The following is a 72,089-nucleotide window of genomic DNA, read 5'->3' as shown; positions in this document are numbered from 1 at the left end:
CCTCCACCCCTGCAGTCTCTTGATGAGGAAAGCTGTATGACATTGCAAAAAGTTTGGATATGAAAAGCAGTGGGAAGTTTGGGCTATTTTTACAATTAATCTACCATATAAATTTTACCTATGTAAAATGATCTTATTTTTGGAAACTGACTAATGACTCAGATTACAGTGATCTGAAGTTTTCTCTGCTAAGCTTCACTGATCATGATGACTCAGTCTAGCATATGGGCAATGGGAACGCTGGGGAATCTCATTAATCAGCCATCTATATCTGTCTCCTCAGGCCTCTGCCTATTACTGCCTCTATCTTCTTGTTTTTTGTTTTGCCAGATCCTGTAAATATGTCACAACTTATGATGAAGCAAATACCATTTCATGAAATCTATCCTGAGTGCCTTGGAGAATATATTTTCATAGCACTTTGTACCATCACCCTTATGGCATTTATATTTTACCTTTCATTTTATTTGTTCTATTGTGTGATCCTCCCCTATGCCATATAATCTTTGAAGCCAAAATCATGTCCTTTATACTTTGCATCTTCTTCAAGATTAACTCATAGCCTTTTACATAATATTGCACCATTGAATAAGCTGAGTGAGAAATACATTATTGCGTACATGCCATGGCTGCTTTTCTAATGTGCAGAAAGAAAGGCTTTAATGGTAATTTAAATCAAGACTCTAAATATTAATAGCAATCATTTATTGTATTCTGCATCCAAATACTGTTCTTAAAATGTTAAAAAAACATTAAGAAAAACCAGTAATTCTTCATTGTTGTCTACATCTTAACTTCAATCAATATTACAAAATTTCAGCCAATGCCTGCTCTGCTGCCTAATCAGTTTTGGGGAGGAAAAAAAAAACAGGTCTTTGGAGAAAGAGATTAAATTCAAATCTCTCACTGCTACTTCTCAAGTGTTATTCATCCTGAGATTCTTTCCAAAAGCTTACCAATATTAACTCAATATTAAAAGAACTAAGAGAGAGGGAGAGGGTCTGACACATAATAGGGACTTGTTCCTTGTTCACTTACTCTCTTCTGTGTCTCAGAATGCAGGTCTGCTTTAATGGCAATTACTGTAGAACACAAGTGGGCTCTTGTACCTTTACAGAGGTGGGTTGGAAAGAAGATGAATATGAAGGAGAAAAGAGAGATTTGGTTTTTGTTTAACTTAAATATCTTTTCACTTCACTCTAGTTGATTGGAGAGAAGTCTTACAGGTATCAGAAGAGTTGAGGACCACCATGGAATAATATCCCACCATCTGCAAAAGGAAGTGGACTGCTCTTCCCCTTCAGCCTTTGCAATGAAGGGCAGCATCCTTGACAGGATATACTGGAGAAAGTTTTACCCTTACCTCCTCTCCTTTCAGAGAGGCTGATGATCCATGCCCAGTGCTCATAAATAGTTTGTTCACATCCTGCTTTCTGTTACAATCTTTTCTTCTCTCCTTTTGGTTGTTACAACTGATCTATCTTTGAGATTTTTCACTCTTCAAATGTCCCAGAATTTCCTGCCTCCAAAATCATGAAGAGAAATTTAAGATCTCAGAGTTCCTTATACCAATAATGCCACTTTGGGCTGCAGCAAACATGTAGTTTTCCCCACAGCACCACACACACACAAAAAAAAATCTGAAGATATTAGAAAAGAGAGAAGGCCAGAGGACATTGGATAAAAAAGGGTGTGGTAGGCAAAACATCGCCCCTTTTCCCCCCAAATATTGTCCTCTAATTCCTGAAACCTGTGGATATGTTACCTTAATCTGCAAAGGCTCTTTTTCCAGGTAAGTTAAGGTCCCTGAGATGAAAAAGTTTTCCTGAATTGTACAGTTGGGCCCAACCTAATCACTTGTCCTGGTTGAGGTGAGAGAGAGATGTGAGAATGGAAGAAATATCAGGGAGATGTATTGTTGTTGGCTTTGAAAATCGAGGAAGGGACCACTAGCCAAGAAATGAAGATGTTCCCTAGAAGCTGAAAAATGAAAGGAATCAGATTCTGCCTCCAGAAGCCTCCAGAAAGGCATATAGCCCTGCCAACAACGCCTTGATTTTAGATCGGTAAGAACCATGGTAGAGATCTGAACCTACAGACCATAAGATAATAAAACTGTGTTGTTTTACGTCATTGCTTGTGGTAACTTGTTACAGCACAATAGGAAACTAATATAGTGGGAATGAATAGGGATAAGTAAAAGAGGCATTTTCTAAGAATGTTCAGCTGTTTCCAGATGAACACTTGAGCATCCTTTACCCCAGACTTAAAAGTATTATTTTTAAAGCCTTTGAATATATAAGCATTCTTGGAGAATGAAATTTTCTCTTCAAGGTAAAAGTATTTAACAAGAGGTTTTCTTTTCCCTCCATAATGTTGTGTGTCCGTGCCTATGCATATCTGAGATTAAAATAAAAAAATAGAATTAGAGAAACGGTTGGTATAGGTAGGTAATATCAGAAAGCTTCAAATCTCTATTGCTATCCTTGCCACAACAATCTGCCAATTGCCTGCTGGATGGAAGTTATGTTGCTATGTACTGAAGATACATAAAATTAAACATTTGGCCTCTGCTATCAATAAAATATTATATGATGTTTTGATTAACTTAATATTTTTCTGAACATTGCTTTTAGGAGGAACTCATAAATGACCTGAAAAAGTTTATCTTTTTCTATGTTTTACAATGGTACCTGATTTTCCCCATGGGCTCTGAAAAGCAATAAATCATCAAAGTAGAAATTTTATTCACTGTCCTGTACCTACTAAGGCAAAATTTCTAAATGATATATTTTAGGATGATCTAACAGAAACTGGAACAGCAAAGGGATTGACACCAGCAGAAGGTCACAATCCCTTGAGTTCTGGTTAATGGAGACCATATTGTGCATTTATCATCAATTAAATGAGGGTATAGAAGGCCATTCACAAATGTTAGTTATGTAGAGATAGAGGAAACAAGGAGGAAAAAAAACCTTATTGGACATATTAAAGAAAACTGGCCCTTCAATGAAGCAGATGATCTGAGATCATCTATCTCTGATACTTTGTAGTGGTATGATATTGAGAAAATTCCTTAACTTCTATGAGCTTGCATTTTCTTAATTTTAAAAACATGTGTAATAAAATTATGAATCACAGAAATTTTATCAGTGTTATATAAGTGAAAGATTTTAGAAGCACCTAGTGATACGTTTGGTACATATAATATTAATTAATCTTTTATTCAATCTTTCATTTGTTCAAAACCCACTTAGCATTTGCAAATACAGTGACATAATCCTTGAATATAATGACTCTGTATACCTAAGAGCTGCTGATTTCCAAATTTCGAGATTTGCAAATGGATTCACCAATCTGCCAAGATCTGCATGAAATGTTTCAACAGAGCAATTATAAGTTAACTCTCTCTTTTGTTTCATGCTTCATTTTTAGATGTTTCATAACCAACTCCTTTGGAAAGAAAAAAAAGTAGCACATCAGCAATTTTCAAGCACATTAGGATTTGAACAGCTGAATGACAGTATCTCCTGGAGGAAAGATTTTCTACTCACAGAACCTGAGATGAGAATCATCTGTCCCAGTTTTACAAATTAAAAAGGAAAAAAGAAACTCCAGTGCCTTTTCTGCCAGTATTTTCTGATGTTGAAATTCTGATACAAATATTCAAGTTCAATGCAATCCCATCATGAGCGTATGTGTATGAATGAATACGTATACATATATATATGATAGACTCCTGACAATCAAAATAATGTTTTACAGGCAAGAATTCTTTAAATTAGAAAGCTACTAAAATGCATTTAACTTGCTTTGTGAGAAAGCTAACCCTTTGTCTGTAACTCCCAACCCTGGTTGCAAAATGCAATGACCTAGGCTGACTTTTTTTTTTTAATCCTATATGTAGAAGTTTCTCATTCTGATTTAATTGGTCTGGGATGACTACATTGGGATACAGACTACATTGGGATATTTTAAAAGTTTCTCAGTTGATTTTTAACATGTACAAAGTTGAGAAATAATGCCCTACACCAGTGATTAGTGGCACATGGCCTTGGTAGTACATTACAGTCACCTGGGGGAGCTTTAAAAAATACTGATTCCCAGGGCATACCCCAGATTTATTAAATAATAAGAATAAGAGGGGAGAACCACAGTCATCAATATTTTCAAAACTCCCCAGCATGGGCTACCTGGGTTGAGAGACACTTCCTGTGCTCTGCCAGTGATATAATGATTATGATGTACATTAGGCATCAAATGATTCATTATGCCGCCTTATATCTCAACTCATTGCAGCTGGGACTCATATTAGACACCTCATCTTTGTTTCACATATAGAATTAACAAAATTAATTTCAGGTTCTATCATACCTTTACTAAGATGAACAGTGTGTCAGTGATCAGAGAATTGCCTCTAGTGTTTCTGACATATTTGCTTTCACAATATTTTGAGAACTAATAGTCTACTCTGAGCAAATATTAATATCATTCCATGTGAGTAAATTTCGTCCTGGAATTGACTGTGGGCAATTCATGATTTCATGAGCATTGGGGTCTCTATTCCTTTGCTGGAAATTTTGATACCACCGATATATGTTACATTTTAGGCACATTTAACTGTGCAGCCGGTGTTGGGTTAGACTATACCCTTCATGCTCATGACTCTTTAATATCTGCTAATTTCAGAAGATCTTTTGAATATCGTAGGGAAGTGTAGGTCCCTTTTACTTATCACCATTTTTCTAAAGCTCATCACACTCCAACATTAGAGAAGTTTCAAGGAAGCTTCATCTTAATATTGACACCTTGATATGACCTGTCCCCAAAGAAGAACTGTCATGTTTGTGATCAGTATCTTCCCTCAAATAGCAATGGAAGCATTGGTCTGGAATTATTGAGTAATTTGACTTAGTGATAATTATGGTAGTCTATAGATACTAGAGATTATTATGCATTTATTACATGATCTTTGCTTAGAACTATTTTTATATGGTCTTTGTTGGCTGTCTTGTAAATCTGTTTCAGAGCAGGATCCTCAGGCAGCTGTATTTGAAATGAAGCTTTGTTAGATGAGAAATCAAATTCACAATCCTTCTGTGGTTTTGGTGCAAGAGCTCGATCTGGAAATGGACCAGCCCTTACTGCCTCAGCATATGTCCCAGGGACTACATTCTCCCAATAATTGAACACTTTGATTCCAAATACAGCACAGTTTTCTCTCTTCATGCTGTTATTCACCTATCTCTGAGCATGCAAACTTCAGGAAGCCAAAGTGAGTGTAGAAAGATATTTATAATGAAGAAATAAAAAAATCCTTATCATAATTAAGTGATGCTGAAATATTCTTCTAGTTGGTATTCTGCCTAGGAGTTTAAAGGGTTTTTACTTAGTTCTGACTTTGCTTACCTGTAAACCAACCAAGTTCCCTCCATTTCCCTGCAGTTTGGCATTTTAGTGTTACAAACCATTATTCATTGGAAGTCATCAAAAGACAAGGGACCTTTTTCATTACAAAGCTCCTGGGTGGAATAAAATGGCTTACATTGTTGAAGGGAAAAGGGGGACAAGAAGTGAGTATTTTCTTTCTAGAAAACACACACAGACACAAACACACACACACACACACACACACACACACACACACACACACACACACACACACACACACACACTTGTATATCCGCAATCCAGATGGCCATGGTGCCCTGGATGGGAAAGAAATAATCCACTTACTTCTTCTTTTGCTTTTTATATGGACTACCACAAATGGCCAATCCTGACCCTCAGGGACTGCTCTTTAAGTGTTCTTAAAATTCAAATAGAATTGGAAGTGTCAGTTTCTGGACCATGTCCATGTCACCACAGGTGGAAACACAATGGTTAAACTAGGATGGACAGGAACTAAGGAGTCAATCAACTTTGACCTGGATTGGCATCCAATATGGAGGATTTCCGTAATAATAACAGGACACAGTTCTCTTTAGGCTTCCCTTTATCCTTAGCTCTGATATATTAGATTCTTACATATTCTGTGTTTTTAACTGAAACAGCCTGCTGCTAAAGCCTTCAGACTACTCTAATTCTGGAAGCCTAATTTCAGACTACTCTGCCTCCTCCCAGAGGGAACGAAAGCCAGGGAGAGATTCTAAAGCCATAATCCTGAAAGGATAGTTCTGCTTGCAGATCTAGGGCTTTCATTTAAAAGAATGACTCAAAAGGCCATTTCTAGGCTCATGAATCTCAAAAGTCAATGTCGATGAGTATTATCTCAGACACTTGTAAGAAATGCATACATTCAAGCCCCTTTTTTCTGATTCGGAAGTTCTGAGTTCAGGTTTGGGGCCAGGGGATCTGATATTTCACTGCATATGATCCTGATGTAGTCGTTCTGTGGAATACACAGTAAGAGTCACTAAACTAAACTACAATAGACTTGGGAACACAGAAATAGGAAGTTTCTTAGATTTTTCTTGAGATGTGGATTTTAAGGTATATTTGTTATATTTTCTCTTAGTTTATTTTAAATACCAGGTAACCCTGAGACACACTGAAACCTGAAAGTCATATAAAGTTATGTCTAATTTAGTGTGCCTGAGTACATAAATTGGTTCAGATTAGCTAATGAGGACACATTCATTCATTTGGCAAATAATAGTTAAACTTTTTTTTTTGAGATAGTCTTGCTCTGTTACCCAGGCTCACTGCAGCCTTGAACCCCTGGGCTTAAGCAATCCTCCTGCCTCAGATTCTCAAGTAGTTGGGACCAGAGGCGTATGCCACCACACCCAGCTATTATTTTTCTCTTAATTTTTTTTTTCATGGAGAGAGAGTCTTGCCATGTTGCCCAGGCTGGTCTTGAACTCCTGGGCTCAAGCAATCCTCCTGCCTTGGCCTCCTAAAGTGTTGGGATTACAGGCATGAGCCACTGTGCCTGGCCTAGTTGAACTCTTGCTCAGCTAAGAATTGTGCAAGGTACTGGTGGCACAAAGGCAAATGAAATGCAGTTCTTGCCCCTTGAGGACTTCATTTTAGTGGAAGAAACAGTGATATAAATTAATTAAATACAGTGATATGAAAAAGTGTTATCAGTGCTTGTAGGACAATATAATTTACTCTGCAAGGGAAGATTTAACAGAGACAATTGGAGTTGAGCTTTGTTTTCAACTACTGCTGGAAATTGCAAGACACAGAAGAGAAGAAAAATTTTGAGAAATAGGAAAAAAATATCATGCAAAGGCAAGGAAGTCAGAAATAGCCTTTTGTATTCTAGACATGCTACAAAGTTCAAAGAGTTTAGAAAGATGCACAAATGATGGGGAATGGAGGGAAATAAGGTGGGCAGCAGAGAGCCTTGAGACTATACTACAATCTGCTATGACAAAATGAGGATCATTATGAGAGAAAATAGACACCTAAATAAATGAAGGAATGCGCTATACTCATAGATTGAAAGACTCCATATTTTAAACATAAACATTTTTTAATTGAAGCATAAATATAAAACAATCAGAATTAATATTTGATTAATATTTGATTAGTTTTGTGAAAGTAGGTAAACCTATCCTAAAATTTGTGTACAAATTATGAGGTCAAAAAATAGCCAAGATAGGCCGGGCACGGTGGTTCATGCCTGTAATCCCAGCACTTTGTGAGGCCAAGGCGGGTGGATCATCCGAGGTCAGGAGTTCATGACCAGCCTGGGCAACATGGTGAAACCCCATCTCTACTAAAAATACAAAAAATTAGCTGGGCGTGGTGGCGGGCACCTGTAATCCCAGCTACTTGTGTGGCTGAGGCAGGAGAATTGTTCGATCCTGGGAGGCGGAGGTTGCAGTGAGCTGAGATCGGGCCAGTGCACTCCAGCCTGGGTGACAGAGCAAAACCCCGTCTCAGAAAAAAAGAAAAGAAAAGAAAAGAAAAAATAGTCAAGATAATTTTGAAGAAACAGAACAAAGTTAGAGGTCTTACTCTGAAATCTTGTGACTTACTTTAAACCTATAATGATTCGGGCAGCATGGTATTATTATAAGGGTAGCTAAATAGATCAATGGAATAGAATCAATATTAATAAAGAATATTAGTAGAATAAAGAAATGCACTCAAATATGCAATAATCAGTTTATAAAGAGATACCACTATACCACAGTGAAAAAAAGATGGCCTTTTCAATAAACAGCATTAGGTTCATTGAATACCTATATGGAAAAAACATAAATTTTATCCATACCTCACACCATGCACAAAAATTAATTCCAGATGGTCCATAGATCAAAAAGTTAAAGGTAATTTTCTTTTTGAGATAGGGTTTTGCTCTGTCACCCAGGCTGGAGTGTAGTGGTACGTTCTTGGCTCACTGCAACCTCAACCTCCTGGGCTCAGGCAATCTTCCCACTTCAGCCTCCCGAGTATCTGGGACTGCTGGCACGCATCACCACATCCAGTTAATTTTTCGTATTTTTTGTAGAGATAGGGTTTTGCCATTTTCCAAGGGTAGTCTTAAACTCCTGGGCTCAAGTGATCTGGTCGCCTCAGACTCCCAAAGTGCTGGAACTACAGGAGTGAGCCATAGTGCCCAGCCAGTTAAAGGTAAATTAATAACCATTCTAAAAAATCGCATCTATGCAGAGATTTTTTTTAAAGAAAAACTAACCAAAATGAAAGCCTTGAAAAATTGGATCATATTGAAATGAAAAGCCTCTGTTTATCAAAAGATTCATAAGAGTAATAAGGCAGGCCACAGAGTAAAAAATTCTTGCCATGCATATGTCGAGAATGGAATCATGTGCGAAATATGTAAAGAACTTCTACCAAAAAATCAAGTCAAAGCAACCAACCAACTTTTAAAAAAATGTTTAAAATGTTTGAAAGGGCATTTCATCAAAAAAGGTATTCAAATCATCAATAAACATATAAAAATAGAACAAATCTCATTAGTCAGCACAGAGTGTAATTTAAATCCAACGAATAAAACTATATGCTCACTAAATGCTAAGATTGAACATACTAATGACACAAACTGCTACCAAGATTTGAATTAAGAGACACTCCTATATACTGTTACAAGAAACCAAAAAACGCTATAACCACTTGGGAAAAGCATTTAGCAGTATTTATAAATATGAACGTTTCCACAACCCAACAGTTGCCTTCCTAGGGACATAGCTAATAAAATTGCATATATATTTAACCCAAAGATGAGTAAAATATGTTCACAATGCACTCTTTACAGTAGCCTAAAACTGAAAAATTCAAATGTCTATCAATGGCAGACTGGATAAATTAACTGTAGTATATTCACACAATGGGAATAGTATGTAACAACAAGAATGAACAAAGTACTGCTATACGTAACATAAACATCAAATTTATAGTTGAACAAAAGAAAACTGACACAAGTGAATTATGCCATTATTCCATTTATGTAAAGTTCAAAAACTGAAAAAGCTAATTGATAACAATAGAAGTCCTACGAGTGGTTACCTTTGGGAAGAGAAAAAGCAAGAGGCTTTGGGCAATGCTAGTGTTCTTTTTTTATGTGTGGTGGTTACACATAAAAAGTTACTAGTGTGTTCATTTTTTGAAAATTCACTGAACTGTACACTTATGATTCGTGCATACTTCTGTCATTTATAATTTAATAAAATTCACATTAAACATTTTTGCAGTAATTTAATTAGAATGAAGGAAGCATGTCATTTTCTCAGATGGGACATGGCTTTTTATAGCATTATGTTGAAAGAAAACTTTTTTCTTGCTGTATTTTGTTTTCTCTTGGACATGTTTTTAAAAACAAATCTGGAAGTGATTTGCTTTTACAGAGAGAGAGATTATCACACAAGTGCAGAAAATAGATGATGAGAGCCTAAATTTTGTGGAGAGAGGGACATGAGGCAGACTAGAAGCAATGTTTCAGAGATAGAAATCACAGGATTGGAAGTTCAATTATCTGTGGGATGATGGAAGAGAAACATAAAAGTCACCCTAAAGTTTCTAGCTTGATAGATTTGAATGATTATGCAGTTGGATCTAATGAGTCTTTTTTTAAATGTTGGACATGTTTGTGGTATTAGAGAGTCAGGACATATTTTTATGCAATTGAAAATATAGGTCTAGAACTTAGTGAAAAGAACAAGAGTAGAAATATAAATCTGGGTCTCTTCAAATGTGTTTTATGTCTTGAATGTACGTTTTACGGCTAAAGCCTTGAAAATAGATGCAATACCCACTTCATTATCCTGCGGAAATGTGCAGTATAAAGAAAGGGGAGAATAACTGACAGAGGTGGAAAGTGAAGTGAAGGAGATTTCAAGCAAGGAATCCATTTGCAATTCATCTTAACTACTTATATTTTAAGTATTCCCAACATGTCTCAATACTCAGCTGACCTAGGTAATTATTACACTCTGTTGTTGTCCTCTGGTATTTATTTTCTAAATATAAAAATTATTAAAAGCATTACAAATAGTACCTGGTGTTCCACAAAACTTAATTTATCACTCACTTCTGAACTGTAGTGTTACCAGAGAACAGTATTACATTGAATCTGTTATAATGTCAGTTATTTCAGGAATATTTTACAACTTAAGTAAAACTGATGTTAACTTATCATATTTACAGCCTCATAAGGGAATTTCAGAGGTCTGAATCAGATATTCGTAATAATTTCCTGAAAAATGAATATTTTTTAGAAGAACCACATTTTAAATCAGCATTGATCATGAAATAATTCCAGGTTTGAATAAGATGGCCAAGAAGTAATTATAAAACTATCTTCGTTGCTAAAAATATCATAGTTTTTTTTTTATTCTATTGATCCATTTCAATTTACTGGCAATCACAACACATCCTCTGAATCCATACTAATAATTCCTATAGTGAGAGAAACACATTGTATTCCCTTCTGGTAAGTCTATTGCTGTGATTATCTATTGTTATGTAGCCAATTACCTCCAAAACTTAGTAGCTTAAAACAGTCCCTGTTTGATTATATGACACAGTTCTAGGGGTTAGGAATGCTGGCAGTGCCCAGCAGGGCAACTGTTCTGCTCCCTGTGGCATTAACTGAGGTGCATTAGTGGAATTCAGCTAGTGGTTGTACTACATAGAGGGCTGAAGATGATGCCACTCACATGTTTGGCATCTTGGCAGGGGTGGCTGGAAGTATGGGCTCAATGTGACCATCAACTGAAGCACCTGCAAGTGATCCCTCTCTCCATCACGGTGGTCTTAGAGTAATCAGACTTCTTACATGGTGTTTCAGGGTGCCTGGAGACAGCATTCTTAGAGAAAAGAAGGGAACATTGCTAATTTCTTAAGGCCTGAGCCAGTACAGCATTGTTTTGGCAATTTTGTTAAACAGTCACAGAAACCATCAGATTCAAGAGGAAGGGTGTAGACCCTAACTCCTGATGGGAGGAATATCAAATAATTTGAAGTTTTCTTTAATTCACTACACAAATGTAATAATAATTCATTTATGGTTCTGTTTACTAAATGTTTTGTGTATACTAACATAGATTTTAAAAATAAAAGCAAACCTAAAAATAGTCCAGTTTAATAAAGTACATTAATTAGTCTCTTTTTAAAAAGACAGATGATATATACAGATCTGAACCTGGTAATATCTGGAATGAAAATTTCAGAATAAAAATGAAATAGAGAATTATGAATATTTATAGATGGTATTAAATAACAGATATGGTGAAAGCAGAGAAAGACTGAAAATTAACTCAATTATTTTTGATGCCTTGATTTACTGGAAATAAATTTAGACTGTTCCACTTAGAAAATAAGTATGATCCTTGATTCTTTTCTCTGGTAATCATTGAAAGTAATACATATTAAAATTTTTCTACCTGGTTACATTTCCATGTATTTGGTTTAAATGCATAAATGTCAGGAAAAAGAAACTCACTACAATTGAGTTCCTCTTGTATGCTAGGCTTTAAGTACACTATTTATATAACTAATTTAATCTTCAAACTAATCTTAGAGTTAGATATTGTAACCCTCATTTTATAGATGAGGAGATTGAGGTTCAAATAAGTTATATATAAATAACACATACAACTATATACATGCTCTGATATTATCTATAAAGTATGCTGTATTATGTGTATATGTAATACATGTTCATAATATAATAGGTATATATGTGTGTTTGTAATACATAATATGCACATATTATATATATTTATCATTAGTCACATTATATATAGTATATATTATAATATCATATATGTTCATATGTATTTTGGGGTGGAGGTCCATTTTTCAGACCATTTGCCCTCTTTCTGTTTCTTAGGCTAGGAGTTAAGCACCATGGTAGTCTGTGGGATGTAGCATCCTGCTCTGTATAGTGCAGCATGCCAAGATAGCTTTTAAATTATGACATGTTCTTATGTACATTGCAGGTAAGCTTTCTGAATATGTCTTTTCTTTAAGCATAAACAAAATTGAATGCATATTAATTATGATCAGCAGTCTTTGCTGTACATACGACAGACAGGATATTTTCAAACTGGGGTTTCAAAACAAAATCTGTACCACACCATAGTTTGAGTCCCAATATGCACTGTTTTTCTCCAGACGATCAACCACACTGGGCTGGCAGCTAAGAAAAGTGGAGAAGATCACCATGATGTGACTGCACAGGGCAGGACTAGTGCTGGCGGGATGCACAGGTCTGGTTTTCAATCATCTTAATAGCACCCTACTGAGCCAGAGCACAAAGAACGTGATTGGTATTTGTCTGACGCTGATTAGAGATATTTGTGCAAGACCTTCATTTGCATTAATCTTTAGGAGAAGTGACCTGCCTAAAAGGAGAGGTTGGGGATTCTGGATTCAGACGTGCTTCTATATGTTGGGAAAGAATGTCATGGAAAATAAAAAAGAGATAAAGAAGAAAAGTAATTCTTTCTGGAGTAATGAGGTTCACTTCTCCTCTTACTACAGAAATGCTCCAAAGACTGTAAACATTTACAGATAAGAATGAAAATTTGCTTCATTACTTATTTCAATTGGATAGAAGCCAAGTTGAGACTAAGAAATAGAAACCATTTCTCTGTACAGACAGCAGTCTTCTGAGAGCATCCACAGAAGAAAGGATGGGTCTGGATCCTAGTCACTAAATTGTGAACGCTTAACTAACTGAAACAATCTAAACTCATTTTACATGACCCAAAAGTCACAGTTTGGGTTCCCTCCAGAAGCATACACTTAGACAAGGATTCACATCTACAGTGAGTTGAATGGCATTCTCCTCCAAAAGATACATCCACTCAGAACCTGTGAATGTGACCTTATTTGGAAAAAGAGCCTTTGAGATGTAATTAAGCTAAGGTTCTTGAAATGAGATTATCTTTAATTAGGGGACCCTAAGTCCAATGACAATTTCCCTTAGAAAATGGGGACAGAAGGATCTTTGACTATAGGAGAGGAGAAGGCAATGTGATGATGGAAGCAGAGATTGAAGTTATCCTGCCACAAGCCAAGCTATCTGTGAAGGCACTAGCAGCTGGGAGAGGTAAGCAACGATGCTCCTGTAAAGCTGGCAAAAGGAGTTCTGGCCTCTAGAACTGTAGGAGAATACATTTTTGTTATGTCAATTTCTCATGGCCACCACAGAAAACCAAAGTAAGGTCCAAGTAGTTTACTGATAAGGTAAAGGAAAACATGGGTTGGGGAATGGGAAAATGAGACAGCAAAGAGGAGGCAAGCAATAAAGATGGTTATCTAGCTAGCAATGTAAGAAGATGGATGCTGGGGAAAGGCTGGGAGGTGGCATAAAATGCGTGCATCAAAGTAAATGGATCTGAGGAGAAGGGAACTAGAGTATTTATACACTCATTCCAGTTAGCCATTGACTGAGAGCTATTCTCTAGGGATGTTATTTCTCCAGAACTTTCAGCTTTCCATATGAACAGCAAAGTTCACTCTAGCAGCAAGAGAGTAAGCCCACAAAAAGAAGCACAGATACATCAGTTACAGATCTTGCGATGGTGGTATGTTTCATTAATAACTCTGTTACCTTGGGTGAGGTATGGTAAGGCCATGCATAGATCAAGAGAGGCTAATTGGAAAGAGTTGTAGTTTTATGCCCACACAATTTTCTTGGGAGAACACAGATACCCACCAACCCCACTACCTCTAACATAAGACCACTCAGGGGAAGCAACAGGGTCAGTCCTGAGGCAGAGGGAGAAAGCAGAACTGTGGGCAAACATGCTGGTTTCCAAGGGAAGGAGTAGGCAAGAGAGGGTAAATGAGTTTACGATTGGCTACTCTGAATAAGTTCAGCAAGCACTGGTGCATAGGGGCTGTCTTTAGTTGTTTGGTACCTGGCCCTGAGGTGCTTAGCAAAAGGGGATCATGGCCTGAGTCTCATGAAAATTCCATAATGGAGGCGACTGGGCTATAGACTTAATTTGGCTGGTCAAGAAGAGGAATTCACTGACTTTTATGCAGGGCCTCAGAACTGGGTAAAGATGGCATATAAAAAACTATACTAAAAATTATACAAGTCTGATGAAAGAAATCAAAGAATAAATGGAAGATATTTCATGCTCATGAATAGGAAGACTCCATGTTGTCAGTTCAGTTCTTCCCAACTTGATTTATAAATTCAGTGCAATCCTAATCAAAATCCCAGCAAGTTATTTTGTGAATATCAATAAATTGATTCTAAAGTTTATATAGATAGGCAAAAGACCCAGAATACACAATATTGAAGGAGAAGAACAAAGTTGGAAGACTGACACTACCTGGCTTCAAGATGGACTATAAAGCTACAGTAATCAAGACAGTGTGACACTGGCAAAAGAACAGACAAATAGATCAACGGAGGAGAAGAAAGAGCCCAGAAATAGACCCACATAAATTTAGTCAACTGATCTTTGAAAAGGGAACAAAAGCAATACAATGGAGAAGAGGTGATCTTTTCAACAAATGGTGCTGGAAGAAGTGAACAATAACAGGCAAAAAATAAATGAATCTAGGCACAAACCTTCAACCTTCACAAAAATAAACTTGAAACAAATCACTAACCTAAATGTAAAATGCAAAACTCTAAAACTTCTGGAAGATAATATAGGAGAAAATCTAGGTGACCTTAGTATTGGGGATAACTTTCCAGATACGACACCAAAGTCATAATCCATGAAATAAAGAATTGATAAGCTGGAAATCATTAATATTAAAAATTCTACAGATTATGGTGCAGGAGGGCACTCTACACTCCACATGCAGGGAGATTCTCCAGGCCTCTGGAGCACCCACTCTTCTGGATTAGGAGTTTAGGCTGTCCTGCTCCCCCTGTGCAAGAACTTGGGGCTGAGGGAGTTTCCCAGCTTCACACCTAGGCATGCTTCTGAGTGCTTTATGGATGCCTACTGAATTATCCCTTAGAGCTGGTGCTGGTGCTTGTGCCTGCCATTAGAGGACCTGTAGGCAGACCTGCCTTATATGTCCCCACCCATTTTGCCCCTCATCTCCTCAGGGCTGGGCAGAGAGCTCAGGCCACTGTGCACTTCATGGATTAGCCCATTGTCTGAAGTAACAGAGAGCTTCTCCCAGTAAACACGGATCAGGTGTATATCCAGCCACACTGGCCACAGCAAGCACTTACTCATAAGTGCCATCTACTGGCTTATAGGTCATACAACACAGCCCAATAAAGAACCTGCCAATAGAAGTACTTATGTCTATAGAAGCAAAACCAAAAGACTTTACTCAGCATTCTCTACAGTCTCAGCCCCTAGGGAGGAAGGGAAAGAGAGAGGAAAAGAAAAAATAATAAAAAGAAATAAAAGAGGAAGAAAAAAGAACAATAATATTATGTGGAGAGAAAGAAAAAGAAAAATTCCTATGTGCACAAAAATAATTACAAAAACTAGAAGCGTCAGTGTCTCCAGATGAGAAGGTACTAGTGCAAAAATTATGGCACTATGAAAAATCTGAATGTAGTGACACCACCAAAAGATCACATTTGCTCTCCAGCAATGATCCCTAACCAAAATGGAAACTCAAAAATGACAAAAAGGTAAAAAATTCAAAGCGTGGATTGCAAGGAAGCTGAATGAAATGCAAGGTAAGGTTGAAAATTAACAAGAAGAAACTTTTAAAGCAATCCAGGAAACACAGGAAGAGATAAACATTTTTAAAAGAAATCAATCAGGGCTTCTGGAATTGAAAAATTTACCTAAGGAATTTCAAAATACAATTGAAGGCCTGATACAGTGGCTCACACCTGAAATCCCAACACTTTGGGAGGCTGAGGCACAGTGAGCCGAGTTCATGCCATTGCACTCCAGCCTGGGCGACAGAGCGAGATTCTGTCTCAAAAAAAAAAAATACAATAGAAAATTCTATCAATAGACTGGACCAAGCAGAAGAAACAATTTCAGGACTCGAAGACTGGCCTTTCAAATGAACCCAGTCAGACAAAAATAAAGGAAAAGGAATTAAGAAAAATAAATGGAGTCTTCAAGAAATATGTGATTATATAAAGCAACCAAACCTACAAATTGTTAGGATTTCTCAGAGACATGAGAAAAAGTAAAAAACCAGGAAAATATATTTGAGAGAATAACTCAAGAAAATTTCCCTAATCATGATAAAGAGATAGACATCCAGATGCAAGAAATCCAGAGGACACCTGTCGCTCTAAAAAAAGAGCATCCCCAAGTCATTTATTCATCAGACTGTCCAAGGTCAATGCTAAAAAAAAAAACCCAAAAACAAACAAACAAACAAAAAACTCTTAAAGGCAGCTAGAGAAAAATGTCAGATCACACATGAAGAGAACCCCATCAGGCTGATAGTGGACTTCTCAGCAGAAACTTTACAAGCCAGTAGAGATTGGATGTCTAGTTTCAGCATTCGTAATGAAAAGAAATTCCAACCAAGAATTTCATATCCTGTCAAAATATGCTTCATAAGTGGAGGAATAATATATTTTCCAGACAAGCAAAGACTAAGGGAATTTGTTACTATTAGACCAGCCTTACAAGAGATCTTTAAGACAGTTCTAAATATAAAAATAAAATATCTACTACCACAAAAACACCTTAAGTACATAGCCCATACACCCTATAAAGCAATCACACAATAGAAACTGCAAAGCAACCAGCTAACAACTTCACAATATGATCAAAACATTACATATCAATATTAACTTTGAATGTAAATGGTTTAAACACCCCACTTAAAAGGCATAGAGTGGCACGTTGGATACAAAAGTAAGACCCATCCATCTTCTGTCTTCAAGAGACACATCTCACATCTAATGACATCCATAGGCTCAAAGTAAAGGGTTAGAGAGAAATCTATCACACAAATAGAAAACTAAAAAGAGCAAAGGTCACTATTTTTATATCAGATAAAACAGACTTTGAACCAACAACAGTAAAAAAGGACAAGGAAGGGCATTACATAATGATAAAGGGTTCAATTCAATAAGAAGACCCAACTATCCTAAATATATACTCACCCAACATAAGAGCACCCAGATTACAAAACAAGTACTTATAGGTCTACAAAAAGACATAGACAGCCAAACAATAACAACATGTGACTTCAACACTTACTGACAGTGTTAGAGCATTGAGGCAGAAAAATAACAAAGAATTCTAGACTTAAATTTGATACAATCAATTGGACATAATAGACACTTAATATTCTATACACCAACCACAGAATATACATTTTTCTCATCTGTACACAGAACATACTCTAAGGTCCACCACATGCTCAGTCATACAGCAAGTCTCCATAAATGCAAAAATATCAAAATCATACCAACCATACTCTTGAACCACAGTGGAATAAAAACAGAAATCAATACCAAGAAGACCTCTCAAAACCACACAATTACAGGAAAATTAAACAACTCGCTCTTGAATGACTTTTGGGTAAACAAAGAAATTGAAGCAGAAATGAAAAAAATCTTTGAAATCAGTGAAAACAGAGACACAATATCAAAATCTCTGGGATGCAGCAAAAGTGGTGTTAAGAGGAAAATTGATAGCTCTGAACACCTACCTCACAAAGTTAGAAAAATCTCAAATTAACAATCTGACATCACACCTATAGGAACTAGAAAATCAAGAACAAACTAACCTCAAATCTAGAGAAGAAAAGAACTAAACCAGGGCAGAACTGAACGAAATTGAGATCCAAAAATCCATATAAAGAATCGACAAAACCAAAAGTTTGTTTTCTGAAAGGATAAACAAGATCAATAGACTGCTAGCTAGATCAACAAAGAAAACAAGATAGAAGAGCCAAATAAGCACAATCAGAAATGACAAAGGTGACTTTACAAATAATCCCACAGAAAGACAAAGGATCCTTAGAGATTATTATGAGCACCTCTATGCACACAATTAGAAAATCTAAAGGAAATGGATAAATTCCCAGAAACACAATCTTCCAAGATTGAATCAGGAAGAAATTGAAACCCTGAACAGAATAATATTGAATTCCAGAATTCAGTTAGTGATAAAAAAAAAAAAACTATCAACCTAATAAACCCCTGGACCAGATGGAAAGAGTGAACTTTAATGTAGACTGTAGACTATGGGTGATTATGATGTGACATTTAGGTTGTTTGTAACAAATGTACCACTCTGGTCCGAGGAATGTTGGTAATGGGGAAGGCTACACATATGTGGGGGCAGGGGATATATGGGAAATCTCTGTACCTTCCTCTAAATTTTGCTATGAACCTAAAACTGCTTTTTTTTTTTAAACTGCTTTTAAAAAATAAAATCTATTAAAAGAAAAAAGACATTATAAGTAAGGGTAGGGAGATATGGGTTAGGTGACAAGGTTCACAATAGGAGGATCCCATCATAACACATACTACAGTGAAAATAAAATCAAATTCCCATTATAATTTGTAAATCCCTGGGAAGCACTTATAATCATTCATTAAAAATCCCTTCAAAGAGTGACTTAAGAAATTTGTAAATATTATTCATCTTTGTGCTTTATCCTCTTATCAAAATACGGGAAAACCCTTATTCATGTATTCATTTATTCAGCTTGCAAATATTTATTGAGTGGCTACTTTATGCCAGGGACTAGATTCTGAGAATGCAATGAACAAAACAGACTAAATATCATTTCCTTGTAGAGCTTATATACTTTAGAGTAAGTGAGAGATGACAATAAGCCAGTAAATAAGTAAATATATACAGCATGGCAGACAGTGATTATTTATTGGTTTAAAAGTCTTCCCATCTGGTAAAACAATAACTACAAATTAAATGATATGAAAAACTTATTTCACCATCAAATAGCAACATCACAACTTCTAAGTTGTTCTTTCATCATTGAAGTGTTGTGGAAGCATCACTTGATACCAGTCTCTAGAATACTGCCGCGTGCTGCTGGCCTTTACAAATGCGGTTGTCTTGGAAAAGGATGCATTCCTTTAAACCCAGAGAGCAGAGGTAACAGATCCTGTTTGAAATGGTTGCTAAGGGACCATTCTATATAAATTAATTAGTAAACATCAACCCAGGTTTCAAAGGGCTAAGGAGGTCTCTCACTTGAGAAGGAAAAATTATTCCCTAATGATTAGGAAAAGGCTATCACAGGGTATTTCATGCACACCAGCAGCACTGCACTGCTGCATATTTTTTTCTTTTTGTTTTGAGGCTTTCTCTTTACTTCGTCCTTTATTGTCTTCTGTAGTTTTATTTATTGTTTCCGAGATTTTCTTTTCTTTTTTTTTTTGCATGGGGGAACAGGGAGAAAATCAGGGAAATCTGGAAAGGCAAGCAGGTCTTTGTATCTTTTAAAAGGTGAGCAGAAGATAGCATGTCCTTCCTGCTGCAGGGCAGAGATGAAGAGACACTGTTTATGAGGGTTTTTGACATTAAGTCAAAAATGTTCAAAAATGTTATTGAAGTTATACACAGGCCCAGAAAGTGGTGTTGTTGTTTTTTATCAGAGATAAATTATGAGCGATTTCTGAAAATTTTCTGTGAGAAATAGGGTTAGGATAGAGAGTTTAATATATCGTTATGTTTATATTATTTAAATGTTGCTATAAATAGTTTTGCTGATTTGTAAATAGTTGGCTTAAAATGATGCTTGGATGTCTTCATAAAGGGTTTAATTTCCATAAAGAATAAAATTTAGAAGAAAATGAGGTAAAACTTTGATTCAGGTATCTTACAGGATGTCTGACTGCTAGGGTCAAAAAGACCAAGATAACATAATAGTTCATTTGATGACAAGTTAATTGAATTTCATGAATAATTACGAGAAAGAAAAAAAGCAAGCTTCTGGTACTCTAGCCTTGTAAGCATCATAAAACATTAAAGTAAGAGCTAGGGAGAGCTGTGGAAAATGTAAAAATAATTTTTCTTTTAGAATTTATTTTTTAATGTTGTCATATTTTTAAATCATAAAACAATTTTATTTTGAAAGGTAAATGCTTGTAAGGCATTCTTATTCTAAGTATACTTGTGATACAAACTGACTCAAGCATAAATTATGACTAGTTAGAGCAGTACATTACTAACTTAATATCAAGAAGATACATATTTTTCCCTTTTTAAAGCTAATTCTCAATGAGATGAATAAGACAAAAAATAAACCTTTGTATGCCAAATGGAGTTCCAGCTACTCGGTCATAAGGAAAGACTTGCAAACTTGCAAATAAGAATTTTTTTTTAAAAAAAAGAAAGATGAAAAAATATCTTCATATTCTTCTCTCCTGCTGTTCTACAAAATTTACCCTCATTTTACTTATATAGTCCTTGCTTGTTTGGTAAAGAGGGAGTCCTGTGGGATTCCGAAGGTAACACAATAGAGGCAATGGACTGTTTCATTTCCCATATGCAAGTGATTACAGAAGGAATGGAAGAAGCTAGCACTAAAGAGGGATTTTTTAAAAGAATGAATGCCCAGTCAGTGTTATTTGAAAAGTATCTAGTTACAGGTCAAGTTACTTGTATTTATCATAGGTGGGAAGGTTAGATTTTCACTACATTAAGATGTAAAACTAGCATATCAGTGTGCACAGTGAGGTTTCTGAACTCAAAGGATAATATTAGATATTTTCCTATTCTGTCCTAGGAGCAAGCTTATACTATATATGGGGGAGGAAATCAACGTATCTGAGCAGTATGGTCAGATAAGAAACATTCACGTGATGTTCATAATACAGCTAGTATCTCCTGCTGGCTTTTGTGAAACAGTTTAAACAGACAAATACTAGACCAGGGGTGTCTAATCTTTTGGCTTCCCTAGACCACATTGGAAGAAGAATTGTCTTGGGCCACACATAAAATACACTAAAAAAAAATTCACAAAAAGATATAATGTTTTAAGAAAGTTTGTGAATTTGTGTTGGGCAGTATTGAGAGCTGCCCTGGGCCACATTGCAGCCCACGGGCCGCAGATTGGACAAGCTTGTTTGGCTTTTGCTTTCCAGTTTGTTTACTTCAATTCAATGAGAAGTTTCTATGAAACTATAGATGTTGTCTTGGCCTACACCAAAAGTTTCTCTGGAATGTAAGATGAATAGATGAATGTGTGAAAAATCAAATCAAGAAGATGGGAGGAGATTATTAAAGTAAAGAGATTCTTCCTGGTGCTGAACTTTGCCATGAACTTGGCTTGGTTTCTTTCTTTCTTTCCAAATTTTGAGTAAATGGGAACCATTCTAAATAGGCGAGTCATTGGGTGAGTTGTCATATGCAAAGGTTAGGCACTTTCCTACTCTAGCCCTTAGGCCTTCCCTTTGACTTGATTTAATCTACATCTACAGTGTGTGGGGAGAATTTGCTTCTGAGCTGATGTTAGTGGGTCCAAAAAGTGAAGTTGTAGAAACAGAGAATGTAGGTAGGACACATTTTTCTTTGCCAAGTTGCCTTCCACATGCATGGAAGGTCATGTTCAGCTTTTACCTCTCCAAGTGAAAACTCCTGTTCCCTGTCTGCCCACTTTCTAGTTTGTGCATATTGCTTCCTCAAGAGAACGTTCGAGACCAGGCATGATGGCTCATGCCTGTAATCCCAGCACTTTAGGCAGCTGAGGCGGGAAGACTGCTTAAGCAAAGGAGATCAAGACCAGTCTGGGCAACATAATGAGACCTCGTCTCGATTTAAAAAAAAAAAAAAAAAAAAGGAGAGAGAAAGAGAGAGAGAGAACATTAGAAGTAGGGAAATACATGTGCAAAATGTATACGTTTTGAAGTATTAAAATGTATGAAATTATTACATATTCATTTCAACCAATTTTATCTAGTTAAGAAAAACCGAAACCAAGAATGAAACAAGCATTTTTCATGGCAAAATCGGAATTTGGCAGATTTATTATCAAATAGGTGAGAGTACTATTTGCCACGATCTAAAGAGTACTGTGTATAGACATCCGCCCTGTATTTAGCTTAAGACTTCGGAGTTTGAAGAAAGTTCACAATTGTCCATTAGCAACCGCCGATACCTTGGCATGGGATGCCCACAACACCAATTTATCAAATGCATACCTGCCTCAAAACAATCTTTTCCTGGCAGATGCTTTAATTGCGCTCTGCAAGAGAGCCAGCTTGCCATCCCATGAGCAGGCACTCTTTGGAGGCTGACAGCCGATTGGCTCCCCCTAGGGGCAGACGAGCCTCCGCGGAGGGAAGGCACCGTGGCAGGTTGCCAGGAAACCAAGCCCTTGGTGCGGCTGATAGAAAAACACAGGAGCAGAGGGTCTCCTTTCTGTGCATTGTTTGGTTAGGCGGCTTCGTCTCTCTCTAGCACACCAGCTGAGTGCAGATCCTGTCTCAACACTCTAAAGCCAAGAAGTTCATCTCCACGAATCCCAACGGAGACACTTTCCTATATCACTTTCTCCTTCTCAGGGGCTGTCTCCCCTGATTTCCTTACACTCTTCATGTTTGCTTTTCATAGTTGCTCTTGCAAACGCGAGACAAAGCTGGAGGAATGTGTTTGGGAAAATAGATGGCTGAGCTCCAGTAGTCAGGGAGCAATGTGACTTAACGAGGATATTTTATCCTTATGGCTTCATACCTGCAGAGCTCTTTTCCTTCTAAAAGCTCAAAGAACAATTCTGGTCTTGATTTTGCCTCAGCAAGATGCCATAACGTTTAAGAAAATACAACTTCAAAAGAAGACTCTGAAGAAAATCATAGAGTATTTTTGCGATTACTATATTTATGCAGCATTATAAGATATATAAAGTTGTAGGTGTTGCTCCGCCAAATCTTTTATTACTTTGATTATACTTCAAATAGTCTTCATGTGCTTGAGAAAGGATTTTTTAAAATTATTTGCTTTACCACTTCGGCTTTATGTTCCAATATCTCTTTCTTCGTGAAGACTTCTCCAATTATATTATTTAAAAGTACAGCTCACTTCCCATAAGCACTTCCTGTTTCTGACCCTACATACTTTTCCGTAATGCTTGTATCAGTCACAGTTCAACTAGGGAAGCAGGACCACTAAGAGTGGGATGAAACATGGGTGTATTATAGAAATAAGGCCTTACACAAAGAACAACTGGGGAACAAAGAGTCTAAGAAGGGAACTGGGAGGCTGGAGAAATGTCCTGAAGCAGCCCTCCTGAAGCACTGTTGCAGATGATGGACAAATAGGAGCTTTCCAAAAGCATACTGGTGGTGAGGCACATGGAGCTGGAATTGGGCAGCATAGGAGAGCTGGTAAAGTCAGCAGAAGGCTCTTGCCTCTGCTTCTATTGGTTGGCTTGAGATTGCCGTAGGTCAGCAGGACAGACAGGAGAAAGAGCTGGACACAGAGCAAGGGGAGAGGAGGAGGCAGAAGGCTCTGGCACCTCTGCATCTGTCTTTCACAGCATGTAGCCATGATGATGTTCAGATAGCACGGCTGCTGCTTCATTTCCAACCTCCAAACCTTGCGAAAGTTCCTCTTTGGCCAATTCTACCCAGGAACCATACGAGGAAAGGGATGCTGGGAAACATTGTTCCAGCTTAGGCAGTTGGACACAGTACAAACCTACAAGTGTTTAACCCCTTTCCCCATCTGACATACTGTATACTTAAATTATATAGATTTGTACCCCTGTATGTGCACATACACACGCACACAATTCTAAATTCTATGAGTACAGGGATTTTTATCTGTTTTACATACCTCAGTGTCTTGGCACATAGTAAATATTTACTATGCTTGGCACATAGTAAATATTTAATGAATATTTATTGATTGAAGATTTGATTGCTACCCTTTGAATTTTACCTGTGGGCAAAACCTGAGTCAGGATCGTTAATTTTGACAAAAATTGACAAATACAGTTGACAAAACCTAGATCCAAGAAATGAAAAAGTGACCAATTCCAAGAAAATGAGTAAGCTGCCAAGCCAGAATTGGAGACAGCAGTGTTTGCTAGTGCATAAGACACTGTCCAGCTAACATGTCCCTCTCCTGTGAGAAATTCGACTCAGTCTACTTCCAGCGGTGACCTCATTTCTGTTTTTAAGCTCAGGAAAGCTTACATGTGGTTTGCTTAAAATAAAAGCCAAAGTGGATGGATCCAGTTTGCCAGCTTTACCCAAGTGAAACCAGGAATTAAGCTGTAGAGATGCATTTTTCAGCATCAAGGGCCACCCAGGTCTTAGAAATTCATATTGTTAAATGTCTTGAGAAGACCCCAATTTCTACAGCCTAAGTGGGACACACTTTCTCATCTTATACATTTCCAGGGCCAGATTTTATTAATAACTGGCTGAATCTTAACAGACATAGTTCCTACCCCTATATATGTCCACTATTAGACTGTCTAGTGGCCTTATACCCATTAAGGGGATCATACTTTGAAACCTACAATTTAATTACTTATAAAGGATTTAGAAATCTATCTAATTAAAAGACCTGAGAGAACCACAAATTGAGGCATGTAACCTGATATAAAAGCTTGATTCACTATGGCCCCTGTGTAGCCTGTGTATCAGCTGGAATAATTTTCATTGCAAATAAAACAATACAATGTGGCATAAGCAATAGAGGAAACTTATTAGTTCACATAACTGAAAACCTCAGCCTTCAGGCTGGGACTGATCAGAGCTCCAAATGCATTTCTTTTCTGTTTTCTTGTCTGTGTCTCTTCCATCCCTTACCCTCTGACTAGCTTCACAAGATGACTGCCTGCAGCACCTGAAGCTGTGTGTTTCCTCAGTCGTGTGCATGGGGAACAAAAGGGCACGTTTCGACACTATTAAACAAAAGTCCAAGGATTATGTTAATAATAGTACCACTACATTAATCCTTGTGTCCAAAGAAATATCATGAGACTGACTGGCTTAGGTCAGGGTTATATAAAGCAATTGCAGTGGGGTGATGGGAGGGATTACCCTGATATTCCAGTACAGGCCCCATGGGCACTGTATTGGCCTGCCAAAGCTGCTGTAACAAGGTACCATAGACCAGGTGGGTACCTTAAACAATGGAAATTTATTTTCTCACAGTTTCAGAGTCTAGAAGGCCAAGATCAAGGCTTCGGCAGGCCTGGTTTCTCCTGAGGCCTCTTTCCTTGGCATGCAGATGATACTTTCCTACTGTGCCCTCACCTGGCCTTTCCTCTAATTAAAAGACCCAAAAGAACCACAAATTGAGGCATATAACCCAATATCAAAGCTTGATTCACTATGGCCCCTATAGTATATAAACTGTACATCAGTTACAGTGATTTTCATTCCAGATAAAACAATACAATGTGGCTTAAGTAATAGAAGAAACTTCTTAGTTCACATAATTGAAAACTTCAGCCTGCAGGCAGGGACTAATGAGAGCTCCAAATGCATTTTTTTCTGTGTTCTTGTCTGTCTATAAGGACTTAGTCCCTCCCTCTTCTTATAAGGACATCAGTCATATTGGATTGGGTTCCCATCTCACCACCTTATTTAACTTTAATTACCTCTTTAAAGGTCCCATATCCGAATATAGTCACATTGGAGGTTAGGGCTTTAACATATGAATTTGGAGGATAGAACTCAGCCCATAACAGCAGCTGAGAATTGGAACAATCTCTTTCAAATAACTTGACTACAAAAGTACAGGGGAGAAAGGTATTGGGGAATCAACCAAAATGTTCATGAAAATCCAAAAAAATCTTAAACCCTTAAAAGTTCCCTTTACCCATCAAATTAATGATGATTTTAAAAAACATCATTAACGGTGTATTGAATTTCCCCAGGGCAAAATGCTACTAAATGTGGGTCTCCTCGGCCTTATTGTTTTGTCTAAGCAAATATTTTCAAAAGCGTATTCTAAGGAGTGCTAGTCTCATGACATACTGAAAAAAACTCCTGTTTAAATAAATAATGATAAATCCTACACAATGCATTTATCAAGATCTCAACTCACAAATTAGTACATTTAAAGGCCCCAAGAAATCCTAGAGTTTTTTTAAAAAATGTTTACTTTTATATAATACAAGACTTCCTCAACTTTTTGACAACATAGAATTTTCCCCGAATATGACATATTAAAACTCCCATGGAATACATTTTACAAAATGCTTTTCTCTGGAAATGTTACATCTTCTTATTCAAAGTAGGAAGAGATAAATGGCAGGAACAAACATTCAGGCTGAATGATAGAATTGGCATAGGTTTTAGAATGAAGGCTGTTGTACTATACGTTAGTCTAATGTAGCTTTGCTTTTTTCACTGAAAGTTTCCTGTTCTGGGAAAGGAAGCTAATACATTTCAGTGCTAGTCTCTGGCTGTAACAGAAGGGTAGCTAGCTTCAGAGAAATCACGCTAATAGAGCACCTGAATGCATGTGGTCATAGCCTGTTTGCACCTGTTGCAGCCACAGGCTGAGAAAGAAACAGGAACAAGACACATTAAGGTTCAGGAATAATGAAGTGTCTACGCCAAGAAGATTGTACAATACAAACTCTGCAATGCAGGAAAATAAAGAACCAGTGACCAGAGGAAAAAATCAGTGGCAGAAGCCCAGAGACAAGAAAGGCCCAGAGCCTCAATTTGCAATGACTGCACAGGCTTGTGTGCCAATAGCTCAACTCCACCCCCTTGCTCTTGGGACACTCCAATTTTAAACACTTGGACACCATAAGGAGTGGCTGCTTCCAACATATAACCCAAGACATCTGTTAAAGCAAAGTAAAACAGAAAAACCCGAAGGTAATTTGGAGCCTTCCAAACACCTGTGAGTCAGACAACACACAAACCTCCCCTTCTTTAAAAGCACAGATGAGCTTGAACCTTCTGGGCATTTTAGCAGTTTACCATCTGTACCAATAACCCTTTTCTGCAGTTCAGAGAGTCTTCTAGGAGGATGTAAAATCCAGGAACCAAGATAAGGAAACATGTTTACACCTGCTACATCTGTTCAATCTTTTCCAGGCTCTGCTTCACACTGGACTTCCTGTGCAGGCATGCTTTTGAAATCATTCTTGTCCATTTAAGTTTCACATATGCTCCATAAAAGCATAGCAGAAGAATATAGAAACCAGCTTCAAGAGCTCCGTGGTCCAAGGTTGCATTTCCAGGGAATACTATCTCCATTTTCCTTTTATCTTCAATAATCATGGAACCTAGGTCACTGTGAATAAGGTAAAATATTGCTCTAGTGGTAGGTGATGAAATCACAAAAATGGGGAGGACATTAAATCAGTTCTGTTGGAAAGTAAAACCTTTAGACAAGCTAATTACAGTGAAGCCATTCATAAAATAATAGGTTAAAAAAGAACGATGATAACCAAACCACCCAGACAAACAACACAGTCATTCATCTTACCTCCAAGAAAAACATAACCCCAACCAGCTATTTGCCCTGCTCCCAGTAGAGCCAGACACACCTGAATGTGCTATGAAGAGACAAGCCTTAGGGGAGAAACAGTGTGACTTGGACAAATCATTCTATAACAGCGAAACCTTTAGATGTGTTCAACGGCTGCAGAAAGCACACCACAGGTGAGAGACCAGAAAGTGCCCAAGGGGTTTCATACAAAAAACTATATTTAGGTATAGGCCACGGTCTACGTAAAAAACCTTCAAAGGGCTGGGAACAGTGGCTCGTGCCTGTAATCCTAGCACTTTGGGAGGCCAAGGCGGGTGGATCACCTGAGGTCAGGAGATTGAGACCAGCCTGGCCAACATGGTGAAACCCTGTCTCTACTAAAAATACAAAATAATTAGCCAGGTGTGGTAGCACACACCTGTAACCCCAGCTACTTGGGAGGCTGAGGCAGAATTGCTTCAACCCAGGAGACGGAGGTTGCAGTGAGCTGAGAACATGCCACTGCACTCCAGCCTGGGCAACAGAGTGAGACTCCGTCTCAAAAACAAACAAACAAACAAACAAACAAACAAAAAAACAAAGAAAACCTTCAAAGAATCTTCAAAGATGGGTTGGAGGGTAGAAACCAAAAGGATAATTATATTACAACACTGGAACATTACCTCTGACCTGTTCAGCGCATTTAGACCATGATATTCAAGGAAAATGACTGATACTTATACTATATAATAAGAATAATACCAGCGTTCATATTGAGAAATTTGGGGAGTCTAGGATCAACAGGTGGCATGTAAGTTGACAAGAGACCCTATTTAAGAGCAAACATAATTCTGTTAAAGTTTATTTTATTGGGATCTATTTATTTGCCCATTCAAAAATGAAATTGACTCTAAAACAGCAAGTGTTAAAACTAAATAATCTAACCCAGTGTTTCCAACCCTCCTTCCCCAATTTTAAAATAAAACAATTAAAACAAAGAAGACCTAAGTGCTTGGTCCAGAGTATCAGAGACAATGGCAAAGCTCAAACAAGAATACACTTGTCTGCCTTTGAGTCCCCAGCTTATTTAGAGATTTCTACTAGTTATAGTCGTAAAAGGATCTAGGGTCTTCCCCACCTATAACATACTCTGACCATATCACAGACAAGTCTTGTAGCTGGAAATCTTTCAGTTCCTAAAATTGTCTTAAATGATTCCAAAGATTAATACTTCTATATGTCCACTGAAGAATAAACATACTTCTCTGGAATGTATTATATCATTTTGCCTAATAAAACTTACAGTTTGTGCTTCCCTCCCTTCCTGAAAGAAAGGAAGGTCATAGAGAAGAGAAAAATTTGTGATTCATGCAACTAAATACAGGATGAAGGGGCAGTTTATCCCAAGTCAGTCAATACTGCATATGTAGAATCAGTATATGCTGCAACTTGCTTTCTGGGACCCCAGAGCAAATCTATGGAAAAACCAATGCCCAATGGCAACAGTTTGTATTATATTTATATTTCTTCTGGTGTACTGGGATTTCAAATCTATTATCATGGAAATATATTTCACCACAAAACATTGCTATACAGATCTGAGAAGAATTGGATTACCTTCCCTGAAATGATACAACTAAAAGCTCTGATACTAATCCTTATTGGCAGCCAGCGCTACACAGTGACCAGGCAGTGGGTCTATGACAGATGTGAGATTCAAACCTGGGTCATCACCCTCCCAAGCTAGCATTCATTTTCCTACATCTGGCTTTATAATAACATAGTATTCTAGCAGGCAACAGAGCAACATTATTTGATACTGACTGCTGATCTGGGACTAGACTTGTTTGTATTCCTATCATCTTTAAATCAATTTATAAAAGTGAAAACCATTTTAGCCATGGGTTAACTGAAAAGCAGGAAGGCAAAGACGAACGCTTCTGAAGTGAAACTTGGAACAGACAGATCTCTTGTGACTTTTCAGGCTGTTGGCAGCACCTATGGTGGTAATAGCAATATGTCACTCCACATCCATGCACATCTTGCCTCCGATATAGTGCGCCAACACTGTGATTGAATTTAAGAAAACTTAGAGGCGGGGCGCGGTGCCTCATGCCTGTAATCCCAGCACTTTGGGAGGCCGAGACGGGTGGATCACGAGGTCAGGAGATCGAGACCATCCTGGCTTACACGGTGAAACCCCATCTCTACTAAAAATACAAAAAAATTAGCTGGGCATGGTGGCGGGTGCCTGTAGTCCCAGCTACTCAGGAGGCTGAGGCAGGAGAATGGCGTGAACCTGGGAGGCGGAGCTTGCAGTGAGCCGAGATCGCACCACTGCACTCCAGCCTGGGCGACAGAGCGAGACTCCATCTCAAAAAAAAAAAAAAAAAAAAAAAAAAGAAAGACAAAGAAAAAAAAGAAAACTTAGAGTAGTTTGTACGTAGTTGCAAGTAGACTTTCCCTTTCAAAGTATGATTTTGAAATAACTCCAAAAAGCCCAAAGACTCAAAAATATTTCCTCCTCACCTCTCCACCTCTTGACTTTGGGATGAGACATTATTTCCTACAAAGTTGTTGTTAAAATTGAAATATTTAACCCGGGTGGAGTAAAATTATATTAAGCAAAACATGATATCATCTAAAACTTTGAAACATTAATAAATAAAACTGTCTGAAGCACTTCAGCTTTTTGTGGCTCACCCCTAGCCCTACTCCACTCCTCTCACTAAAGATAGAAGGTCAAGTTTAAGGGTCCCACGGATTTAAGGTTTAAATTTCCAACTTTAACACCTCTAATGAGGACTTTCTACTCCAGGTCAATAGCTTCTCACAGTCCTTTCTTGAACGCTCATTCTTCTCAACCCCTTTCTCTACACTTATGATGCTCTTTCTTCCTGCACAATTTGTCCCCATCATCTCTATCTATAAGTTTTAATTTGACCTTTTCTAGCAGCCTGAGCTCTTGGAATGTCTCTCTTCTCTGAATCCTGGCTATTTCTCGATCATGCATTGCAGAACATAAACACAATCTGTTTTCCATTGTTCTTTAATATTTTGCTCCCCAAGCAGACTTTCTTCATAACTTTTGTCTACCTTTTCTAACATAGAATATGAGGTCTGAGTGTCCAGAGGGCAATTTTATGACTCTGAGTATTAGGAGAGGGAGGAGATAGAAACATTGATATCTTCAACAGCATTCACTGAGCACCTACTATGCACAGAGCACTTGTTAAGTGTGAACTGCTGAAGATAAACTAGATTCTCCACGAGCCTTATCCCCAAGGAATTTATTGGCTAGTGGAGGAGACAGAAAAAGCCAAGATGCCAGGGCTGAGAAAAGTGTGAACACCAATCCTTTTCCTGGGCTTTCTTTTCTTTTGCAGCCACTGTGACTTCCATAATGCATGTGAGTTTAGTCATTAGCCAGATATGAAGTCTCTAGCATCAATGGTAGTATACATCCATTTACATTACCATCCTCAAACACTTTTCTTACTGATGAGAACATCAGAAATCCTTTGGTACGATTTGATAATTACGTGAATTGAGTGCCTGTTACGTGCCAGGCATGGGGCCAATTCTCTTGTCACTGATTTGTGAAACCACAAAGGATGATTTATGGTACAGTGACTCTATTATTTTAGAAAATCGTACAAATGAAACAGCTCAATCAATATTAAATTGTGTTTTTTTCCTCCCCCTCTATCTATACTCAGATCTCAAGGTCAGATAATGTTTTGTCTCAAAGAGTCAGGTGAGAATTCCATGAGAGTTTCCTTCATTGTCCTCAATAACTCTTTAAGATTCAGATTGTCCAGCCCTTTCAGAATGAGATGGGCTGCAGCTACTCATGACTTACTCTGATTGCATCTTTCTGAGGGGGGCCAGCGGCTTCAAGACATGGTAGAAAAAGCTTGATCTAAGCCTCAGACATAAATGGGCTCAAATTTTTATTCTGTAATTCTGTGAGACCGCTGACCTTTGAGCAAATTAGAAAATGGCACTTCCTTTCTCCGTAATAACAGCCCCACACCAAAGATCATCCCTGGGCAGGCAGAGCACAAACGTATGGCAGACCCAATTTGCCTCTCCTCACTACCAGATGCTGTTGTGCAGTATACAACAATACATGGCAATGCTGACCACTCGTTTTGGTCATTATTTTAGCTTATTTAGCTTCAGTTTCCTAATCTGTAAAATAGGGATAGCAACATATCCCTCTGAGACTGTGAAGGGTAAGGAGATAATTTGCCGAAAGTGACTGATACATGGTTGGCACTCAACAAATATTCCCCAAACTCCCTCCTTAACTGTACTGACATTTCAATAGGCTGCTTCAAACAAAAGCCTGGTTTTCTAAGGCTGTTTACCTTGCCTCTGAGCCCTAGTATGCATGATTTTCAAATCTCAGCTTTTTATCTATGGAATGAGAATTCTCTTATCTTTACATGCTTTCAAAATATTTTGAGAATTTTGAATACTTGAATAGATGTAAAGCACAGTCATACAGAAACCTATACTTTTATATACACACATCTATATAATTATATGTTCCCTTTAAATCAATCATACTGATATTAGCTAATATTAATTGTCTCATTAGGATTCCTGTTAGCCAGAGCTGGAGTCAGGGATCCTTGAGAAATCTAATTGACTCAAGTTAATTGTAATTTTTCCTAGGGGTTTTATTACGATAATTCCTAAGTTGATTGTAATATTCTACATTTTTGCACAACACTGAGATTCTTCAAATGAATTATACTTATATGATGACAAAATGTTTGATGATAAAGACAAACAAAGCCTATTATGTTTCATTTGGATCATTCTCCCTATCTTCTGTGTTTACCCCAGCTCTTTTCTCACTTTCTATTTTTCTTTGTTTTCTCTGTGTATGTTTTTTTAAATTATCACTTTGTTAGCTGGATCTGTGTTATAAGTTTCTTGTTCTCCTAGTCCATCTCAGTGAAAGGTAGCATAGCCAGGCAGAAAAGATGTGTGTTCTAGAATCACAAGGTCCTAAATAGAAGCTCTAGCTTTTTCACTTACTGTATGATCTTTGAAAAACACAATTTGTATTAACTTCTGTCTTCTCTGCTCTAACGGTGCAGTACTCTACATATACAAGGTAATGTTTAATGTGAGAGGTAGAAATTTAGCCATTTAATATCCAGTAAAATTTGGGGGGATATATCTATTCATATAGCATACAGTATGGATTCAAAAAGACTTTTTTGTAAGTAATTGTAGTTTTTAAATTTAGTTTTGACAAAAGCTGTTTTGTTTCTTTTATTTACTCATTTACATGAAAAATGTGAACTTGAAAGAATGTTCTTCCAGAAAGATCATTCAAGCGCCATCTCTTCCTCCATCTATTAGCTGAATGACATTAGACAAATCATTTAATTTCCTGACTCTGTTTCCTAACTTGTGAAATCAGAGAGTCAGAAAAGATCACCTCTAACGAGTTCCAGCTCTGAAAACTTTAATTGTAATTTTCCTTTACTGGGTTAAAATATTAATCACTCTTTAATAATGACATGTTCCAATCATGATCTACAACAGCTTATCCACGAATTCCACTTGATAACACATACTTAGAAAAAAATTACATCCTTAAAAATCTTTTATGGATTTTTTAATATTAATACTTATGTTGTATTTTAGCCATCATGTACATGTTTGAAATATGCATGCTTTATAATACATGTATCATCTAAAGGACTACCAACTAAATAACTTCCCAGTGGATGTATGGATATCTAATATTCCACAGCCAGAGCCCAAAGAAAATCCTCAGTTACTGATATTCCACAAAAACTGTGAGGCCTGTGCCTATTGTGTTTTATTTTCTTCCAGTTTTATGCTAGTCTCTAAATCCTATGCTCTCATTTTATACTTAGTTTCTTTGATTTAGAGCCAGATATAAAGTAGGAGATACAGAATTTGTAACTACATTCTTGACTCAATTATCAAAATTCACTGCACAAAATGGACTTATATTCCTCTACGCATATCTTTCCAAAGCTTCTCCAAAGCCTTAGCATTTGAAATAATTTTATATTTCAGATTTCATTTGGATAATTGTTGGATGGTAATGACATGTCATATGTTTAATGTACTTTCCAGATTGAAAGTCATTTAAATATTTATATCTTAGGGCCAACAATTTCCAAAGGTAATCACCTTAGTTTGCTACATTTCACTTGCATGTATTACAGACAGAAGGTGACACTGTTTTGAAAATTGGCAATGAAGAACATAAATACCATTTTACATGTATCATTCTTAGTTCCCTAGAGGAAAATGTGTGTGGTTGTATAGATACGAATTACATGCATGCTGTATACGGTCTACAGATTTTTTTGTGATTTAATATTGAATAAAACATATTAGCATCTACATAAGTGCTGAGGCCTAATGAAAATTGAGCAATTAATTGGGAAATTAGATTAATCATCAACATGTTAAAACTGACTTTTCCAAAGGTGACATGATGTAGTACAAAGGTTATGTGCTGGACAAACAGGCAGATATCAGTTTGAATCCCAGTTTCTAATCATTTAAATTTTAGAAAGTTATTTAACTGGTTTAACAATTTTTCACATTGAAAATATGGATAATAATGTCTATTCCCTAAGACTATTTCAAAATGTGATAAAATGTAAATGCAGGTGGTCCAAGGACTTCATAATGAGGACCACTTTATTAAAAATTTTAGCTCCCCAAAGACAAAACTCAAAGTTATATCCTAGGAATTAAGGGTCATTCTAGTTAATTTATCTAATAACTGTTTCCTGATATAACTGTCTAGTATCCTAACAGGGGTGTGAGGCATTGTGAGTTGCTAGGCAACGTAGGAAAGCAAATAAAGCTTCAGTTTGCCTGGGTAGGAATGTAAGTCAGCTACAGAGGCAGATCCCAAAGAAGGAATCTGTAGAGAGTTTTTAGTCTTACTCAGCCTTTACAATCATATTACCATTGAAGGAAAATTGGTACTATTATGTTCCCCACCTCCATGTTTTACAAACTAAGCCTTAGAAAGTTTCCTGAAGACAGATATTCTATGGCGGTAGGTAGTGAGATTTTCTAATTTCAGGATGGTATTGTTTAGTGACAAAAGGATGATAAGTAGTAAATATTTCTTAACTGTGGAAATGCCTATAACACACTTAGTGGTTATCTAATCTGTGGGTTCATCAAAGGGCCATGCTTTATTTATTTTTACACTTTACTCTTACCCCAGAATCTGGAATGTGTATGGCACTTAATAAACATTTCTTGACTAAAGAAATATGTTTTTATAATGTAAAATATGGATAATAGTCCTAGCTGGCTTTACATAAATATTGGGCAGTAGATAGTGAAGTTTCCTATTTTCAGTAGAACTGAAACAATCAAAGAAATGTTATTTTAGTAAATGTTGATCTCTTTTCATTCTTTCTCCCTGGACATTCTCTGAAATCTCTGTCAATGGAATTTGTTTACTCCAAATCACATCTTTGTTGCCTTTGAGTATTACCATGTTTGAATGTTTACCACTCAAATCCAGCATAAAAGTGTCTTCTTTTTTAGGTAAGATCAGGCAAAGAGGTACTGAATGAATAACACTTGATTGGGAATGGTAAATAACCATGCAATTAAACTGTAAACACTGTGTGTGGTGATTTTAATGTAATTTGAGGACTTGTAAATTATATGGTCATAAAATGGCACTTGGGCTTATGCTTTACAAAAATATCCATGTTTGTATGAGATTAATTAGTGCAGTTTGCATAAAGACATTGAGTAAAGCACTTTCTGAACATTCTCATTTGTAAGGTTTTCTTATTTATAAGGCTTTCTTGAGTTTTTATTTCTGTCTTTCTGTGGTCTTGAAGAAATTATTATCATTGTCCACAGATTTCTGTAGCTGCAAATTAATCTGGACACCAGTAAAGAACTGATGGGTTTCAGTTCTGCTTTAAAAATAGATTTTTAGTTCTTAAAATGGGTTGGTCATTTTACAGGCTGATTATATCATTACTTCTTTGGTTCAATTCACGGATCATCAGATGCCCAAATAGGGCTTTTTCACTGTTGGGAGAGTTTATATGCATTATGTTATGAATCACATATACTGCAGCCCAAGGGAAATAACTGTAGCAGAGTGGCTATTAAGTGCTGTTACCACTGCTTTCCACTCATTGCAAGTTTTGCCTAGCAAGGGTCTCCTTTTGGTGTGTGTGATGGTAACAGTAGGAGACCCAAGGTAATCTTACCATCTGAGGCAGCTCTTGTGTTTTTCCATCTCCAGGAAACTTTCACTTTGCAAACTCAGACTCAAGTTACCATGGCACTACCGGGAATTCTCATAGATTATGTTATGATGAAATAATGACGGTGGTGAGGATGATGGTGTAAAATTTTTGATGACTATTTTCCAGGTGCTCTGCTGAGCGTTTTATATGCATTACCTCATATAATCCTTACACCACCACCACTGATTTTTAAAAATTATCACTTTACACATGAGAAAACTGAAATGTAGAGAGTCTAAGTGATTTGTGCAAGGTCTCACAGTTTGTTTGTCTAGCTCCAAAATCTTTGCTCTTAACATTTTTTTTTTTTTTTTTTTTTTTTTTTTTGGAGATGAACTCTCACCCTGTCACCCAGGCTGGAGTGCAATGGTGTCATCTCGGCTCACTGCAACCTCCACCTCCCGGATTCAAGCAATTCTCCTTCCTCAGCCTCCCTAGTAGCTGGAATTGTAGGCACATGCCACCATGCCTGGCTAATTTTTTGTATCTTTAGTAGACACAGGGTTTCACCATGTTGGCCGAGCTGGTCTCAAACCCCTGACCTCATGATCTGCCTGCCTCGGCCTCCCAATGTGCTGAGATTATAGGCATGAGCCACTGTGCCTGGCCAACTTTTTTGATATATTGCTTCAGCATAGATTAGGGCTACGCATTCCTTGAAACTTTATGTACAGCTAAGTTTCAGGTCTTTTTGCATTTGATGCCTTATGTGTTAGGCAGATTCATTTTTTAGTCAGCAATTGAGATAGCTAAGAGACCAGAAGGTTTGACTACTGCATGTCTCACATGGAAGAGCTAACATTCCTGATTTGTAGGACAGTTGTGAAATTGGTCTCTCCATAACTTATGTAGAACTTGGCTATATCAGAAATATTCCAAGCTGTTGTAAGAAGTCTAGTTACTCACCTTTGGGAGAGTTGTGGGGAGATAGTATGTGCCATTATGAGACAGTCTGGTATGCCACCACAAACCACCGCCAGAGGTCCAGGACATAGGGAAAGACATTTGATGGGAGAGGAGAGGTATGCAGTGGAGTGGTGGCTGGAACACCTGCTCTTACTTTCTGGAAACACGATCCTAAGTGAGCATGTGGTCATGAAACACAAAGACAGGTGAGGAAAAAAGTATTGGCCATGATCCTTGCTTTGGCATGTTGGAAATCTGGTCATTTCATCCAAATATTCTATTTGCCATCATGATGACTACCTTGTAAGCTTGATCTAAAGCAGACATTAGCTTCAAATGCCCGATTATTAATGCATGGCAAAAAAATATGACATACAGTGCCAGATTTCCATGGACAAAAATAATCACTCAACTCATTACAGCAAACAATTAAGACTAGCCAGATATATATTAAAGGGAAACCAGAGAGCTTAAGTGTGCTATAGATTTGCCATTTCATTCAAGTAGTCAGCATGTGGAACATCTACTAGGTGTCAGATATGGTGTCAATGGCTGAGGATACAAAGAGGAATATAATATAGACTCAAGTTTTGTCAATAGAGAGATGCATATTAACTTTGGTTCAGAAGTAACTATTACTCATAATATTGTATGATTGTAAATTTCAATGAATTGAGAAGTCTGAGCATAATTTTTTAGCACAGGTGGAACTAATTATAAATGGTTATTTTGATTTGGACAGCAACATTACCCACTCTTTCTCTGATCAAACTTCTGTACAAGATTCAACATGTTTTCACCTCCCATATATTATCAGATATTAACTCCAGCTGCTTTCTTTTCTGTGCCACATTTAAAAACACCCTTTCTTTTTAAGGCTTTATCACCCCATCCTTTATCTAGACCTCATTGACCTTGTTCTATCAAACGGCAGCTGAAAAATTATTATGTGCAAAATTTCAATGTTTTCTCCAGCTTCATAATTGTGAATATTCCAAAGAAGAGTTCTGCTCTTTCCTCTGGCTTTTCATCAGTGAATGTGTTACTCTTTTCCTTTCTTTAAATTCCAAAGAAAAGTATCACTTTTCAATATGGTACAAACATTTAGCTTTTGCTCACTGAAGCAAATTTTTCAAGTATTTGATTCTTCCTCAGATTATTGTACTCCCAGGTAAATTAAATGTCAGCATGAGGGATAGCTTCACCCACTTCTGTAGCTGGCTTTATTCAATCCAAATAAGTCATAAGGGAACAGCCAGCAAAGCACAGCTTTCTATCACATTCCAAAGGCTTTCCCCCTGTGAGTATGCCCAGTCCAACCAGAAATTCTGAAGAAAAGCTAAGAATTCTAAATACTCAGTGGATTTCAGACATGGGATCGAGTAAAATCCAACCTCTAGGTGTTACATAAAGGGAACCTCCTATTCTGGACGGCACCAAATGGAGTAAGACGTTGTTAAAGAAAAATAAAACTTCATTTATCATATAATGAAGCTAAGTGACACATTCTTTGACTCTTAAAAATTAAAGAGAAAAGCAAAAGAACCAAAACCCTGGAAACATAATGGGATTTTTTTTAAATGGAGGAATAGGAACGAGGAATTCTTTTCTCTTAAATTGTCACAGGGAGCTTCCTTTTAGGAACTGTCATCCCTTTCTTACCATTCTTTCCACCCCTTACCATAAGATCAACTGCCAGCTAGAGTACCCCCAGCTGGGTCCCCCTGAGAATCCAGGTAATGCACCTACCCATTCCAGCCCAGCTGTGCCGGAGCTCAGTTTGGACTTGTTAGTACCAGAGCCAACATCAGGATCCCTTTGTGTGGGTAGAAGCTCAGATCACCTCCAGGTGTGTGCAAGATTAGCCCATCAATAGAATATAAATAGAGCTGCTCATCAATCCTCCCCATGGTTTTCCTTCAGTCCCATGCTCCTGGGGGATGGATTAGAGAGAAAGTTATATCATCTGCAGGTTTCCAGATTCATTTTTAAGAAAGTCAGGTTTTCAGTGGAATGTGGTCTGCCTGGAGCAAGGCTCCTGGATTTGTCGCAGCCACAGGCGGCTGCACAGAGGAGCACATGCTGGAAAGAAAGGGCACCTCAACCAGACAACAAGCCTGAGCTCTGGGGAGGCTGCAAGTCCTTCCCGGGTCATTCTCTAACCTGGTCTCCTTCATGGCTCATTACTGAGGACCAGAGAGTTTGAAACTAAGTGAATTAGAAGCAGGTAATGGGCCCTCACTTAGAAATACCCTAAAGAAAACTGATGAAGTAATACATTCTTTTACATATGGTTACTGCCTGAAAAAATGTGATGATAAAGATAAATAGAACAATATCAAAAGTCTTCTCACTGAAAGCCAAAGTATAATATACTCAAATCTGGGTATTTTTTGACATAAATGACTTACTTTTTTTATCCACCGATTTGTAGACTTATAACCCACATATCTTCACACAAATTTCAGAATATCAGAAACTCTAGGACTCACTATAAAATCCTAGAATGTTAGATTCTGAAGGGTCTTTTGGGTTTACCTATCCACAGATGAAGAAGCTGATGTCTGGAACCGAAATGACCCGTATTCATAGATTCTCTTCCTACTAGCATAGGCTCTTGGAACTTTGGTATGAAGAGAAATTCCAAGGTTTGGGAGGAAAGCAGTATGTTTTGAAACTGACTTTGTTCAAAACACTTAGTGTAATTCAATGATCCATGAAGGAGAGCCGTATCTGGGAACAGAACCAAGTTCTCCCATCAAACAAACTGGAGATGCAATCTGGTCTGTTGACACTAAAGGAATATACCACTTTTTCCACTGTGAGCAAAATTAGACTATTTTTGAAGCAAAATTAGACTCTCAGGCAGCATGATCTAGTCAGAATAGACTCAGATTCTTACCAGCTGCTGCTTGTGTTATTGCCATCCCTGGGCCAATAAGAGCATACTGCTGAATTTGAAATGCTCCATGTCCGTCTCTGGACTGCTATTTTGGCCACTCTGAGGATAGATAGCTGATTTTGAAAATGCTTTACATCAAAATGAATCTCACATTAGTATGCACTTCAAGTTCATAACTATGTTACCCTAAGTAGCTTTTTAATATTTTATTATAATTAGTGTATGTAGCTTTGTGCTCCTCTAAAAACTAAACTTTTCTTTTTATTAACCCCAGCTGTTCTGATTCTGTAACAAAAAGAATGCATCAGGGAAAGTAATAAACCAATCAACCAACCAGTATTTATTGAGTACCTATTGATGGTCACGCCGGAGCTGACCAAGATCAGGAGCTTCTGTATCTCCAAGTAGTTTTTTTAAAAACTACCACTGCATCAGTGAATCACAAGGGGTGGAACAAATGAGCTCTGTGAGACCAGGTACTGGGTCTCCACAGGAGCTTGGGATATTTCAGCCCCTCAATGAATATTTGATGAATGAATGAAATAGCTGAGATTTGGCTCCTAATTTTCCTCTGTATGTGCTGTTTTAGTAATGGGCCAGTTAGAATATTATGAGACTCAAAGGCCATCTGTATCCCTGTAGCTCAAAACTTAGACTAGAAGCAAGCCTGAACTTTGAGTTGTGTAACACCTCCCCCTAGTCTCCACTGTGGTCTTCTTTGATTCTTCCATCTTACCATTTCATGCCTGAAGGAAGGTAAAATGGATTTTTGTGATTTCTGCCAGATTATAACTCTCCCCTTGAGGTCCCATACTGGCCCCTGAAGCCTCGTTTTGACCCATCTGAGATATTGTCCACCTTCAACTGAAATGGTGTGAAAGTGGGTTTAGTACAAAGATGTTGAGCCATCAATAGTTACTATCCTAGACTCTATAAATGGGTTCCAAGGACCATGGGAACATCCTAAGTTTCAAGTTGATTGTTTTTCCTGAAACGAGAATCCATGGCTTTCACTAGATTTTCATGTACAGTATTCAAAACCACTATCCTACAAATTAGTGTGTGCAACCGACACGAACTATGTGCCTCGAAGACAGCTAGTCCCTTCAGGAGAAAAGTCAAGATGCTACGTCCTGACATGCTGTGCTTACTATATGGATGGAAAGTTAAGACTAAGTTTTAAAACCTAGTTCATGTGTATCATTTTCCCCCCATCCAAAAGAGTCACCAAGCTTCTCTTTACATTGCGATCTTTTATTTCTAGAATATGACCCAAGTTATAAAGATATATTTCAATATACTTCGTTAGGAGGCCATCTGATAAAGTCAAAGACGATGCCTATCTTGATCTTTGCCTGATACATAAGAGGCACTCAATAATTACTTATTGACTCACAAAAAGCACAGGAGGTACATCTGTATTTTTATGGTTGCTTCTAACTTGCACCTAAAGATGCCTTTACAAAGTTCTAGGACTACTTATATTTTCTGCAAAGATTTAATATTGAAATATGGAAATAATCCACTGAATTTCACAATTATAGATGGGGAATTTTTCACATTATACAAGGTTGTCTAAAAGCAATGGTGCTGTCTTTCAATAACTTATGAAATAAATATACATAAAAACAAAGGACAAAAATAAAAGAAGGGGAATGATCAAGAAATATTACTGCAGAGGGGGCTTTGGAAGACATTAGAATATACCCCTTCTAAACAATATAGCTCTATTGTTTATAAATATGTGCAGTCCATCAGAGCCAGGTTTTTACCATTCCCCTAAACTTGTCTAATTTTGAATGCCACAATATAGGAAGACACAGAAGACTTTGAGAAACAACATAAAGCAAGCCATAAAGATAATTATTCAAAGCCTAAACAATAAAAAATTGGGCCATGAAAAAGAAAAATGAATAGGTCATTAATAACAGATCTTCAAATATATCAAGATTCTCACTTAGAGATTGGTACAAGTCTACTCTCCACTTCCAATAATCAGCAAAGTATAGACAGACTAAAAAGTAGCATGAGGCAGTTAAATGAGACATACATAAAGGTTACCAGACAGCATGAGATCCTGAAATATCTGATCCTAAATGAGATTGGGCAAGTTCCTTTCCTAAAGCACTTTAGAAAACAAGACAGATTCTTTGCAGGACTGAATGGATGACCTTTCATCTCCTCCTTCACCCTAATGGGTTTTTAATCTAATAGAAACAAACAAACAAGGAATTAAATACTTTTCCAGCCGATGGAGAATTTCCCATTTTGGCCTCACTACTATGTTCCTTCAGAACACATGGCAATAGTTGAAAGGATTTAGTACAAAAATCTGCTGGTCATACAGAGAGAGACCCAGTATGCATCAGCAGTGAAAACCTGATTTCTTATTTCTAAAACGTGGCCCAAAAGCTCATCTGGTTTTCTGTGTGTGTGATCGTTGCATTCCCAAGACTGAAAGCTCACTGTAGCAAAAAGCAATTAATTGAATGATGAGTCCATGCTAACATGCCTGTGTGTGCGGATAATAGAGATAACTTAATATGCATCTAATGCCACTATTAATTTATCATCTCCACCATTTAATTTTTGAAATACAATCATTCCTGAATAAAGAACCAAACACTTGAGAAAATATTTTCTAACAATTTTATGAAAGAACAAGTTAATTGCACCTGAAATTATTTAATTAGTTAACATAACTTTATTCCACATGCTATAAGCCTTTTAATACATTTTGATCACTTAAGGACTGCATTTACAAGGATCTCTTTCAGTAAAGTGTAAGGTCCTTTACCAGTACCATCATGACGATCATCTCTTTTCTTATTTTAAGCCAAGTGGGAATTTCACAGAATTTAGTATTTAGAGCCTTTGTTATGGAAAATGTTTAAACCAGCTTCATCTTTCAAGTAAAACTACCTCATCATTAAATCCTCAGTAAAGAGGCACATACAGTATTTGGTAAAATTGCAATGTACACCTTTCACTAAGGGATTACGCCTTTCACTAAGGGATTGGAGAGTTTGGTGATCACATGGCCTCAGTAGGTCCTTTTCTTAGGCCTCAGATAAATTCTTATCATCCCGGTCTATGACTTATAGATTGTTAGAGAGAGGTTGTATAGAAGATATCAAAAGTGCCTTTTCCTTTGGATGGGAAGACCAAGGCTTGGGAATTTTGTCTTCCTCCAGGCTCACAGCCTCCCTTGACATTCCTCCCTTAAACATTCAAATTGTATCATTTTCCCAACTTGAAAACTAACAAAGTAAGTGTGTGGCCTCTCTAACCCAAAAATTAATTTTTAAATAGGTTTTATTTACTTATTCATTTTAAAAACCATGACCCTATATTTTAAAAATTCAATGTTACAATTATTCCTATTGTTGGATTTTCTGGATAAGTATATAAATTTTTTATAATTCTTTTGTTGATACATAATATTTGTACATATTCATGGGATACATGGATATAGTGATACATGCATAGAATATGTAATGATCAAGTCAGGTATTTAGGATATCTGTCATCTGAAGCTTTCATCACTTGTGTCAGGAACATTCCAAGCCCTCTTTAAATATACAATACATTGTTTTTAACTATAGTTACCCTACTGTGCTTTTGAACATTAGAACTTATCCCATATATCTAACTGTATATGTGTAGCTATTAGCCAACTTTTCATCCCCTCCTCCTCGCCATCCCCCACACCCTTCCCAGCCTCTGGTAACTAATCATTTTACTCTCCATCTCCATGAAATCAACTTTTTAAGCTCCCATATATGAGTGAGAACATGCAATTTTGTCATATGATAGTTCTAGTTTTAATTGGACTACCATTCTATGATAGTTCTATTTTCAATTTTTTGGGAACCTCCATACTGTCTTTATAATGGCTATGCTAATTTACATTCCAATCAACAATGCTTAAGAATTCCCTTTTCTCTGCATCTTCACCAGCATCTGTTATTTTCTGTGTTTGATAATAGCCCTAATAACTGGGGTGAGATGATAGCTCATTGTGGTTTTGATTTGCATCTCCCTGATGATCAATGATGTTGAGCCTTTTTTTTCATACGTTTGTTGGCCATTTCTATTTCTTCTTTGAGAAATATCTTTTCAGATCCTTTGCCCACTTTAGTGAGATTATTATTATTGCTGTTGAATTGTTTGAGTTCCTTGTATATTCCATCCCTGTCTGATGAATAGTTTGCAAGTATTTCCTCCCATTCTGCAGGTTGTTTCTTTACTGTTGATTGTTTCCTTTAATCTGAAGGAAACAACTTTGAATTTAATGGAACTGTGTTTAACTCACTATTGATTATCTAATGGGTCTGGCTCTGTTCTATTTGCTGCAGTGGATGCAGAAAAAAAATAAAGTAGTATCATGGAGAATTATACTCAGTCCTACAATTTAAAAAATAACCTTTTTAAAAGGAGTTTTAGATTTATGGAATAATTGAGTGGAAAGTACAGAGTTCCTCTATACCAACTCCCAAGTTTTTTTCTATTATCATCATCTATTTTTGTGGTACAGTTGTCAAAACTGATGAGCTGATATTGATAATTACTAAATACAGTCTATCTAGGGTTGATTCTTGGTGTTGTATATTATATATTGTATAGGCAAATGTATAATGGCACTATCCACCATTATGGTATCATATATAATAGTTTCACTTCCCTAAAAATAAATCTCCTGTTTTCCATCTATTCATTCTCCCTCAACCCTGGCAACCACCTTACCTTTTTACTCTCTCTACAGATTTGCCGGCTGTACAATTTTATCACTTGGTTTTCCCAACTCATTTATACCCCCTACCCCAATTCCCTCCCTCCACTGGCTCCCTTCTTATTCCATTAATATTCCCTAGCCAAATATTATAATCACTTCCTTACATATACCCCTGACCTCCTTACCTCCCTTGCCGTCACTCTTTTCATCACACTCAACAAAATTACAGTTCTCTGCCTAGTCATGCTGACAGCCCTGTGGCTGTCCACACTGACTGATAAATTCATGACCATGAATTTCAAGAGAGCCTCTATACTTCCAGTTGAGCACACTATATGCCTGGTCCACTCACTTTGTCACTTTCCCACTGGATTATTTTAGACACTTTCAGTTTCCTCACTCTCCCACTACATCATCTTCTGTTCTGCCTTTATCCAATGATGTTGCTTCCTTCTTAATTACAAATCCTTGAAGCAATCCAAAGAACTTCTCTCACTAAGCAGCATTTGTATTTGAAGACTGTATGTTCCTGCCAGTTAAAGTAGATGAACTAGCTTTATCCAAACTCAATCCCTCCACAACATATTAGATCTCATGCTTCTTTCCTTCTCAAGGACAGTCTTCCAGCTAGTCTCCCCCTTCTCTCTTCCACATTATTAAATATTTTTCTCTCTCATAGGTTATTTTCACTGATATACAAATCTATCCTCATCATAAAAAAATAAACAACATTCAGGACATAGGCATGGGCAAGGACTTCATGTCTAAAACACCAAAAGCAATGGCAACAAAAGCCAAATTTGACAAATGGGATCTAATTAAACTAAAGAGCTTCTGCACAGCAAAAGAAACTACCATCAGAGTGAACAGGCAACCTACAGAATAGGAGAAAATTTTTGCAACCTACTCATCTGACAAAGGGCTAATATCCAGAATCTACAATGAACTCAAACAAATTTACAAGAAACAAACAAACAACCCCATCAAAAAGTGGGCGAAGGACATGAACAGACACTTCTCAGAAGAAGACATTAATGAAGCCAAAAAACACATGAAAAAATGCTCACCATCACTGGCCATCAGAGAAATGCAAATCAAAACCACAATGAGATACCATCTCACACCAGTTAGAATGGCGATCATTAAAAAGTCAGGAAACAACAGGTGCTGGAGAGGATGTGGAGAAATAGGAACACTTTTACACTGTTGGTGGGACTGTAAACTAGTTCAACCATTGTGGAAGTCAGTGTGGTGATTCCTCAGGGATCTAGAACTAGAAATACCATTTGACCTAGCCATCCCATTACTGGGTATATACCCAAAGGACTATAAACCATGCTGCTATAAAGACACACGCACACGTATGTTTATTGCGGCTCTATTCACAATAGCAAAGACTTGGAACCAACCCAAATGTCCAACAATGATAGACTGGATTAAGAAAATATGGCACATATACACCACGGAATACTATGCTGCCTTAAAAATGATGAGTTCATGACCTTTGTAGGGACATGGATGAAATTGGAAATCATCATTCTCAGTCAACTATCGCAAGAACAAAAAACCAAACACTGCATATTCTCACTCATAGGTGGGAATTGAACAATGAGAACACATGGACACAGGAAGGGGAACATCACACTCTGGGGACTGTTGTGGGGTGGGGGGAGGGGGGAGGGATAGCATTAGGAGATATACCTAATGCTAAATGACAAGTTAATGGGTGCAGCACACCAGCATGGCACATGTATACATATGTAACTAACCTGCACATTGTGCACATGTACCCTAAAACTTAAAGTATAATAATAATAAAATAAAGTACATACATACATACTAAAAAAAAATTTTAAAATAAAATTTAAAAAAAATCAACATCTTTTCTTCACCATGGCTGTGATAACTGATTTTATGTATTAAACTGGTTTGGCCATGATACCTAGCTTTTGGTTAAACACCAGTCTAGACGTTATTATGAAGGTATTTTATATATAGTTAACACTCAAATTGGTAGAATTTGGGTAAAACAGATTACCCTACATAATGTGGGTGGGCCTCATATAATCAGTTGAGAGCCTTAACAGCAAAGATTGAGGTCCCCTGAGGAAGACGAATTCTGCCTCTAGACTGTCTTCAGGCTCCAGCTGCAATATCCACTGTCCCCTGGATTTCCAGCCTGCCAATATGCCTGCAGATTTCAAAACTTCTAGAAATCCTTATCTATTCTTGTTGGCTCCAAGTTTTTCTTCCCATTCTCTCTTCTATCTACTCCAATTAAGCTCTCCTCCCCACCATTTCATTAAACTCTTCTCATCAAGGTTTCCCATAACTTTATTATTAAGGTAGCTGACCAATCCTTGTCTTCCTTGATGTATTTTATGCAGTTCATCTATCTGTTACTTTTTCTTCTCTTCACTTCTAGGACCACACACTCTCCTGAATCTAATTTTACCTTATGGCCACCCCATTTTAGTCTCCTTTATCTCTCCTTAAGCTCTTAATGTTGGCCTTCCTTCAGGCTCACTTCTTGTTCCTCTTGTCCCCTCATTCTCATGGTCATGTCACTCAGTTCCATAGCATTAAGTTGGATCTGTATGATGGCCCTTCCCAAATGTCTATGCACAGTTCAAATGTCTACAAACTCCAGAACCGTATCCTCAACTGCCTACTCAACATCTTCATTTGGCTAGAACAGACATCTCCAGTGAAACAAGTTCCAAAGAACACCCAGTCTCATGCTCCACATTCAAAACCAGCTCTACTTCCAAGCCCTTTCCATCTCAATTCATAGCAGCTTCATTCTTCTAGTCGCTCAAGAAAAATCCTTAGAGCCACTCTTGCCTGACCTTTCTCTCACACTCCCGTATTCAGTCTAGCAGAAAATCCTGCTGGCACTATCTTCAAAATGTATTTACTTCGTACCACCTCCCCTGCTATCCTCCTGATTCTTGCTACCATTATATCTTACCTGTATGATTGCAAAGGCCTCCTAACAGGTCTCCCTTGCTCACCGCTGCCTAGTCTTATAACAGTCACAGGGAACCTTTTAAGAGTTGTGTCAGATTTTGTCACTCAAAACTGTGTGCTGTTTCCTCACTTCAGAATAAACACCTCCCTGCTTGCTTGAAATGACCCATGGGGCCCTCCACAATCTGGTCCACCACACCTCTCTACCCTCCTCTCCTAATGCTCCTCTCACTCCCTTGATTCAAGTCATGGTAGCCTCCTGATATGGTTTGGCTGTATCCCCGCCCAAATCTCATATTGAATTGTATCTCCCAGAATTCCCACATGTTGTGGGAGGGACCCAGGGGGAGGTAATTGAATCATGGGGGCCGGTCTTTCCTGTGCTATTCTCATGATAGTGAATAAGTCTCATGAGATCTGATGGGTTTATCAGGGGTTACCACTTTTGCTTCCTCCTCATTCTCTCTTGCCACTGACCTGTAAGAAGTGCCTTTCACCCTCTGCTGTGATTCTGAGACCTTCCCCAGCCACGTACAACTATAAGTCCAGTTAAACCTCTTTTGTTTGTAAATTGCCCAGTCTCGGGTATGTCTTTATCAGCAGTGTGAAAATGGACTAATACACCTCCTTACTGGTCATCTCACATATCAGGTATGCTTCTGCCTTAGGGTCTGTATTCATTTTCTATGGCTGCCATAACAAATTACTACAAAATTTTGCCTTGAAACAATAGAAATGTGTTACCTTGCAATTCTGTGGGTCAGAAGTCGAACATGAGTCTCACTGGGCTAAAATCAAGGTATTTCCTTTTGAAGGCTCTAGGAGAGAATCCACGTCCTTGCCATTTCCAGTTTCCAGAGACATCCACATCCTCTGGCTCACATCCTATTCCTCTGTCTTCAAAGCCAGTAGTATTACATCTCCATGCCTTTCTTCTGTGGTCACACTTTCCTCCAACCTCCTTTTCTGCCTTTCTCTTCTACTTTTAAGGACGCTTGTGATTACACTGGGCTCACCTGGATAATCCAGGCTTATTTCTCTATCTTAAAGTCAGCTGTTTAGCAACCCTAATTTACCTGCAACATCAATTTCCCTTTGCTGTGTAACTTAACATATTCACAAGTTCTGCAGATTAAGACGTCTAATCTGGCAGTGGGAGATGTGGCAGTGTGTATTATTCTTACTACTATACAGCCTTTGCTCTAATTGTGCCCTCTGCCTGGAATGTTTCTACTCTTGGTTATTTCTCTCATCCTCTTTAGGTCTTTGATGAAAGGCTTACTTTCTCAATGAGGCCTATTTTGACTATCTATTTAATCCTGCAACATGACCCCAGCCCCACCATGAGCACATCTGATTCCATTTTCACTTTGTCTTGGCTGAATTTCCTTAGAAGCAGAATCTGAGACCGAGGCTCCTGTGCAAGTGACTTAATGAGGAAGTGTTTTCAGGTGAAACTTGAAGGAGAGAGAGAATCAGGATATGGTGGGGAAAGAAGCTAGACAAAGATGTGGGTTCACTTGGAGAATGCTGGCCTGAGTCCGTAGGAGGTCTAGCCTAGCATGCAAACGGTACCTCAGAGTTGTCCTACATTGAGCACAATGACAACTCCATATCAGTCAATTATTACCTGCAGGCCAGCCCCTCCCCGCCGTCCCACCCCAATCCTGAGGTGAGAGGATGCATAACTTCCTAGGCGTCTTTTCTCAAGGCAGCGCCACTGGCTGCGCACAGTACTCTGGAGAAGGGTAGACCCAATGCTCAGAGCAGCTGAGGGATGGAGGCACCGACCCAGTAGAGGGAATGGAGCTGAGCTTCTTGCCCACACCCATCCAAATATAGTACGTCCCTGAAAGGAGGGTGCAATCCTTTGGGGGACACCTGTCTGATGGGCTGAGGTGCAGACACACAGGAAGGGGAGATTGACTTCCCCACCTCTGGATGTCGCAGGGTGCCTCTGTAGGGTGGCTGGTGGGACACAAAACCTGGCAGCTGGTGAGTCTTGTGCTGTCACATGCCGAGTCATGGGTCAGGGCCCTGGACATATGTGAGGACCTGCACTCAGCCAGCATGTAGCCCTGTTCCCAAGGAACATGACATTAAATACAAAAAGACAAGAAAATGACAGGCCAGGAGAGATACCACAGAAGAAAGAGATATGTTTCACACTTTGGTACCTTTAAGGGCACTAAAATGCCCTTTATCTCCTGCTCTTTGAACAAGAGGTCCTGCATTTTTGTTTTGCATAGGACCAGGCAACTATATAGCTGGCCCTGGTTTCAACTTCCTGAATTACTTGACATTCCGGTCAGACTTGTTCATATTATCTCAAATCACATTGCTAGGCACATTAAGTTATCACATAGACTCTTCTTTCACACTTGTCCCATCTCTTAGGTTGCCTCTGCAGTTGAGGAATATCAGCTTTTATTTATCCTTTATGCTCAGATGGTAACCTTGCTTCTGTGTTATTTGGCATACTTCTCCGTCAGTCTTGCGCACCTGCCTTGTGTTATAGTCATCCCTGCATGCGCCTTTGAATGTCCTCAGCATCTAATCAGGACATGCACACAGAGTGGGTCTGCAGTAAATGTGGTTAAATGTTCAATGTATAAATGAATCAATCAAGAAAGCCTGAGGTGGTTTTTTGGCCTTATCTAGGCAGGCCCCTGCTTCAGAAATATATTTCTTAGGTTCACATCATGACGCCAGAAGTAGATGGACAATTTCTGATGAGTTCAGTCTGCGATCCCAGACTTGGTTGCTTTGTCATCAAGGAGGCAATGTGCCCTCGCATCTCTCACCAGCTTCCAATCAATGGGCCTCGCACAGGAACAGACACCAAGCCCAGAGAAACTGGGCACTGTCTCTCCTTGATAAAGAGTTCTTGTTTATTCACCCAAGCACTTTAGTTTTGCATTCAGAAGACAAAGCAGCAAGTAGGAGCTTGTTGGGAAAAGAATAAGAGCTGCCAGAAGTGAGAGAGGGGGGTTCATTCAGTTGTCACTTGCAGCCCATTCCTTGTCTGAAGCATCTTTTACCTCCTAATTGTCTCCCTCCCCTTTCCTGTGTCTGCCTCACACAGACTGAACACTCCCAGACAGCTTTACAAATTGGCTCTGGAATTGTTAAGCAGTAAAAATTCCATTGAGTCTGAAAAATATACACTTCTCCTGCCCATGTTTATTAATCAGTTGCTATTTTATGCCTCTCCTTGTCCACCTTATTATGCTCAATGCTGCCCTAGGCCATATTGAGAAGGAGGCAGTTAGTCTTTGTCCTTTGCTGTCTGCATCCTTGGCTATGCAGTCTTTTTGTTATTTTAAAAGACTTCTCCTAATTTCCTTTTCAGGGGTCTATGTTTTCCTGAGTCTCTGTCAGATTTATATCCTCATTCACACTAGGTTATGATTGACATCATATATCATGTTTCCTAGGAGCATTTGCATCTTAAAATACCTTTCCTAGAGAGGGCAACGCTCAAGCTGAAGAAGTCAAATCTCCAGTTGTGTAATTTTAGATGCTGCAGAAGCTGGATGGATGTCATTTCAGGGCATTCCTAGCAGCCCTCAAATCATACTCAGAAGGAAGCTATTCACTATAGATCGTGTAATTATTAGCCCTAATGATTCTCCTCCTCTTGTCACTGAACTAAGTGAGATTTATTCCTTTCTGCAGCAAACAAACATTTACCATCCACTGCTAACATAGTTGGCCCCAGGAGCTCAAATGGAAAGTGAACAGGAAAGATATTCATACTATTTAAGTTGTCTTACTGGTTTTCTACATCCAAGTTCTGGAAACTTTTGCTTCTTTTTGACAGCTTTCCAGAGGAACAGTCAAAGCCTTTAAGGACTTATGGATTGCATCTTTCACATTCTTTCCCAGCCAGTAGCAGGGAAACCTGACCATGGCATTCCTATGATGAAAGTTGTTCAATGGCACCCATGTCCTACAAAATAAAAGCTTAACACCTTAGCACAGAGCATGACTTTCCCACCTGCCCAGCCTCCTGTTCTCCTAAATAATTCCTCCTCCCATCCCTGCTTAAAGCCTCCTTCCTTAAAGCCTGTACATATACTGGTGCTGCAGTAAACACTCAAATTCTTAAAGGCCCAGGAACAGGTCTATTTTCTTGGGTGTCTATGCATTTTCCTAGGCTGTTTCCTCTCAAAATGCCCACTGCCTGGTAAAATCTTCCTAACGCTTTAAGTCTCAGGAATGCTTTCATTCCCTTAACCTACAGTCTCATACACCCACATGTCTATTATAGCATTAAGTAGATCACTTTGTAGCTATCTGCTTGTCTGTCCAACTGTTTACAAGATGGTAATCTCGGGTTTTATGATTCTGTATTCTTAGTACCTAGCACAGAGCCTGGCACATAGCTGGTATTAAAAACTTAAATGACGGGCCAGGTGTGGCGGCTCATGCCTCTAATCCTAGCACTTTGGAAGGCCAAGGTGGGCAGATCACCTGAGGTCAGGAGTTCGAAACCAGCCTGACCAACATGGAGAAACCCTGTCTCTACTAAAAATAGAAAATTAGCTGCGTGTGGTGGCGCATGCCTGTAATCCCAGCTACTCGGGAGGTTGAGGCAGGAGAATCGCTTGGACCCGGGAGGCGGAGGTTGCGGTGAGCCGAGATCATGCCATTGCACTGCAGCCTGGGCAATGGGAGCAAAACTCCATCTCAAAAACAAAAACAAAAACAAAAACAATTTAACTGATGAACCATCATCTGAACAAAATTAAAACTTTGAAAATACTACATGGCTACTTTTATTTCATAAGTGGAATGAGAACTTCCCTTTTAGAACATTATAATACAAGTTAACAAACTACAGCCTGTGGCCACACCTGGCCACCACTTATTTTTGTAAGTAAAATTTTATTGACATACAACCATACACATTTATTTATGTATGGTCGGTGGCTGCTTTTGCACTACCACATGCAACAGAAACCGTATGGGCCACAAAGCTTAAACTCTTTACTAGTTGTATTATCTGATACTCCAAAAAGTTTCCCAACAGTTGCCTTTGGGGAGAGAGAGAAAAAGAGAGCTAACGAGTTGAGTTGTATCTACAATGAAGGAAAAAAAGGACTCAGGAGAAGAAATAAGCAATAAAGTATGGTGATATCCTTCAATTTGCTCTAAAGGGAGGTCCAATTTTCAAGTGCCCTCACAGACTGGAAACATAGGACTCCTGAGCACAGACAGGAAAAGTGAGAATGAATTTGCCACAGGAGCCTGGAACACAAGGGTGTTGTTGTCAACTGTTTGCCAAGGCAGACAGAAGGGCAAAGAAGATCCCAAGAAGTTAGTAAAAGCACTAATGCCTAATAATAATTGCAGCAGAGAGCTTTTTAGGTGCCCCATTAAAGAGAGTGCTTTGTCCTAATAAATACCAGGATGAGAGTCTGTTCTCAGAGCCCCCTTCCTGCACTTTATTCTTAATGAGCCTTGTAATGAGTGCACCGTCTTTATTTCCTTGAGAGACTCACCACTCCCTATCTTAGCCTGTTATTTAAATATATGGCATGGTGTGGAAAGCTTAAAAAAAAAAAAAAGCCCAAGAAATCTCTGTGCCTTTTTCAATTGCCTATGTCACCCCTGCAGGACAGAGGAGGGTGTGTAAACTGTATTCATAAGATAACAGGTTCCTCTATTTTTAATAAGGCAAAACTCATAAAAGCAGAGAAGTACTACTAAACTCCAGGTTTGTTTCTAGATATATTAGAAAAAAAAAACAAAACACTTAAATAGCAATGGCTTCCCTGCACTGTTCTTTAACCCTTAGAAATATACCAGCTCTTGGCTTCTCAAAACAAAAGGACTCAGACGTCAGTAGGTTTACCTTCGAGCTCAGGATTTCTTATTTTATTTTGTTTCATATTTCATTGTCACTTTTCTCCTTCTACTATTTAGTAAATGAAAATTACCACAGAAAGAAGAGAATTACCCACAACTCTTCAGTTAAGAATCATTCTGGGTTATCAACCTGTCCAGATAGATGAGGATTTAATATTATTTTTCAATGGCAAAGTATTAAACTACATTCTTGCCACAACCATAAAGTCATTATCTCACCTACCTTTAAAAAAGAGGGGGTGTGAAGTACGTGGTAATTTCTTAATATCACTTAATATCATCAAATATACAGTCACTGTTTAAATTTCCTTAATCGTCTCATAATTGTTGGTTAGAATCAATGTGTGTCTGAGTCTCTTCCACTTATAGGTTTTCCCTTAATCTTATTTTATCCATTGTAATTTATTTGTTAAGGAAACTGAGTTTTCATCCTGTAGAATTATTAGCATTGGGAATTTTGCTGATTGTATTCTTTTGACATCTTTTAATGTGCTATCCTGTATTTTCTGTAGTTAAAACTAGAAGCTTGTGATGTTAAAAAAAAATGTCCTTTTGCTTCAGAGATGCATGCTGATGAAATGATATAATTTCTAGGCTTTCCAGCAAACTGAAACAGTCAGAGGTAGGGCTATAGAGAGAAGGGCTGTAGGTGAAACAATATTGTATATGTTGATAATTGTTGAAGCTGGGAGATGGGCACATTGGCTTTTCTTATATTTTGTACTTTGGTATATGTTTAAATTTTTCTATAATTAAAAAGTTAATATACACTTTAGTCATTTCAGATTAAAATTTCTGAAAGACATCATGCATGTTTTATCCTTGCTAAACATTTGATCTTTTCTTGATAACACTCAGTCCTCATTCTAAACACTACAGTATCACAGAGTAAATAGCTCAATAAACTAAAAGAAACTTCTCCTTTTGCATTTCAGTATATGGAAGAAGTCACACTAAATTATCAGGTTTCATTTAAAACCCAGGTCTCTACCTATTGAAAAGAATTCTTTATGTCTGTATTTTTGACTAATTAAAAATAACAAGAAATAAAACTGCTAATCTAGAAAAGTTTCTCAAATAGGAATCACCACCCTTTAGAAGTGTATGAGATTTTTATGAAAATCCATTAGAAGCAGATCCATTTCCACTAGCTCCACCTTCAGTCTTAAGATCATCTAGATCTTCCTCCTCCTCTTCTTCTTCTTCTTCTTCTTCTTCTTCTTCTTCTTCTTCTTCTTCTTCTTCTTCTTCTTCTTCTTCTTCTTCTTCTTCTTCTTCTTCTTCTTCTTCTTCCTCCTCCTCCTCCTCCTCCTCCTATTTGGTAGTAACATGGTAAATGCAGAGCCAGCAAAAGATGGTGGGAAAAGGCTGAGACTTACCAAACCACAGACTTTGAGATACAGTTGAGCTTTCATTTCTTCTCAGTCTGTGCCTGAGGGGAATAAAGGTCAGAATGACCCTCATAGAAAATTCCAGCTCCCATTCTGCCTCAGAAAAGGGGAAGGTACCATTGTTGGAGCTGGAAATGGGGGGTTACGTTGATTTGGGGTGACAAAAGTACACAGTATACTACCTTTCCTTTTAGGAACTTGTTAAAATGATTCTAATAGAATTGTATCCTTTCGTAAATAAGCCTGAGAATTAGCAATTGTTTTTGTTCTTCAACATTTCAGCCCCAAGGCAGCCATGGAATTGCCCATTGATTGAGAAATATATGATGCCCGCTCCCAGGCTCGGAATACCCATGTATCACAGACTGAATCTTACACTCATTAGCTACTTCTGTGTGATAATATTTTCCCTGACTCCCTCCTTGTCTGTTAATGCCTAGACAGCCTCGGTTCAGATCTCACTGGGCCCCCGCTTAATGCAGCTGCAAGTGCATCCGTTGAAGGATGACTTAGTGCTCAGTCTGAAGCTCTGATTTTGCACATAACCAGTCTTTTCATGACAAATGGCCATTCTGTCTCGAATCCCACAACCATGAATGACTCCAGAGATTCAGTCTTAAAATCAGTCTTGGAACCCTGTCCTTGCCTTAATTATTTTAATATTGCTGTGGAATGCCCATGTTGCTCATTCTTTTATTTTTGAATTTTGACTTTAGTATTTTTATATGTTATAAATATGTATATAATATATAAAATTATTTAACCATATAAAGATTATTAAAGGAATTGTGAAAAGCTATCACTAATCCAACTTGCAATTAGACAATATCTTGGTTTCTTCTGTAATTTATTCTTCAGCTCAGGTCTATCGTTCTGCCTCTCTAGAATATCCGACTTACCTACATTGGCCTAGTGAGCTCTACTTTCACTGCCCACTTTCTTGGGCTCGTGTCCTGCCTCCACCTCCTTTTGTCACTAGCAGTGGCCTTGCTGTCCCCCTCCTCCATAGGCTAGCCCATTAGCACCCCCCCACATCAGTAGTAATTTTCACTTGCTTTTCAAATTATTTACAGAAACACATAAGTCGTGAATCTCCTAGAATCTGCTAGATTTTTCTGTGGTGATGGAAACATCAAATATAGTAGCCACTACCCACATGTGGCTATGGAGCACTTGAACCCTTAAACATGAATAGTGTGGTGGATGGATTTTGATAGGTTTCATCCCTGCAGGCAGAGGATGGGATCCTCTTAAAACCATTTCTAAAACTGTAAGTCTAAATATAAGTACCTTAAATATAAGTACCTTCAAAGGTACTTATATTCAGGGATTCTGTTTTTCTCTTGTTGTTTGAAAAATGGACCATATACAATTTCCCACATAGAGCTACATTAGATTGTTATCTTTTCACTAATCCATTTACCTGGTTACAGCTACTAAGTACATGAAATGAAACTTGTGTTCAGCAGCCCATAGAGAAAGCAGTAAGCAATCAGCTAGATGACACTCTACCCCAAATACATATAATTAACAACGAACTCAATGTCATAAATGAGAGGTTTCAGACAATGATCAGAACATGAATCTGGGTTTGCCACACATATAAAATGTCTTTAGAGGATACCAACAGCCTGTAGGTCAGAAGCTCCAGGATGGGAAAAGCAGTCTTAGTAAGACAATGTAATGACTGTTGAGGAGACTAAATCCTCATAGGAAGAGGGCTCTTGAGAAAGCAAAACAAGCCATCCACAGAGAGTAGAAGAGTTAAAGTCAGGATTGCTATAATTCTTTCCATATAGTAGTATCTTTTCCTCAAACATTTATGTTAAGTCGTTCATAGAGCATTAATATTTTAGAGGAAGCTAAATATTATAGGAGACAGACAATGAGAGAAATGAATACCCCAGCAATGAATGCCTTATGTTAAAAGTGACCACATCGCTTCTCCTCTATGAAGCTTAAATTAATTATATACTAAATTGGGAAATTGAGACTCCTGGAGATACATTCCTCTGGAATTTTATGTGGCACTTCAAAGGCTTGAACTATTTATTAATAATTATACTCTACATCAAGCTATCTCAGAGTCAACCAATATAGCCCCTAGAATAAGAAAAACTAAGAAGCACAAGTCCTTGATATTTCATATGTTGTCCTCACACGTGGTACTTCCTAGGCTCATTGGCTTATTCAGGTTCCATGCTTCTCATGACATTTTATAGCTTGATCTAAAAAGAAAAAGTTTTATAGACCTGACTGAAAAAATTAGTAATCTTAACAATTATTATCATCATCTCATTTTTATTGAGTGCTGTGCCAAGAGCTGTTCTAAACAGTTAACATTCATCAGACTTTTTTAATCCTCATGATAATCCTAGAAAACGATGGGTCTTATTATCCCAATTTGCAAATAAGGAAATTAGGCATAAAGACTTTAATGTTTAACAATAAGGAAGCAGGTAAATACCAGCTTAGAATTGAATACTATGCATCCATTAAAAATCATGCTTTATATAAATACTTAATCGATTGAAAAAAATTCATGATATATATAGGTAAGTACGAATAGTGGTAATTCAGAATAATCCTTTTTGATGGAAATGGGGAGAGAGAAGAGAAGATAGAGAAAGAAATGAGAAGGACAGTCACCAAAATTGTACATATTTTACCCCTAGATAGTGATTTTATTGCCCTTTTATGATTTGTATATTTTTCAAATTTTTTCAGTGAACATATATTACTTTAATCATCACAAAATGTAATAATTTTTTAAATACTCATCTGATTTTCTTCCTATATTTAATCAAAGTGATGGTCATCATATTTATTCATACAACAAATATTTATGAAAGTCTTCTGTGCAAGGCATTGTTTTGGGCTCTCAAGATACAGCAGTAAACAAGGCTGACAATTATCCTACATGTTTTCATTCAAGTGGCAGAAAACATAAACCATTAAACAAAAACACAAATAAGTCATTTCAGAATGCAATAAATACTATAAAATAAAAAAGAACAGATGATGTGATAGAGAATAAGAGGTGTGTGCAGGGGGGAGAGGCGAGCAGTTAATTTCAAAAGGATGCTCTAAGTGGATATTACTTAGGAGACATTTGTGTTGAGGCCTGAAAAGAACCATTCAATGAGACTGTGAAAGGTGATGACAGAAAGAATGGTAATACAGTATTCCAAAGGTGGCAACAAGCTCAGCAAATTCAGAATACAGACAGAGGCTCAGTGTGGCTAGAGTACAATGAAGAAGGAGAACGGGCTGGGAAATAGGCAATGCCAGATCAAGGAAGTCTATGTAGGCCACAAAAAAGTTGAATTATTATTTGTTTATTTATTAGGTATTTTTTTTACATCCACTCTAGCTGTTGTGTAAACAATGAGCTATGGGATCCAAGAATAGAAGACCACAGCCAATGAGGAAGCTATTGCTGTAATTTAGGCTAGAGATAATGACGACTTAGAAGGAGAGTAGCACTACAAAGAAAGAGAAGTGAACAGATTAAATAATATTTTCAAGATACAGCATAAACTTTGTGGTGTTTTAGATGTAGGGCATAAGTAAATAGTCAAGAAGAATGCATGGGATATAGGCTCAATCGATCAAGTAGATGGTGATATCATTTCCTAATATGAAAAAGTTTAGAAAGAGATTAGGTCATAGATGGAGATTGGAAGGAAGAATGACATTTTCGACACAAACGCATATGCCTAAGTAACCACCACAACAATCAACTATAGAGCATTTCCATCATGCAAAGAACTTCCTCTGTGCCCTTCCCAACCAAGTCCCTAATTGTGACCCTAAGCAATCACGGGTGCACTCTCATGGTAAATTATTGTCTTTTTTAGAATTTCTATGAATAAAATTTGTGTTTAGAGTTCTTCATTCTGTGTTTATTGTTGTTGCTGTTGTTTTTATAATTATCCATGTTGTTACATATATCAATATTCTGTATGTTTTATCAGATACAAATTTTATTATAAAATATAATATAGTTCTGTATTATAAATAAAACATAACTTGCTTACCTATTCATCTGTTGATGAATATTGAGTTATATTTACTTTGGTGGTATTATGAGTAAAGCTGTTATGAACATTCAGGTAAAAGACTTTAGTGTAGACACACGTTTTCATTTCTCTGGGGTTGATACCTAGGAGTAGAATTTCTGGGTCACATGGTAAGTGCATGCTTAAGTTTAAACTGCCTGAATGTTCCCAAATAATTTATAAAATTTTACATTCTTACAAATAATATATGAGAGTTCCAGTTGCTCTCCATTCCTCACTAACTCTTGATGTTTTCTATCTTTTTAAAGCTTTCTAGTGGTTGTATAGTAGTATCCCATTGTTGTTAAAATCTGCATTTCCCTGGTGACTCAAAGCACATGTCTTCATTTGCTTAGGTCTTTCACTCAGCAATATTTTGTACTTGTCAGTATGTGGTCTTATACATATATATTTTAAATTTATACCTAAATATTTTCTTTTTAATGCTGTTGTAATTGAAAATATTTTTAAATTTTATTTTCCATTTTTTTCTTGCTAGTATTCAAAATAAAATTAATTTTCACACTTTTTAAGGGAATATTCAAACAGCAACATTTCACAGTGAACTTCCATATATCATCACTGATTCTATTGCTATCATTGTAATTGGTTTATCACATATCTATCCATCTATCCGCTTATCTATCCATCTAATCCATATTCATTTTTATTCATTTCAAAATAAACTGTAGATATTATTTCTCTTTGTCTTTATTTATTTGTTTGTTTATTTTGTAGAAACGAGGCCTCACTATGTTGCCCAAGCTGGTCTTGGGATTCTGACCTTAAGGAATCCTCCCATCTCAGCCACTACACCAGACCTCACTTTGTCTTTGTACTTCAACACGCATATCATCTACTGAATTCAATATATTTGATTTTATTTCTATTTTGGTATAAACTGTACATTCAAAGAATTGCACAAATATTACATGTGCATTCACTGAGTTTTGACAAATGCATGTAACTGTATATCTGAAATTCCTATCAAGATATAGACTATTATCATCAATCTAAAAACCCCCTTATTCCCTTTTGCAATATATTCTTCCCTTGCTGCTGAGAACATAAGGAGCAACCAACCTTTCTTTCTTTCTTTTTCTTTCTTTCTCCTTCCTTCCTTCTTTCCTTCCTTCCTTCTTTCCTTCCTTCCATCCTTCCTTCCTTCTTTCCTTCCTTCCCTTCCTTCCTTCCTTCTTCCTTCCCTGCCTCCCTCCCCTTCCTCCCTTCCTCCCTCCCTCCCTCCCTCCCTCCCTCCCTTCCTTCCTTCCTTCCTTCTTTCCTTCCTTCGTTTCCTCCCTTCCATTCTTTCTTTTTTACATTATAAGATTGTTTGGAACATTTCACAATTTCATATAACTCTGATCAAACAGTTTATCAGTTGCATAAGACTTCTTTTACTTACCCTAACAGTTTTGAGATCATCCATATTACTTCATGTAACAGTAGTTTGTTCCTTTCTTTTGAATGAACAGTACTCTAACATATGAACATACCACAATTTGCTGGTTCATTCTTCTATAAGTAAGCTATGTCCAGTTTCTTGGCCATCATGAATAAAACTGCTGTGAAAATTCATGTGCAATTATTTGCCACATAATCATGATTTGGTCAATGACGGAGCATATATAATAGAGGTCCCAAGGACAAAAAACCAAACACCGCATGTTCTCACTCATAGGTGGGAATTGAACAATGAGAACACATGGACACAGGAAGGGGAACATCACACACCAGGGCCTGTTGTGGGGTGGGGGGAGGGGGAGGGATAGCATTAGGAGATATACATAATGTTAAATGACGAGTTAATGGGTGCAGTACGCCAACATGGCACATGTATACATATGTAACTAACCTGCACATTGTGCACATGTACCCTAAAACTTAAAGTATAATTTAAAAAAAGATTATAATGAAGCATATAGAAACCTGATATATGTCATTTGATATTGGCATTGCAGATCAAGTAGGGGAAATGATTAATATTCGGTAATGGTGTTGGGACATTTGGTTTTCCATATATATATGTGCCATCTATATTTGTGTAAGTACACTCTGTTATTACAAAACAAAATTACTTAATGAAGCATTTCAAATGTTTAATGACACATTTCTCAGAACATATCCCCATCATTAAGTGACACATGGTTGTATTTGTTTTGTGAACATGTTTTAATTTCTTTTAGGTTGAAATCTAAAAGTAAAGTTACTTGGTCCTGAGGTAGGTATACTTATTTTGATAAGAAACCACCAGACTTTTATCTCCAGAGGCTGAACCATCTTATATCACAACCAATGATGTACAAAAGTTCTAGTTATTCCACATCCTCGATAGCATTTGGTTTTGTCCATTTTTAAAATGTTAGCAGGTATGTAATAACACATACCGTAGTTTTAATTTTTATTTCTCTAATAATTAATGACATAGAACAACTCTTTATGTGCTTATTGGTCCTTCATATATCTTCTTTTAGGAAGTATATGGACAAATCTTTTGCTCATTTTAATTGCATTGTCTTTTTTCTTCAAAATTTAGGAATTATTTATAAATCTTGGATCTCAGTGTCCCTTGTCCAATACATATTACAGGTGTTTTTCTCTGACTGTGCAGCTTATCTATTCATTTTAAAGGAGCTTTTTATTAGTAGGAATTTGTAGATTCTATGAAGACTAATATACCATATTTGACTACACAGTTATTTTGTTCTGTGACCTATCTAAATTACCTTTGCCTACTTTCAAGTCATGAAAAATCTTCTTATGTGTCTTCTAAAAGTCTTATGGTTTTATTCTTTACATGTAAGTCCATGATCTATTTCAAATTAAATTTTATGTATGGTGTGAGGTAAGGGTTGAAGCTTATTTTTTCTATATTATTCCAGCACTATTTATTGAAAAGGTTTTTTCTCCCAGTTGGACTATATTGTTTTAGTGTCTCAAGTAATTGATTTATTTTAAATTTTATTTTCTTAATACATCATAATTTTATATATTTATGGGGTACACTGTGATGTTCTGGTATATGTATACATTGTATAATGATCAAATCAGAGTAATTAGAATATCCATCACCTCAAATACTTGTCATTTTTTTGTGGTGAGAACATTCAAAATTGTCTCTTCTGGATATTTTGAAATATAAAATACATTATTAACTATAGTTACCCTACTGTGTGATAGAACACCAGAACTTATTACTGCTACCTAACTGTAACTTTGTATCCATTGACCAACTTCTCCCTATCCTCCCCACCTTCCTGCTCTCCCCAGCCTCTGGTAACCTCTATTTAACTTTCTACTTGCACGAGATCAAAATTTTTAGATTATACATATGAGTGATATCGTGCAGTATTTGTCCTTTTGTGCTTGTCTTAATTCACTTCATATAATGTCCTCCAGGCTCATCCATGTTGCACAAATGACAGGATTTCATTAATTTTATCTATTATTTTTATTATTTTTTTGAGATGGAGTCTTGCTCTGTTGCCCAGGCTGGAGTTCAGTGACGCAATCTCCACTCAGCTTGGCCTCCCATAGTGCTAGGATTACAGGAGTGAGCCATTGTGCCCAGCCGGATTTTATTATTTTTTATGGCTGAATAGCATTCAATTGTGTGTGTGTGTGTGTGTGTGTGTGTCCATATATATATATATATAACATTTTTTAAAAGATTCTTGATTTTTTTTAACTTTTATGTTAGGCTCAGGGGTACAGGTACAGATCCATTATATAGGCAAACTCTGTGTCATGGGGCTCTGGGGTACAGATAATTTCATCACCCACGTAATAAGCATAGTACCCAACAGGTATTTTTTCTGATCCTCTCCTTCCTCCTACCCTCCACTCTCAAGTAGGCCCCAGATCTGTTGTTTCCCTCCTAGCATCCATGTGTTCTCACTGTTTAGCTCCTTTATAAAAATGAGAACATGTGGTATTTGGTTTTCTGTTCCTGTGTTATTTTGCTTAGGATAATGGCCTCCAGCTCTACCCATACAACTGCAAAGGATATTATTTTGTTCTTTTTATGGCTGCAAAGTATTCCCATGTATACTACATTTTTTAATCCATTCATTCATTGATGGATACCTAGGTTGATTCCATATCTTGGCTATTGTGAACAGTGCAGCAATAAACATGAGAGTGCAGATCTCTCATTGAAATACTGATTTCCTTTCCCTCAGATATATATGCATCAGTGGAATTGTTGGATCATATGGTACTTATATTTTTAATTTTTTGAGGAACCTCCATATTATTGTCCATCACTAGATGGACAGTATGAATGCACTAGTCCAATAATGGATGCACTAATTTACATTCCCACCAACAGAGTATGAGTTCCCCTTTCTCTACATCCTTGCCCAAATTTGTTACTTTTGGTCTCTTTGATAATAACCATTCTAACTGGGGTGAGATCATATCTCATTGTGGTTTTGATTTACAGTTCACTGATGCTTAGTAATAAAGATCAGAGCAGAAATAAACAAAATACAGATTAAAAATACTAAAGACCAATGAAATGAAGAGTTGGTTTTTTGAATAGATAAATAAAATAGATAAACCTTTAGCTAGACTAAGAAAAAAAGAGAGAAGACTGAAATAAAGTCAGAGGTGAGAAAGGAAACCTCACAATTGACACCACACAAATACACAGGATCAGTAGAGACTACTATGAACAACTATACACCGAGAAATTGGAAAACTTAGAAGAAATGGATAAATTCCTACATACAGACAACCTCCCAAGACTGAACCATGATGAAATAGAAAGCCTGAACAGACCAATAAGAAGTAACAAAATTGAATCAGTAATAAAAAGTCTTCCATCAAAAAATCCCAGTACAAATAAAATAAAAAGAATGAATAAGACCTTATACTTGATAGCACAAGAGGACTGCAGTCAATACAAATTTAATTGGATGGGCATGGTGGCTTATGCCTGTAAGTAATCCTAACACTTTGGGAGTCTGAAGCAGGTGGATCACTTGAGGCCAGGAGTTCAAGACCAGCCCGGCCAACATAGCAAAGCTCCATCTCTACTAAAAATTATAAAAAATTAGCCAGGTGTCATGACAAATGTCTGTAATCCCAGCTACTCAGGAGACTGAGGCATGAGAATATCTTGAACCCGGGAGGCAGAGGTTGCAGTGAGCAAAGATAGCACCATTGCACTCCAGCCTGGGTGACAGAGCAAGACTCTGTCTCAAGTAAATAAATAAATAAAAGTAAATAGAATTTAATTGTACATTCTAAAATAACTGAAAGAGCATAATTAGATTGTTTGTAAGACAAAGGATAAATGCTTGAAGGGATGAATACCCAATTTTCCCTGATATTATTGTGCATTGCATGTCTGTACCAAAATACCTCATGTACCCCATAAATATGTGTACCTAATACATACCCACAAAAATTAAACTAAAAAGAAAAAGCCAAGGATCCAAGACTTCACAGCTGAATTCTACCAAATATTTAAAGATGAACTAATACCAATTCTTTTCAAACTATTACAAAAATATTGGAGAGAATTCTTCCAAACTCCTGGCAAGATGTAAGCATTACGATGATACCAAAACCAGAAAAAGACACGACAACAACAAAAAGCTCTAGGCTGATATCCCTGATGAACACAGATGCAAAAATTCTCAACAAAATACTAGCAAGCCCAATCCAACAGCACCTCAAAAAGATCATTCAAAATGATCAAGTGGGATTTATTCCTGCAATGCAAGAATGATTCAACATACACAAATCAATAAGCAAAATACATTATATTAACAGAATGAAGGACAAAAACCATATGGTCATCTCAAGTAATTTTAGACCTCACTTCTAGTCTAATCATTTAAAGCTATACATTTTTTAATCACAACATTAACTGCATCTCATAAATTTTGATGTTGTTTTAATATTTATTTTCAGAATATTTTTAAATGCATATAATTTCCTATTTGACCCATAGATCACTTAAAATGTATTAATTTCTAAATGTTTGAAGGTTTCCTAGATAACTCATTTTTATTAATTTTTATTTTAATGCAATCAGTGTAAAAGGACATGCTCTGCATGATTTCAATTCTTTTAAATGTACTGAGTCTTTTTTCATGACCCCATAAATAGTACATCTTGGACAGTGTATCATGTATCATGTGCACTTAAAAAATATGTTTTGTAGTTTCTTGTCAAGTTAGCTGATAGTGCTGTTCAGATCATGTAGGTCTTTACTGATTGTTTTGTCTAGTTGTCCTGTTAAGCACAAAGAGATAAGGGTATAGTTTCATCCTTTTGCAAATGGGTATCCAGTTTTCTCAATACTATTTATTGAAGAGACTGTCCTTTCCCTAATGTATGTTCTTGATATCTTTGTCTAGTGCAGAGAATTGGGAGTTGAAATCTCCCCCTGAGGTCTGGTGGAAATCTTCATTTCTCCTTGCATTTCTGTCAATTTTTGCTTTCAATATTTTTAGGCCCTGTTATTAAGTAAATACATACATATGGTCATGACTTCTTCCTAATTCATTAGCCCTCATCATTATTAAATGCTTCTTTTTATCTTTTGGTAATATTCACTGTTTTGACATTTATTTTACTTGATATTAATATAGATATTCCAGTCTTCTTATATTTATTCTTGATATATTTTTTCCCATGCACTTTCAGGCTATATATGACTTTATATTAAGTTGTATCTCTTGTTTACAGCATAGAGTTGGTCTTACGTTGTATCTGTTCTATTTTTGTCTTTTAATTAGCATGCATAATTTGTTAATATTTTATGTAGTTTGTAATGTGATTAAAATTAGGTATACTACTTTATTTGTTTTCTGTGTGCTCATTCTTTTTGTCTTTCCAACCTTCCCTTTTTGTATTCTTGTATATTATCTTAATAACGACTATGAACTGTGGAAATTTCACAGAAGTTGTGTCTCGTTTGTGGACTTTTTTATATGTGTGGAAATGCCAACGAAAACAATTACATTAGAGAGTTTTAGGGGACTATTAGAGCTCCTCTGGCCCAAGCCCTTTAGTTTTATAGATATGGAAACTAAGACCAGAGAAGTTAAGTGACTTGCCTTCAAGCACACAAGAAGTAATCTTTCTAAGCCAAGATGAGAGTACTGTCTATACCACCATCTCAATATACGCTGGGTAAAAAATTTTCATTTTGAGCCACCTAGCACCGAACACCCTTCCTCATTGCGTGAGTTGCGATGAGAGGCAAGACCCTAACATCTCTCACTGTGGAATTGGAGGGACCAAACCATCCTCCTCACTCTAGGAGGATTTCAAAATTCTGATGTCTGGTTCATCTTGCAAAAGCAGAATATATGACACCACTGAGCCTCCAGTCCTATAGGGCAACAATCCAGTAGAAATGAGTAGCAGCCCCTGCCTTCTGTAGCAAAGACATGATTTACAGGTCACCAGAATCTCCATGCAGATACTTACCATTTACATGATTTGCCTAGCCTGGTAGGCATGTGAGTTTGTGGCCCCTTGCTCTAGCCATACAAGACTCCTTTCAGTTCTTTATATATATCATGCAATTTCATGTCTTCTTGGCTTTTTATACAATGTATCTTCTGCCTCCTTCACCTCCTGTGCCTTGAACACCTCATCATCCTTCATGAGTGTGACCAAACAGCGTGTTCCCTTTGAAGCTCGTGCTGATTTCTGCAAGCAACGGTGATCATGGCATCCTTGGAGTCATGGCTGTATTCTGTAACTCACCTTCTATTTTATCACAACGATTTTTTTAAACACATGCCTCTTTCTATCCTGTGGCCCCACAGATGTCAGGGCCCACTCTGTGTATGTGTATGTGTGTACACAGGCATGCATATTTTCATCTCAGAATCTCAGGCACCAAGAAATAAATGATGGAGAACTTGTTAAGTCTCTCATATATTACTTTCTTTATAAAATATTAGTAACAGTTTTTACCTGCCTCACAGGAGTGTCTTAAGAATTGATTCACATTTACAAAGCACTCAGAAATCCTTGGATTTGAGATGCTGTAGAAGTGAGTGCATTATTATTATTATCAACCTGAGGCAGATAAATTGTAAGGAGAAAGCAGAGGATTGGGCTTGCTTGATATTTACAATAATATAGGTCTCTTTGCTGGGAATGCTATCTCCCCAGAAATGTATATTATGAATTACATTCCCTTTCCCTAGAAAACAGTTCTTAAAATCAGGCCAGTAACTCTGTGCTGGTTACATTTTGCTTCATCTTTGGATTTATCTACCTCAGGGCAACATATTATACAGCCTGCTCTGAAACACTTTGGATACCCTCAAGGTATATATAAGCCTAGAAGAAAACAAAAGGTAATTTTCTATTTTTATGAAGCAGCTGAATAAAATGTCACCCTGTTATACTAAATCATAGAAAGCAAGCCTTCTGGATATTTAAAGTTAGAAATCTGAATTTGTTACATAGGTTTTGTTTTTTATCACAGCCAAGGTTTCAGGGGAAATGTGTCTGTGTCTTCCATACTTTCTCAACTCCCTTTTAAGCTGCCTAACCGGAGAATCTCAGCCCCATATATCCCTTGTAGGCAATGCCCTGAATTTTTCTCCCCTCCCATCAGCAGTTTTCTGATGCTTCACCGCTGCTTCTTGTTCCATCTCATCCTGCTTCCTCCATCCTGAGGATGATCATATTCTGAGAAAATCATTTGTTCTTCATTGATGAATCCTGGCTCCTTCTTAATGCTCATCTCAAGACACACCTTATCTTGACGTAGTCAGTTTATTCCCCAGCTTAGCCAAACATTCCTTGTATCTCCATTGTACTCCACATATAATTCCATCAGAATACTTACTGTTATTAAATCTAGGGAGATAGGATCTCACTCTGTCAACCAGGCTGGAATGCAATGGCTCAATCATAGCTCACTGTAGCCCTGAACTCCTGGGCGCAAGCAAAGCCTTCCAATTTGCTGGGACTAAATAAGTCTGCCACCATGCCTGGCTATTCTTTTTATTTTTTAATTTTAATTTTAATTTTAATTTTTTTCTATAGAAAGCGGTCCTCGCTATGTTGCCCCGGCTGGTCTGGAACTGCTGGGCTTGAGCCATCCTCCTGCCTCCCAAAGTGCTAGGATTACAGGCATAAGCCACCACTCCTGGCCTTTTCTTATATTTTACACTTTTGTCTCCTCCTTCTACATCTAAACTTCTTTTGGTAAAGTACTACTAATTTCATCTGCTTATCGATGGGTTCTAATATCGTTTTTACTACATAATGGTTACGGAACAACTTGTTTTTCAGGTGAATATAAATGCAAGGTTAACAGTAGGCAACCAATTAATATTTTACCTCCACAGGTGTATTTTGACTTTAACAGTGATATGCTGATGGATGGTACACAGTGATCATATTCTTCGAAGGTTTTGTGTTGGAAGAGATCTTGCAGATTGATTGTCCCTAACATTCTCTCTCGAAATCCTGGTGTTATAAGATACTAATATGTTTTCTTAAAAGAGGTCTACAATTTGGGGGAAATCATGTATGAAACAAACCTAATCCCTGTTTGTATTATTTTTTTAACTACAGGATTTCTGAGAGTCTTTCCCATGTCACTGATGTCTAAGAGGAATACATGAGTATTTTCCCAATTTTTTGAGAGCAGGCTCATTTTGTTTGCAGAGTATCTAACAAAATTAGTGTTCTTCAGAAAACACATTGGGAAAAACTAGTGAGGCCAATATCTTACATGTGACAGAAGAATATACTGATGATCAGAGAGAGCAAATGCAATTTCCAAAGTCAGGATCTTGCAATTTCTTCTTTAGCATTCTTTCTATTAAATAGTGATGACAAAATTCTCACCTTTTTGGGAGGTCATTGCTTGGGGAGTTAGATATTTAAAAAAAGAGAATTTAAGATAATTTATAGTCTAGCAGGACCAGTTCTAGGCAATAAGGACACTGAGATATCTGTTTTAAGAAAGATGACTGTTATGGGGAGGTTCTGCAGGTAATGGGAGGAGACAAGACATGGAGCCCAGGTGACAAATTTTGCACAGAGCTCAGGGGCACAGCCTGGTGAAGTAAGGGACTCCTTATAATATAACTTGGGAATGAAAGGACGTTTTCTAACCATGACGAATAAACCATTATTTACTCTACCTCTGAGTAAGCCTTACTGATTATCTGTTTAATGAGAGACCGTTGTGTACTTTGCCCAAGAAAAGTAAGTAGGTTTGGAGTTACTTAATACTAAGAAGAAAACAAGAGGAACAGGCGAATACATAGGGTCTATATTTACACCATAAGAAAAGGTATAATGGAATCCAAAACCCCTAGTCATAATTTTCTTCTGTTCACTGATGTAAGGGTCTTGGCCAGTACTCTTCAAAGTGTCCATTCTTAATAGTGGGTTCTAAATATTCTAAGATATAATGGGTTGTAAGCTTGATTTTCCAAAGTTAGCCTACAAATATGTTTAGTCTTCTTGTTCCTTTTATAATCATTTTGGACTCATCTTAGACTCTTTAGGATAAAATTGCTGCTTCCTACACCAGCTGTTATCTTTCCTTCCTTGGGTATAATTCAGAAAGAATCAAAGGGCAGAGTCCAGGTGAAACTAATTTAGGTATTAGCTAGAGGGAGCTACTTGTAGATCAATTTTACTCTGACAGATAAATTTGCCTTAGAGATCCAATTATATACAATATTAAGACTAGCATGAATCACCTATCACACTTGGAAACAGCTGCTAATTAAAGCACAGAGATACTAGAACATTCAGAGAACACATTGAAATAGAGTTTTTAAGGATGCAAAATGGAAAAAAAGAGAAAGATTATTATTTATTTCCCAGAGATAAATTCCAGTAGTCACATTTCCGGGAAACTATTTCTGAATTCAGTGAGTCACAGTGAAATCCATTTTTACAGTTTTTGTTTCCCTGTTTTTTTTTATTAATTCCTGAGCTTCCTACGCAGTATTAAAATTGTAATATTCTAGCCAAGAACCTATGGAAGTGTTACCATTCCAGTAGAAAGAGAATGTAGAATAGTACCTAAAAGCATGGGTCCCAAAATCACTGTTTGATTTAAAATCTCAATTCTACCAGTACTCAGTTATATAATTTGGGGTAAGTTACTTAAATAATCTTAGTCTCGGTTTTCTGTAAAAAACTGTAAAATGAAAATAAGCAGAGTAACTGCCTCAGCATGTTATGGAAAGGATTAAATATGTGAATGTTCATGGGGCAACAACAGAGTGGAAGAGAGTGCATACACACACCAATAACACACACACATGATTAGTTTTAGTTTCCTCTTTTTCACTTAACTACTTGGAAAGAAAGGAAGATTTTTCACTGTATTACATATGTTACTTTTTGATCCATTAAAAATCACTCTTCACTATTTGCTTAAATATAGCTGCAAATACCAATTTATAATGGCATTTAAAATTACATGAGAAATATGGATGGTGATATTTTATTTTTTAGGAAAAAAATAAAAAAACAAAAATCTAAAATAATGGAAATATATATCTGCACTGATTATAACTATTTTGCTGTGTCTAGCATCCTTCACACCTGTGGTGATCAATGCCATGCAATGAATCTTTAGGGCATATATTAATTCATTTGTTCAACAAACAGAAATTAAATGTTTTTAAGGTGTCTGCCACTTATCTAGGCACTGAGGTTTCAAATAAGTAATTTCACTTTCAAGTTATAGTTTTGCAGCTTCTTCATTAAAAAAATTGTTTTCTCTCTCTGTTTTCTAATAAAAATGGAATTAATTTAACAGACTTGCTCCTTCAGCTTACTATTATGAGAACACTAAGACTTGGGTGCAGTGGCTCACACCTGTAATCCCAACACTTTGGGAGGCCGAGGTGGACGGATCACCCAAGGTCAGGAGTTCGAGACCAGCCTGGCCAACATGGATAAACCCCATCTCTACCTAAAATACAAAAATTAGCTGGGTTTGGTGGCGGGTGCCTGTAATCCCAACTGCTCCAGAGGCTAAGGCAGGAAAATCCCTTGAACCCAGGAGGCAGAGGTTGCAGCGAGTCGAGATCAAACCACTGCACTCCAGCCTGGGTGACAGAGCGAGACTCTGTCTCAAAAAAAAAACAAACAAACAAAAAACACTAAGACTCTGTGGTGCCTTTCATACATCCTTTTAGACCAAAGCTTCATGGAAATGTAATTACAGGGAGATGAGATAACAAGGTGCTTGCTTTATAGAAAGGTAAAAATAGGCCGGGCGCGGTGGCTCACGCCTGTAATCCCAGCACTTTGGGAGGCCGAGGCGGGAGGATCACGAGGTCAGGAGATCGAGACCATCCTGGCTAACACGGTGAAACCCCGTCTCTACTAAAAATACAAAAAAAAAAAAAAATTAGCTGGGCGTGGTAGTGGGCGCCTGTAGTCCCAGCTACTCGGGAGGCTGAGGCAGGAGAATGGCGTGAACCCGGGAGGTGGAACTTGCAGTGAGCCGAGATCGCGCCACTGCACTCCAGCCTGGGCGACAAAGCAAGACTCCGTCTCAAAAAAAAAAAAAAAAAAAAAAAGAAAGGTAAAAATATTCCAAGTAAATAATTAAACGGGACATTCTTGAACAGAGTTTGTGATAGTCTTGAACAGAGTTTGTGATAGTTCTGGGATTAGAGAAAAATGAGAGGGAGACAGTTTCTTTCTGGAAAAATTATCAAAAGAAATGTTGTCGACAATTTTACATATCTGATGATAAATATGTTTGAATCAAATCATTTAGGTATGTGAACTTAGAAAGAGCTCTATAGAACTGTGACAAATGTTACAGCTGAATGTCTTCCTCATTGTTAAATGAAACCACCAGAATTACTGGGCTTAAAAGAATCATTGAGTCTGAACCCCGTTTTAGCTCCCAAGTGAGAAATCCTTAGCTATCTTGAAGTGAGATATGTGATGCAGGTGCTTAAACCTTCGTTAAAAATGAAATCGAAGGGAAACCAGGATTCCCATTGATTTTTATTAAGAGAAATAAACCTTATTAAGGATCAGGACGTTATAAAGCGAGATTCTCAAACATTAGTGAGTTTTTTTATGGATGCTTTTGGGAGTGCTGAAAGAAAATTTATGCAAGGTTGTGTTCAGAAGCTTCATGGGATCTCTTAATAAGCCAAATCCAGAAAAACCAAAGGGATCCCTGAATACTTACAGAAGAAAGCCTCTT

Source organism: Gorilla gorilla, chromosome 5 (genome assembly GCF_029281585.2).
Source record: "Gorilla gorilla gorilla isolate KB3781 chromosome 5, NHGRI_mGorGor1-v2.1_pri, whole genome shotgun sequence".
NCBI classification, from domain to species: Eukaryota; Metazoa; Chordata; class Mammalia; order Primates; family Hominidae; genus Gorilla; species Gorilla gorilla.
This window is presented reverse-complemented; position numbering follows the sequence as displayed.